The sequence below is a fragment of the Toxotes jaculatrix genome, chromosome 16, assembly GCF_017976425.1.
Source record: "Toxotes jaculatrix isolate fToxJac2 chromosome 16, fToxJac2.pri, whole genome shotgun sequence".
Lineage (NCBI taxonomy): Eukaryota > Metazoa > Chordata > Actinopteri > Toxotidae > Toxotes > Toxotes jaculatrix.
The window spans coordinates 236,379-308,467 of record NC_054409.1 but is presented as its reverse complement, the minus strand read 5'-3'; the positions used below and the strand labels follow the sequence as shown (position 1 = coordinate 308,467).

At 42.3% G+C, this 72,089-nt stretch overlaps 2 non-coding genes across 2 annotated transcripts; both read right to left on the bottom strand.

Annotated features, from left to right (window-relative positions):
* Positions 1–38,309: 38,309 nt before the first annotated feature.
* Positions 38,310–38,424, bottom strand: LOC121196238. Its single transcript, XR_005895711.1, has one exon. It is a non-coding gene; the product is annotated as a U5 spliceosomal RNA (small nuclear RNA).
* A 394-nt stretch (positions 38,425–38,818) lies between these two features.
* Positions 38,819–39,005, bottom strand: LOC121196704. The gene has a single exon (XR_005896142.1). It is a non-coding gene; the product is annotated as a U2 spliceosomal RNA (small nuclear RNA).
* Positions 39,006–72,089: the final 33,084 nt, after the last annotated feature.

The following is a 72,089-nucleotide window of genomic DNA, read 5'->3' as shown; positions in this document are numbered from 1 at the left end:
GTACTTTGGAATTCTTATCATCCACTTCTCACAATCACATATTTTTGTCTGTGTCAAGATACAAATCTCTCAAAATATAAGTGCACCAAAATATGAATTTTTAAATGTCCTACCATCATCACTGTAGATGAAAAAACACAGATCTTTGAAACATCCTCATCCACCTCTGCTCCCTGTTGATCTGTGACTTTCAGTGTTGTAGTCTCTGGGATAAGAAACTTCTGCTGGACTATACCATAACAACTCCACGGTACAACATGTTTACATCTTTATTCATTTAATACTAAACATCTGACTGACCTGCACTGAGAAAATCTGAGAAGCAAGCCTCTTCCAGTTTAATGTACTTCTTCTTCCCTCCATGTTGTACTTTGATCAACATGTTGGTTTGACATAAAGGAAGAAAATGTCATGAAAACGTCTGAGAATAACATGTTCAAGTTCAAATTTATCCCAACTACACACGGCGCGGTAAAATTGGTTTTATATTCGATATTCGCGCGTTTATTGTCTTTTCTAACCTTAATAGCGTCATGAAAACTGCACCATTTTCTTCAAGCTTGGCATTATTTTGTAGAAATAAGTAAGCCAGACATTTCACAGCTCACATCAAGTCACTATCCTCAGTGGTTGGGGCGAAAACTCAAAGAAACAACGTTGAAAGTCCTTCCGAGTGCCGTATCGCATACGGAGCGTTTAGGGACCATCGCCAAATTTCAACTTCGGATTTTTCACTTCGGACAAATAATAATAAGAATAATAAAAAAAATAATTAATAATGGCAACAACACACATATAGTCAAGACTCACTCAGAAGGTTTTTATTCATATAATTAAAATAATTTGAACATATTACAGACATAATGAGTGTTCATTGGGCATGTTTTATGCATATTACTTACTGGAATTCCAACCTATCGACACCAATCTACTTCATATCTGTTCTTAGAGTCAGTTTTGATATTTCACAACCATTATCTTCCAGAAAAATGCTGTCTAATGCATCCCAGAAACAATTGACTTGCATTGGGCATGTTTATGCATATTACTTGATATTATTTTGAAATAGCTCACTGTAATTTAAACCTATCGACACCAATCTACTTCTTATCTGTCTTTAAGCTCATTATAGATATTTCACAACCATTATCTCCTAGAAAAATACACTTTAATACATCCCAGAAACAATTGACTTTCATTGGGCATGCTTTATGCATATTTCTTCATTTTATTTTGAAATAGCTCACTGGAATTTCAACCTACCAACACCAATCCACTTCCTATCTGTTCTTAGGGTCAGTTTTGATCTTTCACAACCATTATCTCCTAGAAAAATGCAGTCTAATTCATCCCAGAAACAATTGACTTGCATTGGGCATGTTTTATGCATATTACATGATTTTATTTTGAAATAGCTCACTGGAATTTCAACCTATCAACACCAATCCACTTCCTATCTGTTCTTAGGGTCAGTTTTGATCTTTCACAACCATTATCTCCTAGAAAAATACACTTTAATACATCCCAGAAACAATTGACTTGCATTGGGCATGTTTATGCATATTACTTGATTTTATTTTGAAATAGCTCACTGGAATTTAAACCTATCAACACCAATCCACTTCCTATCTGTTCTTAGGGTCAGTTTTGATCTTTCACAACCATTAACTCCCAGAAAAATGCAGTCTAATTCATCCCAGAAACAATGAGTGATCATTGGGCATGTTTTATGAATATTACTTGATTTTATTTTGAAATAGCTCACTGGAATTTCAACCTATCCACACCAATCTACTTCCTATCTGTTCTTAAGGTCAGTTTTGATCTTTCACAACCATTATCTCCTAGAAAAATACAGTCTAATACATCCCAGAAACAATTGACTTGCATTGGACATGCTTTATGCTTATTTCTTCATTTTATTTTGAAATAGCTCACTGGAATTTCAACCTATCAACACCAATTTACTTTTTATCTGTCTTTAAGCTCATTATAGATATTTCACAACCATTATCTCCTAGAAAAATACACTTTAATACATCCCAGACATATTGACTGTTCATTGGGCATGTTTCTTGATTTTATTTTGAAATACCTCACTGGAAATAAAACTTATCAACACCAATCTACTTCTTATCTGTTCTTGAGCTCATTATAGATATTTCACAACCATTAACTCCCAGAAAAATGCTGTCTAATTCATCCCAGAAATAATAACGTGCATTGGACATGTTTTATGCATATTACTTGATATTATTTTGAAATAGCTCACTGGAATTTCAACCTATCCACACCAATCTACTTCTTATCTGTCTTTAAGCTCATTATAGATATTTCACAACCATTATCTCCTAGAAAAAATACACTTTAATACATCCCAGACATATTAACTGTTCGTTGGGCATGTTTCTTGATTTTATTTTGAAATAGCTCACTGGAATTTAAACTTATCAACACCAATCTGCTTCTTATCTGTTCTTAAGGTCAGTTTTGATATTTCACAATCATTATCTCCCAGAAAAATGCAGTTTAATACATCCCAGAAACAACTGACTTGCATTGGACATGCGTTATGCATATTTTTTGATATTATTTTGAAATAGCTCACTGGAATTTAAACTTATCAACACCAATCTACTTCTTATCTGTTCTTAAGCTCTTTACAGATGTTTCACAACCATTATCTTCCAGAAAAATGCAGTTTAAAACATCCCAGAAACAATTGGCTTGCATTGGACATGTTTTATGCATATTTTTTGATTTTATTTTGAAATAGCTCACTGGAATTTAAATTTATCAACACCAATCTACCTCCTATCTGTTCTTAAGCTCTTTACAGATATTTCACAACCATTATCTCCCAGAAAAATACAGTTGTGCATGTTTTAAGCATATTTCTTTGTTGAAAAACAGTACAATATGTGTATGATCTTGTCACTTATTTTTTAAGTGCAAACAGCAAAACATCATTCAAGAAATAAACATCAAACATTTTCACACACGCAAAATTTTTTGGTAGAATAAATTTTGTTTTATATGTGACTAAAGTACACTGTCAGCAACTCTTGCAACATAGATATTACAACATACATTACAACATTTCACAACATAGTGAGGGCCTTAACATCGTACTGTGGGTAGCAGTTTCTTTGAACTGAACTTCGCCCTTGCTATTCTTTTCAGTGATGCCCCTTGTTCCACCTGTAAATGAGTGAATTAGTTTGCCTAAATGTTATAATTAGTTGGAGAGGTGTTATACATTTAACAATACATTTTCAATGTCACTGTTGAAGTTTTCTGACACATAATACCTTGTTGAGATCAACAGAGGCCACACTGCCATTTTGATGATGTCACAGTGTTTTCCTTATCCCACTCTGCATCATCATGCCCAATGAACAGTCAATATGTCTGGGATGTATTAAAGTGTATTTTTCTAGGAGATAATGGTTGTGAAATATCTATAATGAGCTTAAAGACAGATAAAAAGTAAATTGGTGTTGATAAGTTTCAATTCCAGTGAGGTATTTCAAAATAAAATGAAGAAATAAGCATAAAGCATGTCCAATGCAAGTCAATTGTTTCTGGGATGTATTAGACTGTATTTTTCTAGGAGATAATGGTTGTGAAAGATCAAAACTGACCTTAAGAACAGATAGGAAGTAGATTGGTGTGGATAGGTTGAAATTCCAGTGAGCTATTTCAAAATAAAATCAAGAGATATGCATACAGCATGTCCAATGAACAGTCATTGTTTCTGGGATGTATTAAAGTGTATTTTTCTGGAAGATAATGGTTGTGAAAGATCAAAACTGACCTTAAGAACAGATAGGAAGTAGATTGGTGTGGATACGTTGAAATTCCAGTGAGCTATTTCAAAATAAAATCAAGTAATATGCATACACATGCCCAATGAACAGTCATTGTTTCTGGGATGAATTAGACTGCATTTTCTGGGAGTTAATGGTTGTGAAATATCAAAACTGACCCTAAGAACAGATAGGAAGTGGATTGGTGTTGGTAGGTTTAAATTCCAGTGAGCTACTTCAAAATAAAATCAAGTAATATGCATAAAACATGCCCAATGCACGTCATTGTTTCTGGGATGTTTTAAACTGCATTTTTCTGGGAGTTAATGGTTGTGAAATATCAAAACTGACTCTAAGGACAGATAGGAAGTAGATTGGTATCGATAGGTTGGAATTCCAGTAAGTAATATGCATAAAACATGCCCAATGAACACTCATTATGTCTGTAATATGTTCAAATTATTTTTTATTATATGAATAAAAACATTCTGAGTGAGTTTTGACTATTTGTGTGTTGTTGCCATTATTAATTTATCTATTTATTATTATTATTATTATTTTTCGAAGTGAAAAATCCGAAGTTGAAATTTGGCGATGGTCCCTAAACGCTCCGTATGCGATACGGCACTCGGAAGGACATTCAACGTTGTCTCTTTGAGTTTTCGCCCCAACCACTGAGGATACTGACTTGATGTGAGCTGTGAAATGTCTGGCTTACTTATTTCTACAAAATAATGCCAAGCTGGAAGAAAATGGTGCAGTTTTCATCACGCTATTAAGGTTAGAAACGGCAATAAAGACGCGAATGTCGAATATAAAACCAATTTCACTTCGGTCTGTAAAGTTGGGGTGAGGCAGGAGGAGGACCGTCATTCATACATGGCGGCGCGCAGAGACGCAGCGGTTTCTGTCTCTTCATTCATTCATTATCCTCCATGTTGTGTGGATATCTGCAGTAGAAGCGGTGGAGTCAGAGTAGAAGCAGAGTGAGCTGATGGTCAGTAGCTGAACACGGAGCCTTTGTTAGTCTGTGGTTCCACTTACTGCTGACTGAAGGCAGCTTTTCCTGCCTGAGTCAGCCTGTGGAGGAGGCGGACCTGAGCCGCTGCTCTCCTGCAGTCTGAGCCGCTAAATGCGGTCTGAGCTCGGCTGGAGAACAGCTCTGACTTCCTCTGTGGTGGGGAATATTCCTCTAGTCGAGGTGGAGCTGCATCCTTCTTTAATCTCTCGTTTGAATTTTTTTTTTTTTTTTTACCAACTGCGTTACGTTGTATTTTTCCTTTGTGATTTGATTATTATTGTTTATTGGGTTACATCACATTTTTTTTTGATATTATTATTGATTATTTGTGATTTAATTTTGTTTTGAGATTCTTTTCTTTCTAGGCGGAGTGCTACTGTGGAGAGGCTTGGCACCTGTGGTGAGGGCCCTTCACTTAACTGCATGTGAGTTAATACACAGGGACACTATAGACTGCATCGTTTGCTGTGAGGTTGCAGAGGTTGAGTTTGGTTTTGCTGCACCAAGGGTGAGTAGTGGTAGCACTCCTGGCACTCCTTCCTGTAGTCTGCCTCTCTGCATGCAGCCTCTGCCTAGTGTTTTATCTTGAATTTTAAAACCTTAAATATGTTGTCCTTTTTTGTTAATGTTGAGGTCTTCCTCTTTTTAGTATATAAATTGTAATAAAGTACATTTTAACTATTTCATTCAGTTGCAAGTATTCTTTTAACCTTTTACTTTCTTTTTCAGCAGTTCCAGTCCCTGCTTGTTTTTTTATTATTATTATTATTATTATTATTATTAAATACATTTAATCAATTCTTTCAACTCATGTCTCTGCCTCAGTAATGTGCTTGTGTGTCTTGTACTTTATATATTTATGCTAGGTATTTCTTGGGGTGCAAGTCCCCAGATGACATTGTCGGTAATCTCAGTCCTCCTCTTAGTGTACCTCGCCACAATTAGATGAACTCTACGGGACTGAGCTCAGAGGGGCTGACAGGGTTTTTCAGGCTCTATGTGATTTTCAGAGAGACAGTTAACACTCCATCCTCAGAGTCAGAGGCCTCCTGGTCCTATCAGGACAAACTCTACCTGATGAATTAGATGATAAAGACCCAAATTCATAAATACTCTCACAATAAAGCATCTCAGCGGCTCTGATAGGTGATTATATCTCTGTGGCTGGTCACAGTACAAACAGAAAAACTGTCTGTCAGGACATATTTGCTGTTTTTATTGATGTCTATCTGTGTCTCTGCTGTTTGGTTTGGTTTTGTTTTGTTGTTGCTGCTTCATATAGTTCAGACTTTACTATTAGAAAAGGTAGGAAAGTGCCAGGGGCCCCAACTAAAAGGGCCCCTGGAATAATATTGAGGAGAAACAGATTATCAGATAAAATCAGTGGATCTCAGTCCATCTGTGTGTCAGTGAATGGAAATGGTTGTCTCTGAATCGTGTGTGAAAGATAAAAGAGGAAAGAAGAGCCAATCAGTGGAGGAGCAGCTGATATTTCTACCGGACAAATGATGGAGAAAAGATCAGGGACAGATGAGGTCTCTGCCTCCAGGAATGTTTTAACTGCACAGACTGGGATGTTTTCACACAGTCCTGTGGGGATGATTTGGACTCATTGGTGGACATAATATGCTCATACATGGTCTTTTGCAGGGATATGATCATTCCCTGTAAGCGTGTTAAAATATTTCCCAACAACAAACCATGATTTACCAAATCAGTCAAAGCAGGATTACAAATCAGAACTGGAAAACAAGATGGCAGCAAACAAACTTGGTTCAGCCTGGTGTGGAAAATTTTTTTTCAATGTATCGGTCCTTAGTGAAAGTGAAGTCTAGGATTGTTAATTTAGTACTAAGCTTTGTACAAGTCTGCCCACATTCTTTCAGGTTGTAAAACTCTCCCAAGGGTTGTTGTAAGGAAATAAGGATTATACCTTGTGGTCATTTAAAACAGACGTCCCCTAAAGTGAAATGACATCTGTAACTGTTGATCTGGAAAGACCTTAACTAACCTGGGAGTGAACCCCAGTTAATTGTCCTGAGTGCTTACAGTAGGTGTGATAACAGATCTTTCCTGGAGTGAACTGTTTATCTAAGGCTGCTGATCTGGAAACATCTTAGATGGCCTGGGAGTGAACCCTATTTGGTTGTCCTGTTTACATTTGGTGTGACCATAAGACATCCTTTATTGTCTTTCATGCTGGGAAAGGTATTAATGGCATACTGACTACAGGTATAAAGGATCGTGCTGGACAGCACTCTTCAGACAACACTGCAGAACACACTGTGAACTGTATGTCTTGTCTCCATGCTGCATGACATTAAAAGACTTGATTCACAACAGCCGGTCTGAGCTTCCCTTTGCAGGATTAGACCCTCACATTGTTTTCACACTGGGCAAGCATGAAAACTACTGCAGGCCTTCAGAGCACAGTACTCATGTCTTTTTAGATGGTTGGAACTTGGACATAGAGCTGTTTTTTTTGTTTGTTTTTTTTTTCCTTTGATTTTAGCACAGAAACTCAGGAACTGAAACATAAACTTAAAGACACTGCACTTTAACATTGAGCTGTGTGATTCTGTGCGGTAAAAGTGAACAAAGGTCACGGCCCCGATAGTATAGATGGATAGATACTATCTATCTATCTAATATACGTGGGCTTTTAGTGAAGTCCTGTGCACATGAGGTGAGTCCTGTGTTTCAGTATATTTTTAATATGTCCTTACAGACACAACATGTCCCTAAGCTCTGGAAAGATGCTGTGTTTGTCCCAGTTCCAAAATCCAGCTGTCCCAAAACACTGAATGATGATAGACCAGTCGCCCTGACTTTGATTTGAATGAAAACTTTAGAGAAACTGGTCAGATCTGAGGTCCTGAAGCAAACTGAACATGCACTGGATCCTCTGCAGTTTGCATACAGGCCTCACAGAGGAGTGGAGGATGCTACAGTGACTCTGCTCAACAAGCTTTTTAAACATCTGGATTTTAATGGGACACACACCAGGCTTTTATTTGTGGACTTGTCTTCTGCTTTTAATACAATCCAACCTCACATTTGCATTGAAAGGCTCCTACAACAGTTTGATTTAAATAATAATCTGGTGGGTTGGATTCTGGATGTTTTAACCAACAGGACACAGAGAGTGAGGGTCAACAGGACATTGTCTGACCAAAGGTGTTCTTCCACTGTTTCTCCTCAAGGGTGTGTGTTGTCACCACTATTGTTGATTTTATACACAAACATGTGTCAGAGCAGACATGACAGCAGAAGCATCATAAAGTGCTGATGACTCAGTTATTGTTAGTCTCCTCCAGGACGGTGAGAGCAGCCATGGACCAGTCATTGATGATTTAGTTCAGTGGTGTGAGGAATCCTACCTGCAGCTAAATGCTACAACAACCAAAGATATGCTCATTGATTTTAGGAGGAAACCCCACAGGCACCAAGTCACTGTAATTAAAGGTCAGACCATTGAGTATGTGCAGTCTTACAAATATCTTGGTACTATCATTGACAGCAAATTGACTTTTGAAGAAAACTGTGAAGTGGTTTGTAAAAAGGCTCAGAAATATTTACACTGTTTAAGGAAACTTGCACATTTTCACACTGACTGAACCATAATGAGCATGTTCTCTCTCTTTCATAGAATTCATTTTATCATTTTCTTTAGTGTCATGGTTCAGTCACACAACTTTAAAACAGAGGAAGTCCTCAGACCAAATAGCTAAATGGTCTAGTCGTCTGCTTGGTGAGTCCCAGCCGAGCCCAGCGTCCCTTGTTTATAGTCAGCTGTGTTGGTTTTGTGTTACATTTCTTTGTGTTTTGTGTATATGTGTCAAAAGGACGTCATCATCTGATCATCTGACTGCAAAACAAATCTACCTACAGGTACAAATAAAGTAACATGAACCTGAACCTGAGGATGATTTTTGTTGATGTGCAGATGAATGATTTGTGTTTTCTCTCCAGATGAAGGTAGAAAGTGTGTGTGAGCTGATGTGGATGTGAATTCAGCATCATGAATCAGTGTGAGGACAGAGAGGAGGGAGCCCCTCCCCCTAAAAGCAGTCTGTGTGGGGACCATGATATCCAGACTAAAGCTCAGAGGTGAGATGAGGATCTCTAACTGTCCATGACTCTTCTCCATGTCAGATCTCAGCACTCACATCACTGCACCATCATTATTCACACTCAAAGCTCTGTGTGTGTTGTGTTGAAGGCCAGAGCAGCAGCACACACCAGACTCTGCTGGACCTGGACCTGAACATGGACCTGAGCCCAGCTGTGTGTCTATGAAGAGTGAAAGGTCAAAGGATGACCCCATTGATTTCAAAGGACAGCCTCCCTCTGCTGCAAAGAAGTGAGCTGCAGCTGAGTTTAAAATGTATCAGACAGCTGTCCTGTATAACTGGTCTTCTATGAAAGATGAAGTGATTGTGTTTTGTCTCCAGGCTTCATGAATGATAAAGTATATGAACATGATCAGGCTGAAACACAGGCTTTAGTGGCAAAGTTGATGTTTCTCTTTTCAAGAAAAGCACTTCTTATGTTCTTATATGTGTCATTCAGATCAGAACTAAAACTCCCTGTAACTCAGCACCTATCCAGTTCCAGTGTTTGTGTTAGTGTCCTGTAGCAGAGGTGAGACTTCTGTCAAACCCAGTGTGAGTCCTTAAAACTCATCATTTAAAAGGTGGACTTGTTGTGATGACTCTAGGTCATGAGGTACAGAACTGATTGCTTGTTTCCTCTCATTGAGAATGTCACAGCACAGTAGTGTTTGCTTTAATCAGGACAGTCACCACAGAACATAAAAGTAGCTGTTGTTTGTGTACAAAGCATAAAACGCTCATAGATGCTGCAAACATAATGTGAGCTAATTCTTCATGATTCCTCCACAGAGTGGACCAGGAGAGCTCAGAGGTTCCCAGTGCTCAGTCTGCCCAGCAGCATCAAACACACCTGGACTCCATATTTATGGTCTGTACATGGACAACAACTACTTTGACATCTGTTGTGTTGACAATAATCTCCAAGCTGCACTTTTTAGAGCAGTGGATTGTCAGTGTGTCCAACATGGATCTGTTGTGTCCAACATGGATCTGATGTAAAATCAAAGAATATAAATTAAAAACACACTGGGAGTTAAAAGACACACAATAAAATCTTACTTTACCCATGCGACAGTTTGGCTCCATGGTTTTACTTTGATTGTGTCATTCATATAGTTTTCTGTTCCAGCTGCTGGAGGAGAACATTGTCACTTTTGTGAAGAAGGAGCTGAAGAAGATCCAGAAGATTGTGAGTCCAGATTACCCAGAATGCTCAGAGAGTCAGAGGGAGGATGAGGAGGTGTTGGATGGTGAGGATGAAGAGCAGAGGAGGAGCAGCAGAGAGGCTTTTGTGAAGCTCACAGTGAACTTCCTGAGGAGAATGAAGTAGGAGGAGCTGGCTGACTGTCTGCACAGCAGTAAGAGGATTTCTCTAAAGATTCAACATGATGGACAAATGGGACATTTACTAACGTCTCAAGACATGAAGGGACATATGTTCATGTGTGTTCTTTAGGGGGATGAACATGTCATGTTTTCTTTATGAATCAGTCATTGATGTTTCTTGTTTGTTCATTCAGGACATGTTGCTCCAGTTTGTCAATGTAAACTTAAATCTGCTCTGAAGAAGAAGTTCCAGTGTGTGTTTGAGGGGATCTCTAAAGCAGGAAACCCAACCCTTCTGAATCAGATCTACACAGAGCTCTACATGACAGAGGGGACTGGAGAGGTCAATGATGAACATGAGGTCAGACAGATTGAAACAGCATCCAGGAAACCAGCCAGACCAGAAACAAGCATCAGACGAGAAAACATCTTTAAAGCCTCACCTGGAAGAGATGGACCAATCAGAACAGTGATGACAAAGGGAGTGGCTGGCATTGGGAAAACAGTCTTAACACAGAAGTTGACTCTGGACTGGGCTGAAGACAAAGCCAACCAGGATATTCACTTCACATTTCCATTCACGTTCAGAGAGCTGAATGTGCTGAAAGAGAAAAAGTTCAGCTTGGTGGAACTTGTTCATCACTTCTTTACTGAAACCAAAGAAGCAGGACTCTGCAGGTTTGAAGAGGTCCAGGTTCTGTTCATCTTTGACGGTCTGGATGAGTGTCGACTTCCTCTGGACTTCCACAACACTGAGATCCTGACTGATGTTACAGAGTCCACCTCAGTGGATGTGCTGCTGACAAACCTCATCGGGGGAAACTGCTTCCCTCTGCTCGCCTCTGGATAACCACACGACCTGCAGCAGCCAATCAGATCCCTCCTGAGTGTGTTGACATGGTGACAGAGGTCAAAGGCTTCACTGACCCACAGAAGGAGGAGTACTTCAGGAAGAGGTTCAGAGAGGAGGAGCAGGTCAGAAGGATCATCTCCCACATCAAGACTTCACGAAGCCTCCACATCATGTGCCACATCCCGGTCTTCTGCTGGATCACTGCTACAGTTTTGGAGGATGTGTTGAAAACCAGAGAGGGAGGAGGGCTGCCCAAGACCCTGACTGAGATGTACATCCACCTCCTGGTGGTTCAGTCCAAATTGAAGAATGTTAAGTATGATGGAGGAGCTGAGACAGATCCACACTGGAGTCCAGAGACCAGGAAGATGATTGAGTCTCTGGGAAAACTGGCTTTTGAGCAGCTGCAGAAAGGAAACCTGATCATCTATGAATCAGACCTGACAGAGTGTGGCATTGATATCAGAGCAGCCTCAGTGTACTCAGGAGTGTTCACACAGGTCTTTAAAGAGGAGAGAGGACTGTACCAGGACAAGGTGTTCTGCTTCGTCCATCTGAGTCTTCAGGAGTTTCTGGCTGCTCTTCATGTCCATCTGACCTTCATCAACTCTGGAGTCAATCTGCTGTCAAAAAAGAAATCATTTTCCAAAAGACTCAAAACAATAACAGGTAAATTTGAAGCCTTCTACCAGAGAGCTGTGGACAAGGCCTTACAGAGTCCAAATGGACACCTGGACCTGTTCCTCCGCTTCCTCCTGGGTTTTTCACTGCAGACCAATCAGACTCTCCTACGAGGTCTGCTGACACAGACAGGAAGTGGCTCACAGACCAATCAGCAAACAGTCCAGTACATCAAGAAGAAGATTGAAGAGACTCCCTCTGCAGAGCAAAGCATCAACCTGTTCCACTGTCTGAATGAACTGAATGATCGTTCTCTAGTGGAGCAGATCCAACAGTCCCTGAGTTCAGGACGTCTCTCCACAGATAAACTATCTCCTGCTCAATGGTCAGCTCTGGTCTCACTGTCATCAGAAAAAGATCTGGACGTGTTTGACCTGAAGAAATACTCTGCTTCAGAGGAGGTTCTTCTGAAGCTGCTGCCAGTTGTCAAAGCCTCTAACAAAGCTCTGTAAGTGTATAGATAGTTGGATTTATTCATCATTATATAAAGACTCTGCTATTTTTTTCAGCAGGAGGGAAAATCAATTCCTCTCTTCTTTAATTTCTTATCATCATCTCTGAGCTCTGAGCTTCATCACATTGAATCTGAATTAAAATAATGGATCCTACATTAAAGAGCCAAGTCTCAGCTTTAATTTGAGCAGGTTGACATCAGTATAGAAAGAACTGTGTGGGAGATGCAGCCCTTTTACTGGTTCAAAAGTAACTGGACAAATACACATGAAGTAAAACAAACTCATCAGATTTAATATTTAGTGTAAAATCCTTTGCAGTCATTGACTGTAGAATCCATTATTATGTTTTAAAGTGAATGTGCTGAGAGCCCAAATAACATAACATGTCTTACTGTCCAAATACTTACGGCCTTGACTGTATATGTCTGTTTATTACTGATTGTGTCATATTTAACTGTCATGTCTCCAACTTGTTGAGAATAAAACAAAGGATTTGAATCAGAGCCAATGAAAGATGATCATCAATGTAGCAGGTGGATAAAGAGCTGATATTTCTGCTTCACTCAGCAAATCTGTGTTTGATGTTTGGCCCAGTTTTCAAATGCAGGTCTGTTAGTTTGCTGTGAGTTGCAGAGCAAACTGAGAGTTTTGTTCCTTTGATTGTCCTTTCAACACAAATGTTATTTGACTTTTTCTTCATTGTTTCCTCTTCAGACTGAGCAGCTGCAACCTCTCAGAGAGAAGCTGTGAAGCTCTGTCCTCAGTTCTCAGCTCCCAGTCCTCTAGTCTGAGACACCTGGACCTGAGTAACAATGACCTGCAGGATTCAGGAGTGAAGCTTCTGTCTGCTGGACTGAAGAGTCCACACTGTACCCTGGAGACTCTCAGGTCAGGATCCATCAACCTGTTTAGATGATGATTTGCTCATATTAGATTAGATTAGATTCAACTTTATTGTCATTACACATGTACAGGGACAGGGTAACGAAATGCAGTTAGCATCTAACCAGAAGTGCAAAAGCAGCAAGTGCAGGATATGGCAAAAAAAGTGCAATATATACAGTATTCACATTAGATATATACATATATAAATAAATATATATAAATTGATATACAGATGAGTGTTTTATAACAGTATGTACAGTTAAATAAGTATTATGAACATACTATACAGATGCATTATGTACCTAAGTGTATGTACATACATACAGGTAATATGAACTTACTATATAGATAGATTTATAAATATATGTACACTATATAGAGAAGAAAAGTGGGTGGTGTGAGGAGTATGGTTGGTGTGTGTGGGTAATGGGGGGGGGGGGGGGGGGGGGGGGGGGGTGTCGTCGGGGGGCAGGGTTGGTGTGGGAGGTGGAGGTGGGGGGTTACAGGGGGGCTAAGTTCAATAAGGAAACAGCTGTGGGGAAAAAGCTGTTCCTGAGTCTACTGGTTCTTGATCGGAGGCTCCTGAAGCGTCTCCTGGAGGGCAGGAGGTTAAACAGACCATTTGCAAGGTGAGAGGAGTCCTTGAGAATGTTGCGAGCTCGTCGCAGACAGCGTTTTCTCTGGACCTCCTCAATGGAGGGAAGTGGAGTCCCAGTTATGCGTTGGGCAGTTTTCACCACCCGCTGCAGTGCCTTTCGGTCAGCGACTGAACAGTTTCCATACCAGACTGTGATACAGCTGGTCAGGATGCTCTCAATCACAGACCGGTAGAAGTTCACCAGAACGGCTGAGGATAGGTGGTTCTTCTTCAGTGTCCTCAGGAAGAAGAGGCGCTGGTGAGCCTTCTTGACCAGGCTGGAGGTGTTGGTGGACCAGGACAGGTCCTCTGTAATGTGAGTCCCCAGGAATTTGAAGCTGGAGACACGTTCAACAGCCATCCCATTGATGTGAATGGGGCTGTGTGTCCCTCTTTTCACCCTCCTGAAGTCCACAATAAGCTCCTTTGTCTTGCTGGTGTTCAGGAGCAAGTTATTGTTGCCACACCACGTGGCCAGGTGCTGTACCTCCTTCCTGTAGGCAGTCTCATCGTTGTTGCTGATGAGGCCAATCACCGTGGTGTCATCTGCAAACTTGATAATGATGTTGGATCCATTTACAGGTCTGCAGTCATGGGTGAAGAGGGAGTAGAGGAATGGGCTAAGCACACAGCCCTGTGGTACGCCGGTGTTGAGTGTGGTGGTGTTGGAGCAGATGTGGCCTGACCTGACATGCTGAGGTCTGTTGGTCAGAAAGTCCGTAATCCAGTTACAGAGGGAGGTGTCGATGCCCAGTTCTCCAAGTTTAGTGGTCAACTTGGAGGGGATGACGGTGTTGAATGCTGAGCTGAAGTCGACAAACAGCATTCGGGCGTAGGTGTTGTTGTTGTCCAGGTGTGTGAGTACAGAGTGCAGAGTTGTGCATACTGCATCTTCTATGCTCCTATTTCTGCGATAGGCAAATTGGTGAGGGTCCAGTGTGGGTGGGAGGCAGTTTTTGAGGTGAGCCAGGACCAGTCGCTCAAAGCACTTCATAACTATAGGTGTGAGTGCTACAGGGCGGTAGTCGTTCAGGCTCGCTGGGGAGGAGTGTTTTGGCACTGGCACGATAGAAGTGGACTTGAAGCATGTTGGCACAGCCGCTTGGGTGAGGGACAGGTTGAAGATGTTCATGAAGACCCCTGCAAGCTGCTCCGCGCATGCCCTGAGCATGCGTCCAGGAATGCCGTCTGGGCCAGCAGCCTTGCGTGCGTTGATCCGGCTTAGTGCATTGTAGACATCTGTGGAGGTGAACATGAGGGGCTGATGGTCTGCTGAGGGTGTTGTCTTGGTGGCCATCTCCTTGTTGTCTCTGTCAAAGCGAGCATAGAAGTCATTTAGCTTGTTGAGGAAGGAGACATCTGTAGCTGCCGGTGTGACATTGCTGGGCTTGTAGTCACTGATGGCCTGGATGCCCTGCCACATGCGTCGGGGGTCGGAGTTGGTAAAGTGTTCCTCCACCTTTAGCTTGTAGCAGTGCTTGGCCTTTTTGATGGCCCTCTTCAGGTTAGCTCTGGATTCACTGTAGGCTTGTGCATCACCTGATCTGAAGGCGGTGTCCTGGGCCTTCAGCAGGAGCCGCACCTCCTTGTTCATCCATGGCTTCTGATTAGGGTATGTGGTGATCTGTTTCTGTGTTGTAATGCTGTCAATGGTGGTGTTGATATAATCCAGTACAGAGGAGGCATAGGTGTCAATGTCCGTATGGGAGCCACAGGTGGCCTGAGAAGCAAACATACTCCAGTCTGTGTGTAGAAACCTGTCCTGAAGTACAGAGTCTGCCCCTGCTGGCCACACTTTGATGGTCTTCACTGTTGGCTTCACACGGTTGATGAGGGGTGAATATTTAGGAATGAGGAACAAAGAAAGGTGATCAGACTGTCCCAGGTGGGGGAGGGGGGAGGCAGTGTAAGCTCCAGTAATGTTTGTATAAACGTGGTCTAAAATTTTGTCTCCTCTGGTGGGGCACGAAACATGCTGGTGAAATTTTGGGAGCACAGTCTTTAAATTAGAATGATTGAAATCACCCGCCACAATAAATGCAGCCTCCGGGTGAGCAGTCTGTTGTTTACTAATGGCTGCATGAAGTTCCCTCATAGCAAGCTTGGCATTAGCATCTGAGGGAATGTAGGCTGCAGTGATAATGGTGGAGGTAAACTCCCGTGGCAGATAAAAAGGTCTACACTTAACCATGAGAAACTCTAGGTTAGCTGAGCAGTGTCTCCCAACGATGACAGAGTTCGTACACCAAGTGTTGTTTACATAAATGCACAGTCCTCCGCCTCTGGTCTTACCGGAGTCATCTGCCGTTCTATCTGCCCGGAGTGTGTGGCGTCCGGCTAGCTCAATAGCATTGTCGGGTATGCCGCTGTGTAGCCATGTTTCTGTGAAAATCATGACATTGCAGTCCAGAAGTCTCTTACAGCTGTTGATGCGGAGTCGTATCTCGTCCAGTTTGTTCACCAATGACCGTACATTTGCGAGGAAAACGTTTTTAGCTTAGCTCTTAGCCCTCCGCGCTTTCCCCGTCTCTGTTTACGATCTCGACGCCGCCTGCGAGGTCTTCCGCCCGGCTGGTTAGTGTGCGTAGACTCGGGTGTTCTGGAGATCTCGGGGATGAGTCAAAGATCGGCGATAAAACTGTTGGAGAAGCGTAGGTTGATATCCAAAAGATCCTGTCGCGTGTATGATGTTAAAGAAAAGCTGTTCCATACGAACAGACCCGAGATGAGCAGGAAAACTACTGCAATTTTGCAAAAACTGGGGAGACGCTGAGCCTCGCGTTGCACACGCGCTGCCATATTGTCTGTACAAGTAAATTTTATCTGATTTACATCAGTAGATAAACAGCCAACTTGTGTAGGATTGTTCAAAGTAAATTTTACTGAAGTTCAACAGAATTTTCTAGACTCAGACAATTATTCATTTCTCTTGTTTTTGCTTCAGTTGTTGATTTTTTTAATCCTAAGATGATGTTTAAGGAATTTGCCTTAAATATATTGAACCTGCACCAAAATGGACCAGAACCAAAAACAAAAACAAAGAAAACAAAACAGACCAGCTGGTGTTGACAGAGGGTTCCTGTGTGATGTTGTGTGTGTCTGCAGGCTGTCAGGATGTCTGATCACAGAGGAAGGCTGTGCTTCTCTGGCCTCAGCTCTGAGCTCCAACCCCTTCCATCTGAGAGAGCTGGACCTGAGCTACAATCATCCAGGAGACTCAGAAGTGAAGCTGCTGTCTGCTGGACTGAAGGATCCGCACTGGAGACTGGACACCCTCAGGTATGGAGAGGCCTGCTGCAGCCACAGACAGTGTGTGATAGAGGAGGAAGAGCTGGAAACATTTAGTGTGTCACAGCTGATGACAGATCTCTACAGAAGTGCTTTGAATTCAACAACAACACAAAGAGGGGTTTTCTCTAATTCTGACTTCAGTATCTCATCATGACTCACTGCGTCATATTTAAGAGAAAATATGTGATAATCATTAAATCAGGTGTGGTCAGCTGTTCTCTGTGACCTGAGCAGGACTTTCTCAGACTGGATTTCATGCTGCATCAGCACAAAGCCAGCGTGGAAACATTTGAGCTGCAGCTGCTTGAATTGCTCCTGAACCAACAGAGCCACTTTGAGCACTCAGAGTGCTTTCACCACAACAACCCCAAAGACTTTAGATACCTGTTCAGTGCTGACACACTAATAATAACATCCCAACAATAATAAGACCATCTACACTGCTCAGAGACATTTATCTGCCAGTGTCTCAAACCAAGGAGGAAATGAAATCAGGTCTCTCATCATGTCTCTGTCTTCTAAATGTAGCCGGGTGAATTAGAGACTTTTCATAGGGTGTTTGATAGCCGATATGATAAAAAAAAAAGGGGCATAAATAGTGCAAAAGTTGTTGTTCCAACTAAGGTAACACTGTCTCTTTAAGAGCAGCGCAGGACTAGGCCCGCGAGAGCACGGAGTTCCGAGGAGATTTTAGACACACAAGACGGGAAGTAAACAAGGCAACCACGAAACATTGGTGTTAGTCTGGCTGTTAAGACGTGTTTAGTGTGTCATCTCTCCACTGCGCTGAGGGAAAGACTGAACAGCGGGGCAGCAGGGGAGATGTGCCATGTTGAGTTCTTCGTGTGTGTGTCCCCGTGAGCAGGCTACACACTGGAGTGAAAGAAAGAGCCACTACTGTTGTCTATATTCTGTAGTAACCTGTTTATTGTTTTGTAGTCGGTGAATCTGGTATACTTGGAGGGTAAACCAGAGACTACACTTTAAAGGTGCAGGTGTATTAATGGTTTTTTTTTGTTGCATCCGTGCTATCCGAGTACGTAAGTTCACCGTTAGAGTACCAGTTTTGCGTATAGAAAAGCAAGGTAGCCATCCTTTGCAACTACCACTGTAATTATCTACAATCCTCAATCACCAGTATTAACGCTGTTCTTAGGCTTTTATAAGTTCAGTCGGGGAATAAAGACCCACATAAAATTTTGTTCTGTGTCCGGTCCTGTCATTTTATGACCAGGCTACACAAATTGGTGTCAGAAGGGGGATCCCCCTTCAAGCTTTGAGGTTGTAGTTTGCACAGGAAGTTATTACATAGACAACAGTAGTGGCAAGAAGTGGTCCAGTCCCGGTGCCAGCAAGGGTGACAGCTGTGGTGTGGTGTCCCTGAGGTAGCTGTGTGTGACCTGTGGCCAGTGTCCCTGGACGAGAGAGGTGTCTGCATCATCGGCGAGAGCTGCTGGGGAAGAAAAGACCTGATCCTGTCGGCTTTGAGACTGTAGACAGAGACACATAGAAACTGTCGGTGACCGCATTGCTCTGCTGTAATAAAGACACCAACAGATACTTGGAAATGTCAGAAGACGACGAGGGGGCTGCTGCTCCCATGGCGGGACCCAGCCAGGAAGATGACGCAGCTTCTCTGTCTGGGGATGGAGGTAACCCTTTGGCACAGCTGCAGTCACAGATTTTGGAACTGAGTAGAAAACATGATCTAGTAATGTCTAGCATTGCTAATCTGGGTGATGTTCAAACAAGGTCCATTGTTTACATTCCAAGGGAAAAACACATTGTACCTTTTTGTGGTGAAAAGATGTGAACACTGTAGATGAGTTTATAGAAGAGGTGGAGCGGGCAATGAGAGCGAGGGGCCAGCTTTAGAGAAGGTCAAGCTACGTATGGGAGGGCAGCCAAAGCAACCCAGTGACCTTTTCTCATATTTGAGGGGAGCCTTTAGAGAGAAGCGCACAACGCCACAACTGTTACATGCTTTCTATGCTCACAGACAGGCAGATGGGGAAGATTTGCGTGATTATTCACACACCCTCTCCCAGCTGCTTAATTCAGCCCTCCAACAGTCTCCTAATGCAGTACCTGATACACAGCTAGCTTTGAGAGACCAGTTTAGTGAGGGGGTGCGAGACTCTGCCCTAAGACGCGGATTATGTAGGCTTGTTAGAGAGAAACCTGATTCCAGTCTATTTTATGTAAGAGATGAGGCAATGATGTGGACCCTTGGAGACCGCCCCCGTAACACTAATGTGGCGAGAAACAGGAACCTGGTAGGTGACAGCACCAATGAGGGTTCAGGGGGAACAGACTTGACCAGTAGTACTCAGACTGACCTGGCAGTTACCCTACAGTTACCCTAAATGCTGTAGGCCAGTGCCCTGAAGTAGACGTCCAGATAGGTGGCGTTCCCCTTAGGTGTATACTGGACACAGGAAGTAATGTAAGCACCCTGACAGAAAGTTTCTTCAGAAACCACCTTCACGGAGGAGACGAAGATATGCACTGTACTGCTAAATGGCTCAAGCTAACAGCAGCCAACAAGTTACCCCTCCCCTACCTCGGCTATGTTGGGCTAGATATGGAAACTATGGGGATAACAATCCCAGAGTGTGGTTTCCTGATAATCAAAGATGATGAAAATGAAGAACCAGATCCCTCCCTAACTGGCATTATTGGAATGAACATTGCTAAGTGGTGCAGGCAGTTAGTTCCTGCAGAGTTTGACACAGCTCTGGGGGGTGAGTTGGATTCCGTCTGGCGGGAGGCTTTCCACAGAGTACAAGAGGCAGAGCTGGTAGGAAAAGTGTCCACAGCATGTGTAACGGGTAAACACAAAGTACGTGTACCTGCTTTATCTGTTGCCACAGTCTATGCACGGGGACTGAAGAGGCAGTCCAGCAGTAACTCCAGCATGCTTCTTGAGCCCGGGAACACTCCTCTGCCTTGTGGGTTGATGGTTGCCCCCACTGTGATCTCATCCAACAGTCCTGTGTTTCCGGTCCAAGTAATTAACCTCTCACAGGAAGATATCTGCCTGTCCCCCAAGACTAGGCTAGGTATTCTGAGCCCATGTCAGTGCATTGAGGGTGATCCCTATGAAGTGAAGTTTCAGCTGATTTCTGCCAACCACGAGGAAGTGACTATCAACCAGAGAGATGGACAGGAATCTAACAATGATGTAAGGAGCCTGCTGGATCGACTACACATTGGTGGCACGCCAGAGCAGCAAGCAGATCTAGGAGCACTCCTGAAGAAGTATGCAGATGTGTTTGCAGTACATGATGAGGACTTGGGGTTTGCTGATCAGGTGCAACATGAAATCCCTCTGGTGGATGAGATGCCCGTCTCCCAACCTTACCGCTGCATACCGCCTAATCAGTACCAGGAGGTCAGGGAGCACATTTCTGAGCTGCTGAGAAAGGGAGTTTTTCAGGAGAGTTCGAGCTCCTACGCTTCACCAGTCATTCTGGTTCGCAAGTCTGATAGAAGCCTAAGGCTTTGCGTAGACTACAGGCAACTCAATTTGAAGACCAGACAGGATGTGTTTCCACTCCCACGTATTGATGAAAGTCTGGATGCGCTGAGTGGTGCCAAGTTCTTCTCCACCATTGACCTGGCGAGCGGATATCACCAGGTTGCGGTACATGAAAAAGACAAGCACAAAACAACATTCACCACACCATTTGGTCTGTATGAGTACCTGAGGATGCCCTTTGGGTTATGTAACGCGCCCGCCACATTCCAGCGCCTCATGCAGGCCACCATGAGTGATTTGGTGTTTCAAATTGTGTTAATTTATTTGGATGACTTGCTTGTTTTTTCGCCAACATTCCATGACCACCTGGTGAGGTTAGAGACAGTCCTGAAGAGATTGAGGGAGACAGGGTTAAAGGTCAAAGTGGAGAAGTGCCATTTTCTCCAACCTGAGGTCAGGTTCCTTGGACACCAAGTCTCTGCCCAAGGTATAGGTACTGATCCTGACAAGATAAGTGCAGTGAAACAGTGGCCAATCCCAAACACTGTAAAAGAGCTCGGGTCTTTTTTGGGCTTTTGCAGCTATTACAGGAGGTTTATTAAGGGTTTCTCCCAAATTGCAGGGCCCCTTCACGATGCTGTAAATGCCAAATCAGGGCTAACCAGCTGTTCAGGTCAGCCTGGACAGCACAGTGTCAACAGGTTTTTGAGCTATTAAAAGAGGAGCTAACCAGTGCTCCCACACTGGGTTATGCAGACTTCACCCTGCCCTTTATTCTTGGGACAGATGCTAGCAGTCTGGGCTTGGGCGCTGTTCTGTGTCAAGAGCAGGCAGGTGGGAAGAAAGTGATAGCCTATGCGAGTCGGAGGCTCAGGGGGGCTGAGAAGAATGATCAAAACTACAGCAGCATGAAGCTTGAGCTATTAGCACTAAAGTGGGCGGTCACAGAGAAGTTTAGGGGTTACGTCCTGGGGTCTAAGTTTACCATCCTCACAGATAATAACCCTCTGTGCCACCTCTCCACTGCCCATTTAGGGGCTATTCAACAGCGATGGGTCGCTTAGCTGGCTGTATTTGATTTTGATGTAAAGTACCACCCTGGCCGATGTAATACTGCGGCTGATGCTCTCTCCCGGCGGCCAACCACTGATGGACCAGAGCCAGACAGTGAAGATGCAGAATATGATGGTTGTGTAGCCATATGCAACTTACTCAAGACGGGAATGGCCTTAAGCCCAGATTTAGTAACTGCAGGGTTTGGGTGCTGTATGATCAGGCAGCTACAGGCTTTTGACGGGAGTGAGACTATGAGTGCTGAGACAATACCAGATAACTCCCCCACATTGCCTGGATATTCCAAAGCAGAACTCCAGAACTTTCAGACATCTGACCCAACACTTGCAGTGCTGAGAGGTTTCTGGAGTCGCCAGAGAAAACCTACCTATCAGGAGAGAGTAGGCCTATCCAAACCAGTGCGCTCCCTGTTGAAACAGTGGCCACGACTCAGACAAAAAGATGGGCTCTTGTATCGAGTAATTGAGGATGTTCACCTTGGAGAATGTTACCAACTGTTGTTGCCTGCCTGCCTCAAAGAACAAGTGCTCAGGAGTGTACATGACCAGATGGGACATCAAGGCATTGAACGGACCCTGGGTCTGTTGAAACAAAGGTGATTTTGGGGGTGTATGCATGAAGACGTTGAGCAGTGGGTCAAGAAGTGCCAGAGGTGTATTTTGACAAAAATGCCACAGCCAAAGATTCAGGCACCCCAAACCCTATTCCTGGCTACTCGCCCGCTCGAGGTGGTTGCAGTGGACTACACCACCCTTGAACGTGCCACTGATGGTCGTGAGAATGTTCTAGTAATAACAGACATATTCACAAAGTTCAGTCAGGCCATTGCAACGCGAGATCAGAAGGCGGATACAACAGCAAAAGTACTTCTGAAGGAGTGGTTTCTGAGGTATGGGGTGCCAGAACGCCTGCACTCTGACCAGGGCAGAAATTTTTGAAAGTGCAGTTATTGCAGAGTTATGCAAGTTGTATGGGGTAAAGAAAACCCGAACGACACCCCATCACCCCCAGGGGAACCCACAGTGCGAAAGGTTCAATAGAACCTTACATGACCTTCTGCGCACACTGCCCCCTGAAAAAAAACGATGATGGCCTGAACACCTGTCAGAACTTGTGTACGTGTATAATGTTACCCCACACTCGACAACGGGGTATTTGGCCCACTACCTGCTGTTTGGAGTCAATCCACATCTCCCAGTTGATGCCTTGCTAGGTCAGGAGCAAGTGAAGGATGACGAACCTGACTGGTTGATCGCACACCAAGAGAGGCTACGTGATGCACATGCACGAGCAAGGGAGTATGCAGAGTGAAAGGCTGCAGAAAGGGGGGCGCTGCAACAGGAGAAGGTATACTGTCCACCTGTTGGTGTGGGAGAGCTGGTGTACCTCCGCCACCGACCATCGGGATGAAATAAAATCCAGGATGCATGGGCAGCTACTGTGTACAAGGTTATTGACATACAAGGCACCACGTACACTGTGGAGGACACGTCCCCTGGAGGGAGGCTTGCTAAAGCGGGTGGATAGATCCAACCTCCGACCTTTCTGTACCAGTGCTGAGGCAACCTCGCTGTGCAGTCCCTCCCATCAGTGAAGTTATCTTGGATCCGGAGTCAGAGACGGGGTTTGTGGATCCAGAGTTTGTCTTGTTGGAGGAAGTTAGGTACCCCACAGCTGATCAGGCAACACCTCTGGGGCTTGATCATTTGGAACTTGTGGCTGATGAGCCAGGACGCCACCCAGAGGACATGGCGGGGTATGAGGAGGAAGCTGAGCGAGAAACTAATGACACGTCCGGTATTGACCCGTAGGCGGGCCAATCGCCCGGCCCTCATCCCACATCAGAGAGTGTCAGCCCACCTGAGGAGGAAGTTGACTTAAGGCCGGTGCCTGCTCAAAGGAATAGACAAGGAAGAGATGTCGGGGTGGACACACCTATTCCCCCCCCCCCATGCAAAAGTCAGCGGGAAACAGCAGGGAAACACAAGAACCCATTTAACCTGCCTAGGTCGGCATGCAACGCTGTGTCCCTTAGTCCAGATATATTCACTCAAATATTAGCAGGGATGGTCCTCCATACATCGAAGCTTAAGGGACAGAAAGATGAGTAAGAAGTCACCGAGGGTGTTGACTTGAAGCAGGGGAGAATGTAGCCGGGTGAATTAGAGACTTTTCGTAGCGTGTTTGATAGCCGATATGATAAAAAAATTGGAGCATAAATAGTGCAAAAGTTGTTGTTCCAACTAAGGTAACACTGTCTCTTTAAGAGCAGCGCAGGGCTAGGCCCGCGAGAGCACGGAGTTCCAAGGAGATTTTAGACACACAAGACGGGAAGTAAACAAGGCAACCGCGAAACGTTGGTGTTAGTCTGGCTGTTAAGAAGTGTTTAGTGTGTCATCTCTCCACTGCGCTGAGGGAAAGACTGAACAGCGGGGCAGCAGGGGAGATGTGCCGTGTTGAGTTCTTCGTGTGTGTGTGTGTCCTCGTGAGCAGGCTACACACTGGAGTGAAAGAAAGAGCCACTACTGTTGTCTATATTCTGTAGTAACCTGTTTATTGTTTTGTAGTCGGTGAATCTGGTATACTTGGAGGGTAAACCAGAGACTACACTTTAAAGGTGCAGGTGTATTAATGTTTTCTTTTTGTTGCATCCGTGCTATCCGAGTACGTAAGTTCACTGTTACAGTACCAGTTTTGCGTATAGAAAAGCAAGGTAGCCATCCTTTGCAACTACCACTGTAATTATCTACAATCCTCAATCACCAGTATTAACGCTGTTCTTAGGCTTTTATAAGTTCAGTCGGGGAATAAAGACCCACATAAAATTTTGTTCTGTGTCCGGTCCTGTCATTTTATGACCAGGCTACATAAAATATCCATGATCAATAATCAGCTGAACCTCTCTGAGATCCTGATCTTGTCATTGTGAGATCTTTTGTTGTGTCTGACACCAAAAGTGATATCAAATGGAAAAGACAAATGATGAAATCTTTCCTTCATATCACCTCCCTGCTCCGTATAATTCCAAGATAAGGACTCCAGGTCCTGTGTCTCTTTGCTGAATGAACAGAATCATCAAACCATCTGTGTATGAGAGCCATTTAATGTCCATGTTTGCATGCTGAAAGAGAACGTGCTGGTCTGACCCCCCTCCTCCTTTCAGGGTGGAGCCTGGTGGAGTCCGATGGTTGAGACCAGGTCTGAGGAAGTGTAAGTGTGGTTTTCATTTGATTCCTGAAAACAAAGCAGCTCACATTCAACCATCTTCAAAGTGTCAATCAATGATCAGGTGATAGATCAATAACTGCAGCTGTGTTGTGTCTTCTTCTCTCCATCAGATTTCTGTGAACTCACCATCGACACAAACACAGTAAATAGAAACCTCAAACTGTCTGACAACAACAGGAAGGTGAACTATGTGAAGGAGGATCAGTCATATCCTGACATATTTGACCTGTGTCCTCAGCTGCTGTGTAGTAATGGTCTGACTGGTCGCTGTTACTGGGAGGTCGAGTGGAATGGAAGGGTTGACATATCAGTGAGTTACAGAGGAATCAGAAGGAAAGGAGACAGAGAAAAATGTGTGTTTGGAGACAAGGATCAGTCCTGGAGTCTGTTCTGCTCTGATGATGGTTACTCTGTTTGGCACAATTACAGAAAGACACCTGTCTCCTCCTCTTCATCATCTTCCTCTGTCTCTGACAGAGTAGCAGTGTATGTGGACTGTCCTGCTGGCTCTCTGTCCTCTGACTCACTGATCCACCTCTACACCTTCAACACCACATTCACTGAACCTCTCTATCCTGGGTTTGGATTTTGGCCCTGGTGGTCTGGTTCCTCAGTGTCTCTGTGTAGTTGTAGCAGAGAGAGTCTCCTCCTGTTAGAGAAACTCTCTCACTGTTGAACAGATAGTTCAGTCTGTACATGTCTGTCTCTTTCACTCACACACACCTTTTCAGATTCATGTATTAAAGCAGTTTATTTGTTAAACTCTTCTAAATGATTCCTTGTAAACTTCTGCTTCTTCCAGTCCTTTAAAGATGGAAGCTACGATTATTACAGGAGAAAAATGTTGCTGACTTTTACTTTTTCAAGATTCTAATCATGATCTTGTCCTTTCACATTAAAAGCATCATTGTGAACATCAGTGTTTTGTCTTTCTCTGAATCTTGGAACAACTGAGTTTAAGCTTCAATTCTATGAATTTTAAAAGTCAACTTAAAAAAAAGAACCAGAAAAGATGAGTGAAAACCAGCAGCTGAAATTTGACTAAAACAAGAAGTTGTGAAGTTTATTTGAAAAATGTTTAAAGAGTTTTTCAACTTCATCTGTCATTTTTACTATGTATACCTGGTGTTTACCCTGTTCTTCATGTTTTACAGTGAATCCTCTGGCTGCTGATAATACTTGTGTACTTTTACTGCTGATGTCATTTTCACACTGCATCACATATTTCTGACAGTCCTTTCCCTTGTGATGGCAACGACAGGACTGCTTCGCTGGCCCTCCACGTGGATCTCCCCATCCCACGTCCTCCTCTACAGCCCTGTACCGCCTCAGCTGCATCCTCCTCCGACTCCCCAACATCCATCTGGCCCCCTGCATCATCCCAAGTTACATGGAGAGTTTGGTGAAATCTGGGATTAAAATAGTTCCCCTAACCCCCAACTTAGCCAGATCAAGAGTGCTACTATCATCAACACTGCAACCCCCACCAGCATTCCCCCGGACACCACCTCCAAGGCCCCCCAGATGCAGTATCTCCTGCTCTTCTTCCCCCCAAATTATGCAGCTCAGGTCAACTCAACCCACCCCTCCTTCTTCCACTCCGCTAAACACACCATCTAGGCCTCCTCTACCCCCACCCAGACCACTGGTTCCTAAGGCCTTTAAAAGCACCAAGACTGCTATCAGGGACTAGGATGCCCAGGGTCTCTGCTGTTTGAGGACATATAGCCACAATAATCCCACAGTAAAGTAAATGTTTTTCCTGACGTTTCCAAGGAAAAGATAGGACACAAAGTGCCAATTTTGATAAGCAAAAGGCAAAGAAAGTGTCAATTTTTAAGAAATACATCAACAAACCTAAAACCTATTCCATGTCAGCCACAGTCTGTCCCAGAATATGGACAGGACATGGGTTTAGTAAACTAAACTTAGCCCTTTTAAATATCAGATCCCCGGCAGGCAAATCATTCTTAACTAATGATTTTATTCAAAAGCACAACCTTGATTTTATGTTTTTAACTTAAACATGGCTGGGGCAAGATAACAGTGCAGCAGTTCTTATCGAGTCAGCTCCTCCTAACTTTAGTTTTGTGAGTGAAGCCAGACTGCACAAGAAAGGAGGAGGAGTCGCCATTTTGTTCAATGACAGCCTCCAATGCAAGAAGACATCCTATGGAAAGTTTGACTCTTTTGAACATGTTGCTCTTCAAGTAAAATCCTCCTACCAAGCAATATTCCTAACCATCTACAAAAGCCCAAAGTACAACACAATGTTTTTTGATGAGTTTGCCAAACTGCTTTCTATTGTATGCATTGACTTTGATTGTATTATTGTAGTGGGTGACTTTAATATCTCTGTTGACAATCCTAAAATTGGAAGTGCTAAAGAACTCTTCAACATCCTGGACAACTTTGGACTTTTGCAGCATGTAACAGATCCAACACATAACAAGGGACAAAGGTCTCAATATTTCTGAGGTTGTGGTGACTGATGTTGCTCTTTCTGATCACTACTGTTTCTTTTAAAACTATCACACCTGCTAATCATAACAAAGCTGAAGAAAAGGTGGTCAGAAAATGTATTAATGATAGCACCTGTGCACCATTCACCCAGGCATTTGTACCATAACCAACCCAGCCCACGGCTCCCGTTGATGACCTCGTAAATAGTTTCATTTCCAAAGTTAAAACTATTATCGATTCAATTGCCCCGTTCAAGAAGTTCTATCAGGTAGGAAAAAGTCAACTTGGAGAAATGTTACACTGGTTAAAGCTCAAAAAAGAATCTGCAGGCAGGCAGAACGCAGATGGCGAAAAAATAAACTCCAGGTTTATTATGACATCTACAAAGAGAGCCTACATAACTACAACCAAGAACTGAAAGTGGCAAGACAATCCTTTTTTTCTGACATTATTGATAGAAACAGTAACAATGCTCACACGTTGTTTTCTATTATAGACAGATTGACAAACCCAGGAGTATCAGTCCCACCTGAACTGCTCTCCAAAAAACCCTGCAATGACTTTGCACATCTGTTTTTCACCTGTCATCTGTTTTTCACAGATAAAATATCAAAAACAAGACAGTTTGTAGTTCCAGCTCTGGTAAAATGATGATGTCACTTTTGCCTTCCTGTCCACCAGTTAGCCTAGCACATTTTAACCTGCTAGATAATACAGCACTTACAGAAATCGTCAAACAACTAAAATCTACAACATGCTCACTCAATGATCTACCAACAAAATTTTTCAAAAATGTTTTTAACTGCATAGCTTCAGATGTGTTGCAGATCGTCAACAAGTCTCTTAAGTCAGGGCAGTTTCCCCAAGCCCTGAAAACTGCAGTTATTAAACCTCTTCTTAAAAAATCGAATCTGGATGCTTCAGCTATAAACAACTACAGGCCAATATCTAACCTTCCTTTTCTGGGAAAGATCATTAAAAAAGGCTGCTTTTCAACAAATCCATTCATTTTTGGTGCAAAACAATCTTTTTTAATGAATTTCAGTCTGGTTTTCGAGCACATCACAGCACTGAGACAGCACTTGTGAAAGTCTTGAATGACATACATCTGAATAATGATGCATCAAAAGTCTCTGTCTTAGTATTACTGGACCTTAGTGCTGCATTCGATACAGTTGATCACAATATACTCCTTGACAGACTGGAAAACTGGGTAGGACTCACTGGCACAGTATTGAGTTGGCTCAAATCTTACTTTCATGGTAGGGATTACTTGGTCTCAATGGGTAACTATGAATCTGACTGAACTAAGATCACATACAGAGTTCCTCAGGGGTCCATTCTTGGACCACTTCTGTTCAATATCTACATGCTGCCCCTAGCTCAAATCATCGAACATCACAATATCTCTTACCACACTTATGCAGACGACACACAACTTTATATTTCAGTGTCACCACACGACTACAGTCCCCTACATTCACTAAGCAAGTGTATTCAGCAAATCAATGAGTGGATGTGCCAGAATTTTCTCCAGCTCAATGCAGATAAGACAGAATTGATTGTTTTTGGCTCCAAAAATGAAAGGTCCAAGATCAGTGCTCACCTTGACTCCATGTCACTGAAGGTTACAAATAAAGCGAGAAATCTCTGTGTAATCTTGACTCAGACCTGAATTTCACCAACCATAAAAGCTATCACCAAGTCTGCCTATTACCACCTGAAAAACATTGCTAGGATCAAGGGTTTTCTATCCAAACAAGACACAGAAAAACTTATCCACGCATTCATTTTCAGTAGGCTAGATTATTGTAATGGCATCCTAACAGGTCTAAACAAACAATCTATCAGACAGTTGCAGCTGGTCCAAGATGCTGCTGCCAGAGTCCTGATTAACACCAGAAAAATGGACCATATTACACCTGTCCTCAAATCACTGCACTGGCTTCCTATGAGTCAAAGGATACAGTTTAAAGTTCTATTATTGGTCTACAAAGCACTGAATGGTCTTGGACCAAAATATCTCATGGACTTACTGGTTCCTTATGAAGCATCCAGACCCCTTAGATCATCAGGGACAGGCCTACTGTGTGTTCCTAGGCTCAGGACTAAACAAAGTGAAGCAGGATTCACTGCTCCTCACTTGTGGAATAAACAGCCCAAACACTCAGTTTATTTAAGTCAGGCCTGAAAACACTGAAGCATTCTCTTAAATTGTCTTAACTGCACTCTTTTTATTTAATTATTTTACTGTTTTCTATTTTTTCTGCTCCAATGTTTTAATATATTTCTTTTATTCTATTAGTTATGATTTTAATGTAATATGATTTGCTTTTATTCTATGATTTTAATGTGATCTGTAAAGTACTGTGAATTACCTTGTGTACGAATGGTGCTATATAAATAAACCTTGCCTTGCCTTGCCTTGTAATATTCCTGTTATGTAGAAAGTTAAATTTAATCAGAATCAGAATCAGAAGCCTTTATTGTCATTGTACCAGAATACAACGAAATTATATAGCAGCCTGGAAGTGGTGTTACTCCAAATCTAAATAAATAAAAAAGTATGTACAAGTATAAGTAAAAGCAGAAATAAAAATAAAAATAGAAATAGAAATAGAATAATACTTATAAAAATAGAATAGAATAGAATAGAATACAAAGGTGCCGCAGGAGAAAAAAATAGTGCAAGAAAGACAGAGCTAATATAAATATTGATTGTTGTTATTGCACACAGTATTACATATGGAGACAGTTATTGCACATAGAGACAGTGGAGTTCAGCTGCATAGTGCAGTATGTTGAGGTGTGTGTATGTCCTGTTAGAAGTGGGGTGTGATTAGTGTAGTGTATGTAAATCAATAAAATAAATTAATATTATGCTCATGAATTTGTCTAAATGTTTCTTTTTTACTAAATAAGTTAAATAAAATTGAGAGCTTCGCCTTTCGGCTCAGCTCCTTCTTTACCAGGACGAACCGGTACATCGACCGCATTACTGCGGAAGCTGCACCGATCCACCTCAGTCTCACGCGCCGTCCTTTCCTGACTGTAACTCTGACTAAAAAACTAAATACCTGAGGCTGTGATGTTCCTGGTAAGTTGATCCCGCAAAGAAGATCAAAGAAGATCATGGCTGGATAAAGTCACTCTGGGCAGTGGGGGCAAAAATGATGTGTGACCCCACCTGAGTCCTCTTTACCTCACTCTATATGTCCTACACCAACTAGTGATCTTATGATGGAAAACTACAAAGCCCCAGGTTTGATGTGTGTTAGGTTAAGATCATTACAAAAAGAGAGAGATGATAGAGACACTCTCTCTCATCATTTCATTTGATATTTATAAAACTGAGACACACATTTCAAAACAAGGGAGTTTCAGGGTCTGAGGACCTATAGGACAGCCTGCTTGGCCTGGTTGGCAGTTCAGCCTTGAAAGTTTCCAGTAGAACAGGGAGTGTGGATGCAATACATTGGTTTATGAGTCACTTCACACACTGGACAGTTTGTCTCTTTATCTTATATGAACCACAAGGCTATTTTTTTTTAACTCAGCACAGTCATTCATCCCATCAATGTGAATGATGCGTTACATCATTTTTGAAGCTTTTGCACAGGTGTCTACCTGTATGTGTATTTTTCCTGTTGTTGCTGTCTCTCATTTGACTTGTTTACTAATAGTTTATACAATAGTTTGATCAAGTGTAGTCAACATTTCACTGCTTGTAGCTCACTTTATTTTTGATTTTTTTTACACAAGCTGATCTCCTAAATCTATTCAATATCCCATATATACATTGTATGTTTATTTTTGTTATAAATAACCAGTCCATCTGTAACTTCCTGTATTGTTCACTTTATTGCTCTGCTTGCTAAAAAAAGAGAAGGCATTTTAAATCTCAGTGGGTTCAAATGATTGAAAATAGTTTCAGAGACTTGCAGTTAATACTCCCTCTGTTTTGCTTTTTCAGTCGTTCTCTCTCATCTTTTCTTGTAAACCTTCATTTTTGCTTCCTCAGAGTTAAAAGCCAACACCTGGAAGTCACTCTTTAGTGCCTCACTGATCTGAAACAAGGACAATAAAAACATAAGCTGATTATTTAGGATTTATTCATACAAAAGTCAGTTATCACCATGGGTCTAAAAAAGCTACAGTGACAGATGCAAATAATGACTGGACCATACAGAAAAACATGTATTTCTATCACATTAACCTGTAGCTCTTTCTTTCCAACACTGATGCATATCATATCATATCAGTACAGGTGAGTGATGTCTGTCGCGTTCAACAACATGATACTAGGAAGTCAAAGTGGAAGCACTGGGATCTAAAATCAGTCTGGGACGGATGTGACTTCTCTCTGTTAGTTTCAACAACATAATGTCCCAGTGTTCAGAATAAAATCCATAAATAAATGAAGATATTTTTGATATAACACAGCTAACAGCTTTTCAACAGCAAACTGTTGTTGTGAAGACATTTGAGTCACACAGACCAAGTAAATGAATGTTTATACAAACAATTAGTATTTATACAAAACACCTTGCAATTTATAAAATGAGTAAACATAATTCTATGCAGCTGAATAATAATAAATGAATAAAAAAAATGAATAATTTAAATGCTGCCTTCACATTGCCTACTTTTACTTTGATAGTTAAAAAACATTTTGCTTCCAATGCTACAGACTTTTACTGAAGTAGTAAGTCAGGATGGTCGAGCGGTCTAAGGCGCTGCGATCAGGTCGCAGTCTCCTTTGGAGACGTGGGTTCAGGAAATAACCTTGCATTGGTGGTTCAGTGGTAAAATTCTCGCCTGCCACACGGAAGACCCGGGTTTGATTCCCGACCAATGCAACATGCTTTTGGGGGGCAGCCGTTAAGTCTGCGGCTTTGGATTTTGGATCAGCCTGAGATCAGAGGGTCGTGGGTTCGATCCCTCAACCAAGCGCAAAAAAACGGATACGGTGGTGGTGAAGGAGACACCTGCCTCTGCGACCAGTGGTGCCCCTGAGTGAGGCACTGATCCACCCCAGCTCCCCGGGCACCTCACTAGGCAGCCGCCTGCCCCAGTCTGTAGTGCATGTGCATGCTTGTGTGTGTGTTTGGTTCACATGATGTGGGTAAAATGCAGAGTAATTTCCCCTGGAGGGATCAATAAAGTAATTTAAAAAAAAAAAAGTAACATCAGCTAACAGTCATGTAAAAGACAGTTTACATGATATTTGTTCATCACACAGGTCCAACGTGATGCCTGTCAGTCAGAGCAAGGTAAAGAGACTGAAACATGTTTAATTAGAAACATGACAAAGCACATGTTAAGAACTCTGTCTGGAAACTTGCTTCACTAAGTTTTCATGCTGTTTATATTGGGATTTTCACACGGTGATAGATGATAATTCATTTGTTGACTGACTTTAATAATATTAACCACATTCATGTGTCAGGTTCTGCTTCAGCAACGTTATCAAAGCTTAAACTGACCTAAAATTATTTCATAGTCTTGCTTATAAAGAATATGTCAATACAAAGTGTATAAATATCACTATATTACTAATATATGCATTAAAATATTTGTAGCACTCTTGAAGAAACCACAGAGCGCTGGGTAGTTGTATGTTGCTTTAATTAAACTGGAATGGACAAAATGGACAAACAGCGACGTTATCAGTGACGCGCTCCTGTCTATGCATCACTGGAGCAACACAATCACGTGTTGACGTCCGCTGACCGGGAGCGACTCCAAACCACCAACTCCCTCTTGTGGTGAAACTACAACATTACAATGCCTGTGCTATTTATATTGGGCCACACTACTTAGTTATAAATAAATGAACAGCTGAGCAAACTAAACAATTAACAAGCAGTAAATATGAAGATAAGGATTCAGGAAGCAGACACTCTGCACACCTCTTCTCTCTTTCTCTCCTCAGACCCACTCTCACATGTATTAACCTTTATTCCATGTCATTAACTCTGTGTCCTCTCTGTCCCGTAGTCCTGTGCTTGTCTCTCTCTGGTCTCTCTTTCTCTGTACCTTTCTGCGGGTATCTCTGGCTCCAGAGCTGCATGTTCTCTGTCTGTGGTCCTGGCTCCACCCACCTGCTGCTGTTTATTGTCTACAATGATCCATTTCTAACACATTACTATGTTTAATGTTCCACTCTGCTACAGATACATGTTGGATTAATATTCTTTGCAGACTGTAATGTAAATAATTACCAAACATGACAGCTTCTTGCTTCTGTGCTCTGTTTCCTATCATAACTGTAATCTGCTGAGCACACAGTATCCACTAACTGTTCTGTAATCTGAATGCTGGCTCTCTAACATTGTTCACTGCCAACCCTGTTGTCATTAACAAGCTTACCTCTGTCTTTTTGTCACACAGAATCAGGAAATGCAGAAAAGAAAAGACAGAAGAAGATAGACACCTTTAAAAAATCCTGTAAGTGAAGTTAAAATCTTAAAGTTGAAAAATGTTGACATTAAACAACAGTAACCTATTTTAAATAGATATTGTTTACATTTATTTCATAGTATTACTTTTCAGTGTTCACTGAGATTTGCAAGTGTCATAGCTGGACACATCCCTCACTCTTTTGAAAAGTTTGCTACGCCCTTGCGGAATTCCCATCACTGTATCCCATGGTTGCTGCAAGTTTACTTTCACTTTCACTGACGTTTGTGGCGCAGATGATGTTCTCTGTCTGAAGGTAAATGTCACTTTTAATGTTTTACTCATCAACACTTCCTGTAGTTACCTGAATTATCTGATGTTCGTTTGGATGTTATGTTTTATTGTGTTTTTTTTTTATACCGCGATGTGGTGTTTAGTTGTGTAGACTGAGTTGTCACTGTAAAGTCGGGATGAGGCAGGAGGAGAGCCGTTATTATCCTCCATGTTGTGTGGATATCTGCAGTAGAAGCGGTGGAGTCAGAGTAGAAGCAGAGTGAGCTGATGGTCAGTAGCTGAACACGGAGCCTTTGTTAGTCTGTGGCTCCACTTACTGCTGACTGAAGGCAGCTTTTCCTGCCTGAATCAGCCTGTGGAGGAGGCGGACCTGAGCCGCTGCTCTCCCGCAGTCTGAGCCGCTAAATGCGGTCTGAGCTCGGCCAGACAGCGGCTGGAGAACAGCTCTGACTTTCTCTGTCATTAGATGAACTCTACGGGACTGAGCTCAGAGGAGCTGACAGGGTTTTTCAGGCTCTATGTGATTTTCAGAGAGACAGTTAACACTCCATCCACAGAGTCAGAGGCCTCCTGGTCATATCAGGACAAACTCTACCTGATGAATTAGATGATAAAGACCCAAATCCATAAATACTCTCACAATAAAGCATCTCAGCGGCTCTGATAGGTGATTATATCTCTGTGGCTGGTCACAGTACAAACAGAAAAACTGTCTGTCAGGACATATTTACTGTTTTTATTGATGTCTATCTGTGTCTCTGCTGTTTGGTTTGGTTTTGGTTTGTTGTTACAGCTTCATATAGTTCAGACTTTAATATTAGAAAAGGCAGGAAAGTGCCAGGTGCCCCAACTAAAAGGGCCCCTGGAATAATATTGAGGAGAAATGAACTGAGTCTCAGTTGTTTTGTGTGGAATAATCACCTGTAGCTTGTTTCATCAAGTCATTTTCTACAGAAACACTGCAGACAAACAGATTGTCAGATAAAATCAGTGGATCTCAGTCCATCTGTGTGTCAGTGAATGGAAATGTTCATCTCTGAATCCTGTGTGAAAGATATGAAAGAGGAAAGAAGAGCCAATCAGTGGAGGAGCAGCTGATATTTCTACAGGACAAATGATGGAGAAAAGAGCAGGGACATAAAGGTCTGGACAGATGAGTCGGTGCTCTGTCTCCAGGGATGTTTTAACTGCACGGACTGGGATGATTTCACACAGTCCTGTGGAGATGATTTGGACTCATTGGTGGACACAACATGCTCATCCATGGTCTTTTGCAGGGATATGATCATTCCCTGTAAGCATGTTAAAATATTTCACAACAACAAGCTTGATTTACCAAATCAGTCAAAGCAGGATTACAAATCAGAACTGGAAAACAAGATGCAGCAAAAAAAACTTGGTTCAGTCTGGGCAAGCATGAAAACTACTGCAGGCCTTCAGAGCACAGAGCACAGTACTTGTGTCTTTTTAGATGGTTGGAACTCGGACACAGAGCTGGATAATGCTCTGAATTGTTTTTATTGTCATTTTTATTCCTTTGATTTTAGCACAGAAACTCAGCAACTGAAACATAAAGTTAAAGACACTATGCGTTTTAACATTGAGCTGTGTGATGTCAAAAAGGCGTTCTGTGTGGTAAAAGTGAACAAAGGTCACAGCCCCGATAATATATGTGGGCGCAGGGCTGGACTGGGACAAAAAAACGGCCCTGGCATTTTTGGCTTAGACCGGCCCCTCATAATTAGTGGTGCACAACGGACTAATTTATGTATGTGTTGCCCAAAGCAATGTATTTCACTATTGTTACGTCTTGGCCTTGGGGAAACCATGGCACAACATTTAAAGGAAAAATCCCAGCTCCCAAAAACCACCAGCAAACTCGCAGTAACTACACATTCAGTGGTTTATTTAAAATGCATCTTGCACACAAGGTCAGGAGCACGTTGGCTGACAGTCCACCAGGAAGTGGAGAGAGGAGAGCCCCCAGTAAATGACAGCTTCAAATATTTGGAATAGATTTCAGAAATATTATAACACTCTCTTTTCTCTCTCCTCAACTGCTACCTCAACAGCCTGGCTTGACTAGACAGGAACAGGGACAGATACTATAATTTATTAAGTGATAGAAAACCTAAAAAAACAAATTAAAAATAAAAATATTTGGAACTACCTGGGAAAACTGTGCAACGATCTAAACCATCAAAACATTTAGTATCTTTAGGGTACATTTTTATTTTTTGATAATAAGCAGAAAAATCTCAGTGACACTGCAGTGACACTGTAGAAATATACTCGCATGGAACAAAAAACACAATTTAAGGCAACTGCTGCGACAGGAAATAAGAACATTATTCATTGCTCACCATTCTCATGTAATTCTACACGTAAGTCACCTGTTTTGGCTTCAAAACGACGAATTTTGCTGGAAGGTGAGCGATTTTCATGCCTGTCCATCACCTAAAAGTCCCGGTATTATCCTAACTATCCTACTACCTGATACCTGCTGTGCCTGTGCTACACTTCCCTGGTCACTCTGTCCCTCGGGTTCCCTGTCAACAGTCTCTGGCTGCTCCTCTCCCTGTTCACCTTCAACCTGGGCTGCAGAGGACGTGGAGGCTACAGCGGCCCCTCCAGAGAAAATGTATTTTAGCACATTTTGCAGCGTCTATAGCGAGATTATTGAATCTTTTAGCCCGCAACTTCTCCGCACCTCCTTTCCTCCGCTTCTCCATGTTTTCACGCTCAACACTATGAAACTGGCGGGGATCAGTGCAGAGAAAAGGGTGGGGCCGCTCTGGTAAGCTACTATATCCTGATTGGTTTAGTCCACTGTCTATATTGAAGATGGACCAATGGGCCACCCCCTCTAAATTGCAGGCCGGTTTAAAAAAACAAACAAAAAAAAACACAGCATCGGCCCCTAGGACTGTCAGCCCACTGGGAAAGTGCCCTGTATGCCCGATTATCAGTCCAGGCCTGCTCTTGGGAAAGAAAGCAAAGGCCCACGTGGTACACTTTTCTTGTCTCAAAGATGCCAGCTTCCCCACCAAAGCCTAAAAATAAAGTATACCAGCAAAATGACAACATCTAGCACACATTTCTTCCGCAAAGAAAGAGCAAAGTCGGACAGGGGAGCTCCCACTTGTGGTGCTTTATAAAGATCTCTCTGCCAAAAACAAAGGAACACTGTGTGAAGTGTGTTCAAGCTGTCTCTTGGGAAAGTAAAGCAAAGGCCCATGTGGTACACTTTTCAGAATCAGAATCAGAAAACTTTATTGCCAGGTATGTTACACATACAAGGAATTTGACGTGGTGTTGTTGGTGCAAAAAACAGACAAAAATTGGACTGACAAGTCCCATAACACACAAAGTTGAACAAGAAAAGAAAGTTTTAATACTAAAATAAGAGAAAGAGGAAAGTACTAAGAGGAAGAGCAAAACATTTCACTAAATGAACTAAACACTGACATGAACTACTAACATGTATTGACTTACTGAAAACCTTGGAGCTGATCTGGACTTTCCTGTGGTTTCCTCTTGTCCTCGTAACAGCAGTAGCTCCTCCCTTCCTTGTCAATAATTGTGCAGAAATATCTGAGTGCTTCTTTCTTCCTAAATCATGAGCAAGTCCTGTCCAGTCCAACTGTTTCTGCTCCTGTTTGACTTCTGAACTTGTCTCTGGTTGTGTGTCCACTTACTGCAGCCTCTGACATCAGACTGTAGAATCTTGATACATCAAAGGCATCAAAGGACAAACACTCTCACACATACTGGCACTTATATCTTTGTGAGGACACTCTCTGGCATAATGCATTCCCTCGCCCTAACCTCTCTCTCTTTTAGTATCTCAGACCTATGTCAGTACCTGTGCCTCTGTCAAAGAATACAAAAACAAAAACACCAGACCTGTACACACATAAAGTCATGTATTCATGTAGTCATCTGTGAATGTGTGTTTGATGAGTGCAAAGTGAAAATGCTGCATGAACCTTGTTTTTGTAAAAGCTTCTCTTGTTTCCTTTGCTTCTTACAACTGTATATTTTTCAAGCATCATCTGTCATATTGAAGAAATAAGTTCATTCAGTAGCGTTATTTCTTTTTTTACTGTCATCATGTACACTTTTCTTGTCTCAAAGACGCCAGCATCCCCACCAAAGCCTAAAAATAAAGTATACCAGCTAAATGACAACATCTAGCACGCATTTCTTCCGCAAAGAAAGAGCAAAGTCAGACAGGGGAGCTCACACTTGTGGTGCTCTATAAAGATGTTTGACTTTTCACCAACTCAAAAGGCTCAGCCATAAGGCCAAGCCAGCCAAAAATAACTTCAACTCATTGGTGTTCCTCTCCACGGAAGTCTTTAGTAAAAGGCGAAAGACTTGTGCGTTACGAAGAGAAACAAGAGTCAGAACAGGCCTGTCTCAGAGAGCAGCTGAGGACCCTAGTCGTCCCAGCTACCACCGTCGCGGTGCGCCTCCCTTGGCTTGCCGCGTGCTAAATCCCAGCCTCCCCTCCATTGCCCCCCCACCACCTTCAGCCTGAAAAATCCAGGCCTGGCTTTTACATGGAGACTACAACGTCTGGGAAACCATCAGGCGTCTTCAGGGAGTCCGCGACCAATCATCGTAGCTGAAGTGCACTGTGTTGTTGAGCGGGGTTCCCTGGGTGATATCAGTAAATCAACTGACTGCTTGTGCACAATTCACTTGATAAAAACTTAGCCGCATTTTCCTTCAGCCACTGTAAAAGTTTGACTCCTAACTAAACATGTGTGTAAGAGCTTGATTTTCTACAAAGCAAGAGAAAGGTGCACCGTTCTCAGCAGCACTGCAATGCCAGATGCGTGGAGTGAGCGGAGCAAGCTCCCTTTTCAGCTCCCTCTCCCAAAAACGGGTTTAATACATTGTCCCCATATAGGGGACATATCAGATATTAAACTGATAAGAACAGATACTACACTTGATCTTAGCCAAAAGGCCGAGAAGCGATGAGGCCCAAGCGTTTGACGTCCAAATCAAGCTCTTGGTACAACCGTCACTTGTCGCGGTGTCCCGTTTGTAAGCCAGCTTATCAATTGCCGCCACTTAGCAACTCCGCCCATCTGTCTGCTGTGTACTTTTCCCTGCCGCTATACAAAGATGTTTGACCTTTCACCAACTCAAAAGGCTCAGCCATACGGCAAAGCCTGCCAAAAATAGCTTCAACTCATTGCTGTTCCACACCAAAGCCTAGAAATAAAGCATACTAGAACAACATCTAGCACACATTTCTTCCACAAACAAGCAGCAAAGTCGGACAGGAGAGCTCACACTTCATTTTGTCATGCAAAGGCCACGCCCACTTCCCCAATTCCAATGTGAACACAGGGAATTGTCATGACTAAACACGCCACTCTGTAGCGTACGCCAAAGAGCTTCTGCAGAGCAACACTGCCGCTTTGTGGACAGACTGCAAAAGCTGACATGTAACTCCAAATCAACAAAGCCACTTCACAAAATGGAGAGCCTTCCACAGGTTAGCACATGGGCATTCCTGACACATTGTGTTTTCTTCTACATGCACGCAACAGGGGAGAGCGCGAACACAGTCCCCCACTATGTCAGTACCTGTGCCTCTGTCAAAGACCTGTACACACATAAAATCATGTATTCACGTAGTCATCTGTGAATGTGTGTTTGATGAGTGCAAAGTGAAAATGCAGCATGAACCTTGTTTTTGTAAAAGCTTCTCGTTTCCTTTGCTTCTTACAACTGTATATTTTTCAAGCATCATCTGTCATATTGAAGAAATAAGTTCATTCAGTAGCGTTATTTCTTTTTTTATTGTCATCATGTACAGTGGACTGGTAACCTCGCTCACAGCTGCTTCTTAGTTACACAGTTTACATTTCCTGATTTGAGAGGAATACACTGTGGAGGGTGTGTGGAGGAAAACCAAAGCAGTAGCTCCCTCAGAGAGGATCAATAAATGAGGCCAACTGATTGTTTGTATAATAACCATCTGTGGTTATACACCTGAGAGCAGAATGATAAATGAATGACATCTACTTTGCACCTATGTTGCTGGGACAAAAGATGATGAAAGAATGATGAAGAATTATACCATGATCAGAATTATTTTCTTTCTGGTGAAGAACAGATTGAATATGGAGGCTCCATTGGACATAATAGCTGTTTATCAAAGGGCTGCTGGTGTCAATATTATGTGTTGATTTTTCTAAACATTGGTTTAATAAGAATCTCTCTGCAATGTGAAACCAATTTTGTGGGAAGGCTGAGTTACCTTGAAGCATTTCAGCACCTGACAGCAGCAAAGCTGGAGCCTTTTTTTCATCTGTCTGATGATTTAACAAACTGATATTGAAGGGTCACTGCCCTCCAGAATGACCTTTGACCCCATTATAAACTACTAGTGGAGTCAAAGCATCTTCAGCAAGCAGCTGAACTCCTCCTCTTCTTTCTCCTCAGCAGTCCTGCCTCTCTTTCTTCCCTCTGAGCTCCTCAGGCTGCTGAGCTGTAGGACTCTTCAGACTAACTGCTACAGACGGCTCCTCTATGGCTCTGATTTGTCTGCTAAATAAAGCAGTTTGACAGTTGATTTAAACACCATGTACAGTTCAGGAGAAGAAGTGAATCAGTGTCTCAGTGTCCAGGTAAATGGGAGCTTCACCTCTTTGTCTCTGTGTCTTCTGTGAGCCAGTGGAAGAGTTTCTGTGGATGAAGATACTGAATGTTAGTTGGAACATCTGCACAGATTATAGTACAATGTGACTCACAGAGAAATACATCAGATCAATGAAGCAGATGCATCATAAAACAATAAAACTGTCAATTGTATCAATGTCAGTGTTTCAGTATATAGAGTTTTTCTTGTCAGTGAGGTTGTGAATAATTTTCAGTGTTGAAAAGTTAAAACGCTTTCAACAATAGTTTTCAACATCAGTTCTAAAATCTGCAGACTAACACAGAGGCCACAGAGTTTTCTCTGAAAATAAAGTTGCTGTGAGCATCTTCTGTATTTTCAGAGAAGCTCACCAGGGAGTCCAGAACTGTACCAAGGCATCTGAAGTTTTCCTCAGCTTCAGCATGTTGGCTATCAAGTGAAACTGGCTCTGTGTTCAGATCTTGTTTTGTACTGATAAATAATTATTTATTGATTTCCAGCTGGCTAATGAAACAGCATGTTTGAAAGTTGACAGTACAGTGATATTCATTTTGTCTTTTCAGATCTCACCAATCACTGTACACATTTGTTTTTATTGTGACATTTATTCCTAATTGCAGCTTTGAACTGATGATCCATCACCTCAGAGGATGTTTTTGTTTTTTTTTCTGATTTGTTGTTGTTGTTCCAGATGGTTGAACACTGACACCAACAGTCCCTACAAAGATCCCATTATTCTGTGTTGACTGGCTGTGGATCATCTTTCTTCCTCCTTTAACTCTTCTATGAACAGACACTGCAGCTGGTATCTCTGTTCACAGCAGAGTGAACTCCTGTAAAGGAGAATAAGTGAAGTGGAAAGAGAAGATGGAGACTCACTTCTCTCTCTGCCAGGATATTTAGGATTGTTTCCATTAATGATGAGATCCAGTTCTCTCTGTGGAGTAAAGGCCCAGTGACAGACACCAACACACTTTAAACTGGATCTGAACCAGAAAGTGATTCTCTGCTCTACAGTCGCTTGGCTCTCAGTCAGAGGCAACGTGTTATTAAAACCAGGTAAATGAGGGAAACTTTCACGGGTTTTACATGATGAAACAATGAAAACCACTGGGATGGAGTCAGCAGAAATAGGCGGAGGAGCTCTTTATTCAGGACAGAGACCAACAGCAGAGGAAAGTAGAGCTCCAAGAGTCATTAGCATCAGAGAACAAGTATCACAGAGTGTCTGCAACTTTACTGTGAATCATCCACTGCTGGAGGTCACAGCTCAGAGTGGAGAGAGAGCTGTGTAATGTGCTGTCAGATTCAGAGCTTAAATCAATACACATCTTTTCTCAACTGTATCCTGATACTGGATGGATGGAAAGTCACGTTGGCACTTTCAGACTTTCTACTTGTTTTGTAACTGACAAGAGTCTGTGGAAAATCTTGATGCAAAGAGGAAGAACCATAATAACTCTACAAACCCTTTGATCAACCCAACAGCAAATTCACTAATGGACCAGGGTTCACACATTTACAGTGTGAACCATGTGTGAATGCATTACACCATCACACTGAAGCTCCACTCTGGCAGGTGAAAAGTAGCAGCTGACCTGCAGCATGTGGACAGAAGGAGGAATATATCTGTCTACACCCTGCAACAGTAGAGTCAGTGGAGACGAGGCTGCAGTGCAGGAGAACTGGACTTGGGATCTGGGAAAAAAAGGATAGGATGGAAATAAGAGATGATAAAGAGATGACTGTACAACTGTGATTTCATCAATTTGAAGTAACACTGAAAAAATGGAACCATATGAGAAAAATAAAAAGTGTAAACAGTGATAATTGTTTTGTACTGTAGAGAGAACAGCAGTCGTCTCTGTCTCTTTCCATGGTGCTGACTGAGAAGTTGTTAATGCTTCACTTCACAGTCCACATTGTTTGGAGTTGAGGAAAATCTACAGCAACAGGATTAAAAATAAAGTCGCAACTCTCATAAACATTCAAATGATTATTTTTTAAAACTAATTGTCTTCATCCTGTGTTGCAAATAATAATATGTGTGAACTTCATTATAGAGGCTAATGGGCTCATTATTGGCTAATTGCAGCAGGTTACTGCCATCAGCCTGGAGGACACTTTATGCTACTTCCAACAGGATTTCAGCAGATACATTAACATGAATGTTGTACAAACTCCTTCTATCTGTTAGTAGTTGTGTACAGTTCAGCTGCTGCTGTCCTTGGTGCTGAATTCACCAACCCAGCTGAATGGTCCTGAGTGAACAGTGAACACATGAATATCTCTTTGATCAAAAGCAGCTTCAGTTCCTGCAGACAGTCCCTATGAGGAGTAGTAGTTAGTTGAGTGGAGAAGCACTTTTATTTGTGGAGCATCTATCAAATCAGTCCAGAGTGAGTCCTCTGGGTCTAAAAGATCTCACAGCTTCTTCTCTCAGTCAACACAGCCTCAGATTCACCAACATTAGCTTGACACACTGACATCCAAAGGTTTGCTGGAGGACAGAAACACTGTGGGCTGGAAATGAATTATGAAACAAGGCTCTTAGTGAAGTTCTTTGTTCTTTCTATCCTGTGACAGTGGAAATAAAAAGTTGTGTTGAGTAAATGTCCATCATTTACACTTTACTGTGTTGGACAGTAAATAATAATAATAATGTTTCTTCTGTAGATGTTCTCACTGCAGCTGGAGGGAAGAATAAAAAGTAAAGAAACAGCTTCAGTGGCTCTGACAGAACTAAGTGGAATAAATCTGCTGTCACGCTTGTTTGCACACAGATAACTGGCTTTATCCAATGAGACCAACTAGACTGTCTTTACTTTGAACTTTTTTTTTTCCTCTGGACATTAGACAGTGTCCACTGTGACTGTCCACCTGAGTATGAATGTTTAACGGTACAGAAACAAACTGCTGGCTAAGATCCCATCAGAGACCAGCAAACACTTTGTGTTGCTTCCTCCTCCCATTCCCCTCCTCTTCACTGGCTTCACTTCACTCCATGTGACAAATCATGGTTGTGGTGCTGAATGAAATTAGTTGGACAGAGGACTCAAAGGACTCACACAGACACAGTCTCTTCCTCTCTGGATAACAGTTCCGGTAGGGGTCGCTAATGTCCGTGTGAAAGCAGCAGAAGAAGCAGCGACAGAGTCTCCAGCTCTTGTGTTCATCAGCAGCGTTCACACTGGGATTTCTTCCTCCGCTCGGCTTCATCTGCAGCGCTTTCTCTTCTGGAAATGAACCGCTGGACACGGAGCTTCGTCGGGAAGAGCGCGGAGCTTTTGCAGCTGATTAAAGGACACCATGCTTTACTTCTGGATACACACCGTGTGGATCCCCGCCGTCGCTTTCCTCTTTGGATTTCAAGGCAAAGGATCGTTTTCCACTAGGAAACACCGGAGCTGAGAGGGAAATTCCAGCTACCGTGGATGTTTATTGTGCGTCTGTCCGTCTGATGCTGACTCGAGTTGTGAAGGTATGTGAAGACAGAGAGGTCTGCGCTCCTCACGGCGAAGCCTCTGACTTTCTGCTGCTTCCTGTTACAGCAGAGCTCTGTTTGCTCTAAATGAAGTTAGTGATGAGTGGAGCTGAGCCGAGCTGACAGCAGTCTTCATGTACAGTAGCAGTGTGTGACACAGAGAGCAGAGCAGCCTCAGAGGCTGATGGTACAGCTGACAGCTTCAGTACAGTCTCCTCTCAGCACAGTAGTAGAGTAGTGCACAAACATGTGGAGCCTGTTGGACTGTCTCCACTGCTGGACTTATTTCTGAGAGCTGGTCTCTCTGATGAAATGTGTGTGTGGGACATTTGTATTAGGCCGTATGCACGTTAGCTTGTGTGTATTGTTAAATAGCTGTAAATACCAAACCTAACCACAGAGTGGACTCTGGATACAAACCCCAGTCTCCCACCTCCACTGCTGTTAATAAACTTCATTACCTCATTCATTCAGAAAATCTGTTTCCTCTGAACATCATCCAGCCACATTATGTTTCACACATAATGGATTTGCTTTTCCACAGTTTACTACAGTTTAGTGTATTTAGTGTATGTGGTTGTAGTGAGCGAGGAAGTGAGAGAATGAATACAGGAAGACAGATGGATCAACACGGTGAACAAAACATACAGGTGTACAATGACAGTGTTGTGGTAAAGCTGAGTTACAATCCAATATCATAATACAGAGAGGGAATATATACTTCATTAAAATGAGCAGTGAAAGAGCACAGACGAGTCACATCAATTCACTGAACTCCTCCTGTCACAGTCACAGAATAATGATCACATTACTATAGAAACTTCTGGATAAATGATGGAACAGTTCATCATTTTCTCCGACCACCAAGAAAATGTGTTTTTCTTTGAATCATTAAAATCTTTAAAACAAGTGTTGTGAGAAAAAAAGGCAAAAATGACAGAAGAAATTTTCTCCTCTCTTTCAAGAGAGATTATGAAACTTTCAAGAGTCATCATGAAGAAATAAAGTACATCATTGTGTGGTGAATGGTGAACTGGAAACACAGAGCCTGGAAGTGACAGAGTCAAACTGGCTCTTGTGGTGTAATTGTGGTCATAATAATAAAATTCTACAGCTGCTGCAGTGAGAACTTTTCCTTGACCCTTCTTTTCCCATCAAGATGTCAAGATGATTGTGTGCTTGCATCTTAAAATAAGGGTTAGTAGACACATTAAGGTCTCATCTATCTGCACAAACAAATCTCTCTTGTGTTCTATTCATCCAGTCAGCTGATAATATTCACAGTCTCATAGTAAACAAACAGAAACGTCTCACTCAAGCTGCTCCACATAGACCTAGCATAGCATTTGGAGCAGGCACACAATTAAATTCCTCAAAGGCCAAATGTATTTTCTGATTGTGTCATTCTTCAGAATGGCTGTGGGCTCTGTTACATCTAAACAAGATGTGTGTGTGTGTGTGTGTGTGTGTCCCACTTTACTCCAACACACCAAATATTTCATTAGTGCTTCAGGACTGTGCAGTTTGTTAGAGTTAAATTTAGGATCCATTTTTCAAGAGAACTTCCCAGAATCTTTTCACTCTATGAACCTTTAAACATATCAGCTCTCTCACACTGACTGAGGCTGAATTCTGAACAGCTACAAGATTTGGAGCTTAGTGACCATCATCAAAAGACAAGGAAACAGAAGAAAGGAAACATTTCAAAGAATGAATGTACCATTTCCTCGTATGAAATAGTTCCACTGCTTAATAATTAAGATCCTTCAACAACTAGGACTTAATACAGTCCTGTAGATGAGCTGCATGGAGCAGAAAACAAGAATCAGAGCTGAGAGTCTAAAGTGGCAGAGTTAAACTTCCAAACTTATTCTGTCCTCACACTCATCAACAGTTTTCCTCCTACACTCAAAACACAGCAAATGAACACTCATCCAAATGCATCACATGCCACCTCAAACACATCAACATATTTTAGATTCCAGTTTCAGGACTAAGGTTTTCAAGGCAGGAAGAATTCTCAGCAGCCTAAGTTTCCTCCACAGTGAGGAAATCACTGATTGTTTTACTGTCCCTTAACCAAAGAGGGTGAACATGAACACAGCCTGAAACGCTTCATGCAACAGCTGATCCAGCTTTAAGTCCTACGACTCATTCTGGAGATTTACTACAGGACATAATTGTATTGAACTGGAAATGAACTAAAAATCAAGGCTCAAAGCCAAAAGGAGATTTGAACCTAGTGTTCAGTATAAGACACAAGTGGACTCAGTGATAGGTAAATGTAAGAAGGCTGAAACTTTAAAGCACAATAATAAGTAGATGATTGTAGAAGTGGAAACAGTGTGTGCTGGTTAGTTTGCATTGGACTGGGAGATTATTCCTCCTGAGTCTTAAACTCTGCTTCTTTGTTTTTGGGCCAAATCTTGAGAGATGATGAAAATGATTCACACATTGGAAATAAGAAGATTTTACCAACACATCAAACTGTTTCCTGTTCACAGCACTTAAAGTGAAGTCCTCCATCAAGTATCTTAAGACATCACAGACCTGACCTACAGTACATTGACGTAATTTCCTAAAATAACACACAGCACACTCCACTTTGTGCTGTGACATCCAACTCCATCATTTCCATTAGAATTTCTTTAGAAAGGATCTTGTTGCAGACAGTACAGACTTCCTAGAAATCCTTTCCTTTAACACAAACTACAGTGCATCACACCAAAACAAAGTTAAGAAGTTGAGCAACCATGAGAATATCTCACAGTCATGATCAGCATTAAAAAAAAAAACAATATTGTCCATGAATGATAAGCACACAATCAAACCACCGGGCTTATGGACAACACATCAAAGGCATCAAAGGACAAACACACTCACACACACACACACACACACATACTTGTACTTATTTATTTGTGAGGACACTTGCTGACATAATGCATTCCCTAGCCCTTACCCTAACTCCAACCAAAACCCAATTCTAACCCTGAAACCAAGTCTTAACCCTCAAACAGCAACATGAACACAGATGGAAACACTGCAGAGCTGCTTTGGATGGTTTAACAGGTAGAGATCATCAGACAATGGAATGACCTGATACCTTCATCTGTTTCCATAAACACATGGAGGAAATCTCCCAAACACAAACTTAACCACAATGTGATTCACAGTTAACAAACACACTTGCATGTAAACTCTCACACCAGCATAAAAATAAGTCATTGTTTTAGGATCTGAAGAAGAAGATCCAGGATGAAGGAGATCAGGAGACAGGGGCCCCACAACAGAAGAGAGAGAAATAAAAGAAATACAATTAAAACACAAACTTACAAACAGATGAAGAATCACCTTAAAGTCATTGTAGTAAACAAAGTTTTGTTTCTGGACCCAGACTGAGAAAATACCAGTAACTGAAAATAATGATGAAATAATGTTGGAGGAAAAAAATGCTTCCTCCTTCCATCCAGCCTGGTTATTTTACAGCTTCTACTCCCAGAACATGATGATATAGTGTCAGCTTTAACTTTCACCATCAGCTTCCTACTTGATTCAGGCGACAGGTGTAACTGTTATCTCAGTGTGATGCAGAGAAGAGACCAACATACAGCAGGACTCTGTGGATTTAAGGTCTAACAGCACAAGAGAAGTTGAACGAGATCTAAAAGAAACATGAGTCAAAATGATTCTCTGTGCAGCAGCTGATCTGTTGCAGAAACAACAACTAAAACTGTCTGTGGCAATGGAGAGATAGTGAATATCACTCCTCACTTTCAATAAAGAGGTGAAGACAGAAAATAATCTACTGCAAAGTCACAGGAAAACCAGAGTGTGAGGAAAGAGCACATAACTGTATTGATGAAAAAACAAAGATCTGATGGACAAAAACTCTTCTCAAAGTTGGAATGTAGGTGGTGCAAAGCACAGAGAGCAGAGAGAGATGAAGAACCCTCTGAAACCAGTCCTGGAGTCCTTGAAGGAGGACTTATTATGGACTGACAGGAGACAGAAAGACACTTTCCACTCATTTCTACCAGCAGTCAGCAGACAAACACTCATGAGAGCACCTTTACACCTCACTCTGACAAAAGAGACACAGTCCAGTTCAGCCTCTGCACAGCTCTGAAGGACAAACACTGCTGTGACTGTATTTATGATTCACATTAACAACTGACAATCATATCACTAATAAAACATTAAATTCAAGAGCTAATTAAAAAGCTAACAGGAGAACACTGTTTCTTTTACAGGCTGTTGGTATAAGATTTGAAGGAGAACAATGATTGAGACCTTAAGTGAGATTAGTTTCATTGTGAGCTCATTATCAAGTCTATCAAGGATGAAGCAGCATTTTGTATTTTTAGGTAAGAAGTTTTTGGCCACAATCCCAGTTGTCATTTAAAGCACAGACTCATCACTCTGCCTCCACAAAGGCTCTAATCTAGTCACAAACTGCTTCACAGTCAAAGAGAGAGAAACAAATAAATAAAACAATAAGAACAGCAGATAAAATACAAGAGAGGAGCAGATACAGAACACAAGTGTAAACATAAAATACTACGTTACCTAAAAACCTGTCTGAACAGATGGATTTGTATCTGCTTTGTGAAAGAGTCCACAGAGTCCACACACCTCAGACTTACTGGGAGATTATTCCAAAGTTTAGAGGCTGCAAACTGGAAAGCACAATCTTCCTGAGTCTTAAAACATGTCCGAGGTACATTTAGAAAGTCCTGACCTAAGAGATGAGCTCATGGTGTGGGGTTGCAGAAGGTCCATGGTATACTGTGGAGCCTGGACATGTAACAGTCACTTCTGCACAATGAACTTCAGCGATGGTTTAGGAATTAAATTTTTTGAAATACTATAGTATTTCAAAAAAAAAAAAGAAGGTATACCTTCTTAAACTGATACTGTATGTCAGCTTTCAGGGAGTCTGAAGACACCAACCACCAACAGTGTGAGCTGCACACTGAATGTGATATTTCAGTGTTAGAGATAGAAATAGGATTTTCCATTGTGTTGGTTGTAGTCACATCAAGTCATGATATGAATGGTCACTAACACTCACACTGTGCTGGGACAGTGAAAAAAGTGTTTTTCCACTTTACTGCACAGCAAATGAAGTTGTTGATCTGAGTGTGGCGAGCGAGGGAGATGAGATAGATGATAATGGGGGTTGTAGCAGATAGTGGATGGTGTCGATCACTACAACACCCAACTAAGAGCAACCTACGAAGCCAGACAACGGCACCTTGGGAATTTCACCCAAGGAAATAGTTTTAGTCAATTGTACCAACTCCAAGGCACCCAGGTTCATTTTACAACGGGCAGAGACGTAGTTCCAGAGCAATAATCAATATACTTTATTTCAAAATAACTTCAGTATGTCTTTAAACATTATAAAACACCATTCACACACAGGGGACGTGAGGGGAAAGGGGGGAGACCCTATCAGGGCTGAGGCTTACCAGGGGGCAGCTCGAGGAGAGGGGTGAGGGATTCCAAATAATAAACAAAAATTATCACCCCAGCCACACATGACAGCCACACACAGCCACACACACCCACGCACACGTAGTCAAAGGAACCCAGGACCAGAGGAGGCACATGACACAGGAAAGAGGGGGAAACCACCACCCGGCACCACGACCACCACCACCTTTGGCTCTCAGCCACTGAAAAGGGGACAAGGAAATAAAATTAGTGGAAAACACAGGAAAACAAATAACCAATATACAAATACTAACAAAAGAAAACAATAAATTAATGCTTACAAATTAATCAGAGCACTAAGAATATCAATAACTAAACATAACATAAAATTGTTGTCACAAGCAAAATAAACAAGACAAAAAAACAAAATCAGGGCTAGTATCAGTATCAGGGCTAATTGAATCACAGAACATCAAAAAATAAGCAAGAAAAGAAAGAAAAAAAACACAGCACAGGATCTAGTTAAACAGAATATTTAATAAACCAAATAACCTAACCTAATAGAGACAAAGCTATAAAGAAAAGAAAATAATCAAAACAATAACCCAAAACCCATTCTAACTACATGCAACAAAGGAAATGGGGGCATTAAATAAAGAGCAACCCCACCGTGCATTCATTCAATTTTTAAAAGTCCAGGCCCAAGGCGAACGAAACTGTCCATTCAATACTCGGGTAGGTAGGGGGTGATTGCGTTGTCCACCTGCGCAGCCCGACAGAAGCAACACCGGAGCGCCCGAGCGACCGGCAGAACCGCGGCGGAGAACCGCGGCAGTAACACCCCGGTAAGGTAGAACAAGGCAAAGCAGCAGGATTTCTTCTCCGTGCAGGACAAAGCAGCTGGCAAATAATTCTCGATCAGGCTACGTGTGATCATCTGAGGGAGAGAGAAGCTGAGCGTGTCCACTCAGCAACAGTGGAGGCTAGCAGCAACCTGCGGCTAATTTGCAGCACTGGGAATGAACCCACGAGCCGCGCACGTCGGTGGAGCATCGGCAGTTCGGCGTCTGTGCCAGCGACGACAAGGCGGAGGGAAGCGGGCGACCAGGAAGTGGGCCTCGGAGCCAGGAGCAAGAGAGGGTCAAGATGGCCACAGCACCCTTTTGCCAACTGCCATCCACTGATAACTACAATCAATATTCCTACAACTTTTCCCCAGCTAAGCAGGAAAAGTTTGGTTTGCATTATCAGTAACATAACACAGCTCTGATATGGCTGTAACTGATCAGTAAACAGTGACATAAGGCTGATATCCCAAAGTACAAACAAGAGCACAGGAGTGAGACTAAACTCCAAACTGTAGAGACTGAGGTAGAAGCTGCAAAAGTCCTGAGAGCTGAAAACAGAGAGACGTTTTAGAACAGAGCTTTCTCTCTAATCTTCAGCATAGATACACAAGTTTAGCTACTGAAGACACAGCTAAGGAGAGGAGAATGTTAAGAGTTGGCAATGGCCGGCTGTGTTACCAAGCCGGGTCAAAGCAGCAGTGCAGCCATCCCCTACTACCCTGGAACATTGTGTTCCCAGAATGCAGGTTTACTTGTGGTTCCTAAAGTCTCCAATAGAGAGAATGGGAGGCAGAGCCCTCAGATATCAGGCTCCTCTACTGTGGAACCATCTACTAGTTTGGGTCTTGGAGGCAGACGCCCTCTCCATGTTTAAGAGGAGGCTTCAAACTTTCCCTTTTGATGAACCTTATAGTCAGAGCTGAGTAAGGCTTTCCTGAATGAGCCACTAGTTATGCTGCTATAGGTCTACACTGCTGGAAGACTTCCCATGATGCACTGATTTCCTCTCTCCTCCTCTCCCTCTCCATCTGTACACATTCATATCCCATTAATGTATGTTACTAACTTGGCTTCTTCTCTCTCCCATGGTGTTGTGCTTTCTCGTCTCTGCAGTTACTTCCACCTCCAGAGCTGCAGAGTCTGGATCTGTGGCTGCAGGCAAACTACTGTTCCACATGCAAAGCACTGCTGGTTGATCTACAACATAAATGATAAAAAGACTTGGAGGACGCCTGTTTCAACTATATAAGTCAGACTGCTGAAGCCTCATGTTTGCTTCTTTTGAACTTTGGACGTCCCTTTTACACAGGACATGGACTGTGGATTTTATGCTCCATCATTTAGGAGGATCCAAAGCAACAACCACAAATGATTTCAATTTACATAAAAGCATGTGTTTGAACATTTGAAGTTTAAAAGATAAACTTGAAAAAATAGGCACTTTTCCTTTAACACAAACCATGATGCTTTGAAGACAAAAATGGAAACCTAAGTTGACAATATGAAAATCTCACAGATACAATCAGCATAAATAAACTGAACATGTACTGAAACCTTTGGGCTGAAGTTCTTGTGTGATTAGACATCATGCCAATTTAACAAACATCCCACTGAACTGAAACACTGACATCAACTAAAAAAGGTTTTGACTTACTGAAAACTTTGGAGGTGATCTGGACTTTCCTGTAGTTTCCTCTTGTCCTTATAACAGCAGTAGCTCCTCCCTTCCTTGTCAATAATTGTGCAGAAATATCTGAGTGCTTCTTTCTTCCTAAATCATGAGCAAGTCCTGTCCAGTCCAACTGTCTCTGCTCCTGTTTGACTTCTGGACTTGTCTCTGGCTGTGTGTCCACTTACTGCAGCCTCTGACATCAGACTGTAGAATGTTGATACATCAAAGGCATCAAAGGACAAACACTCTCTCTCTCTCTCTCTCTCTCTCACACACACACACACACACACACACACACACACACACACACATTGTTGTCTTAATATAGTTATGAGAACACATCATAACTGAAAGCCTAACATTAACCAAAACATAACCCATACTAATGATATTCAATCTTCTCAAAAATACCAAATGAATTACAACAATAAGCACTCAGGACCATTCAGCTGGGTTGGTGAATTCAGCACCAAGGACAGCAGCAGCTGAACTGTACACAACTACATGTACTAACACACAGCAAATTCACAAAGTACTAAAATCTGGAGTCAGGCAAAAAAGTGTGAAAGAGTTACATTTCTGGAGTTTATTTTATAACTCTGACTACAGTTTGTGTTAAGGTGTACACCCAGGCCGAGTTGAATTTTGGACTTTATTCCCTCGTGTTCAGGATCTGGTTTTAACTCTGCCCCTGGAGTTCACGACGCATTTTATCGCGGCATGAGCAGCACAAGGAACGTCGTCACAAGGCTGGTAAGAGCATGATTTTTATCAAAAAGTACTTTAAATGTGTGATATTTTGTCATTGTTCTCACTTTATCTACTTACATAGTACCGCTAATGACTGCGAACTTGATGTTGAACGTAACCCCATTGCTTTTACTCCATTATTTAGAGCAAGTAGCTCCCGCAGCATTAGTTAGCTAACTGTCCTTAGCTGCCATTGTGGAGCTGTTAGCTTTCACTCAAACGTTAATGTCGGCCATACTGTCTGTGGCGTGTGATGTGTCTGTATGACGGTAATGACAAACTGTTTGATAAGCTTCACAAATAATGACGACGCGCATCTTGAAGGTAATTAATACTGTTTTGGAAATAACCATCCAACAATGCAACCGCATGTCGCAGCTGAAAAGTCAGTTTTGGCTAGCATGCTAACAGTTGAGCTTATAAACTGTAGCCTTGCTGTTTTGAACAGCGGTGAGAAACGTGTATTTTAACAGTGTGTAGTTGGGATAAACTTTAACTTGAACATGTTATTCTCAGACATATGACATTTTCTTCCTTTATGTCAAACCAACATGTTGATCAAAGCACAACATGGACGGAAGAAGAAGTACATTAAACTGGAAGAGGCTTGATTCTCAGATTTTCTCAGTGCAGGTCAGTCAGATGTTTAGTATTAAATGAATAAAGATGTAAACATGTTGTAACGTGGAGTTGTTATGGTATAGTCCAGCAGAAGTTTCTTATCCCAGAGACTACAACACTGAAAGTCACAGATCAACAGGGAGCAGAGGTGGATGAGGATGTTTCAAAGATCTGTGTTTTTTCATCTACAGTGATGATGGTAGGACATTTAAAAATTCATATTTTGCTGCACTTATATTTTGAGAGATTTGTATCTTGACACAGACAAAAATATGTGATTGTGAGAAGTGGATGATAAGAATTCCAAAGTACAGTATTTAATCAGTTCATATTAAGCTGTATGTGTTGTCTGCATTTCAGACCTCCCATCTACTGAAGCATCTATGAACCTGGCTGATCGTTCAGACCTGACAGAATTTGTGACCCTCACTACTTGTGGTAAGCAGAGTTATAGGTAATGGTAATGTTTTGTCTTGAGACAGGTAATATCCAGCCAGGTCTGTGATATAGTTTTAATGTGCTGGACTTTAGATTTTATTTGCCTTATACTTGTGTGTGTGTGATCTTCAGATCTAAGTGTCCTGCAGCAAGGGTGTGAAGGCTCCTCCTCTCCAAGTCTGACAGATACACTGTCAGTCTCAAGCACTTTAAGCAGAGACACAAGTGATTCTGGATGCCAGCCTTTGATGGACAGTGTCCTTGCAAAAAATGTAATTGTTTTCCAACTTGTATACAACTAGATTTTAATCATTATTTATTAGACATAATTCCTAAAAAAATAATATGTACAGATATTAAATGAATGTATTTGCTTACAACATAGATCTAAGTGTAGCTGTAAATATGTTTATAATGTTTTCTTTTTAGCCGCCTGGTTAGCTCAGTTGGTAGAGCATGAGACTCAACCTCTCAGGCTCGTGGGTTTGAATCCCACTCCGGGTGGCACCACCTCCCATGGGCTCACCACCCGTGGAGGTGCCATAGGCCTTCGGTGCATTGTGAATTGGGCGGGCTGCCCCCGTGACCTGGGCCTGGACCCAGATAAGCGGCACATGACTTGTTTTCTTTTTTAGAATGTGGAGCAAATTCTTACTTCAAAACCAGCAGGGATGACTGTGATTAAAGAGTATGAAGAGACTGGAAGTTTGAAATATTCCACCACACGGTTACTGGTTAATATTATTGTCACTCACATGCATGGAAAAGAAGGGTAAGAGGCTTCAACTTAATCCTGTATCCTTTTATAAAAACAGACAAAAACGGTAAGAGATTTTTTTTCCTGCTTGCAGGAGAGCTGTTAGTAAAGCAACAAGAGTTCCATGCCCTTGGGATTGTTCACTTTCCCCATCTTTGAAAGACCCATACTCCAAAAATGATATGTAAGTTTAACTCCCTTGTTTGCATATAAGCAACATACAGTATTTGTTCCTCTTCATCCCAGAGTAGAGTGGAGCTACAAGGACGTCCCACATCATCCAGAACATATGATGATCAGCCAATCAGAGATGAATGCATGGAAGCCATATCTCTCCTTCACCACACAGCTGATCCTGACTTAGTGTTTCAGAGGATGAGAGAAACCTTCTACTACCGTCAGCAGATTCTTCATGACCCACAGTGGTCAGCTGATGTATTACAAACGTTTCCACGTTTCTTGGATGTCATGGGACAGGTTAGTATTAAAAATATTGGTTTATTTTAAACATTTGAAAATGTTTTTCTCTTTTTATTTAGATTTTGCAAGACTTCTCACTGATGTTTGGAGCAGAGGTTGCTTCAAGGTTCCTTGAAAAATGGAACAGCAGTTTTAAAGATAAAGTTATCAAGGAGACAGGAACCTGAAAGAGACGTCTCTCTTAAAACAACAACTGAAAGCTGCTCTGAATGAAGGATCTGACACTGCTGATGAAGCAGGTACAGTTATCATCAGAATAGTAATGCAGTTATGTGAGTCGTCCAACAGTCGACAGTTTATTGTGTTTTTATTGATTTATTTTACAAAAGCATCTCTGAGTCTAAATAGGCCACTTAAGTCTGCAGTTAAGATACAGTGTGAGGGCTGAACATTGCTTTGCTCTGCAGCACAGATTTATAATGACTGGGCCATTAATAGTTGTTATATGTGTATATGTTTAAGATCATAGTAAAACCATTAGAACAATGCACAGAGCAATATCATAAACACACAATTTAATATATATAATGAGTGTAAAAGTACTTTTCACTCTGTCCCCAGAGTGGGACAGCAACATGGCTTCTCTTCTGGTGCTGCTTCATCTTCTCACTCCACAACCAGCTGGAAGAAAGCGTCCCACAAAGATCAGCGTCGGAGAGGCAACGGATCATCTGGTAAAATTTCAAAAGGTTTGTCAAAACTTCCAAATACTGTAGATGTTGCTGAGTTTTATAAACACATTTTTGTAAACATATTTCTCTTGTTTCAGTCATCCCAAAGCCTTGAGGATCATCTCCTGACCACTGAAGGAACCCATCAGCCATATCTTCTTGCCACAGAAACTTCAAAGACCCAGGTTTTCACCTTTTATATTGTCTTGGACAAAAAGCTTCTGTCATGTCAGTCATGTACATCCTTTGGTGCTTTTGATGAGCTGTTCAAGTCACATTTTGTTTTCAGTGTGAAGTATGATGACGCTCTCTCCAGCCTGTACACATTTTTACAGACAGAGTAAAAGAGCTCAGAGCAAAGCTGTTAAACAAACCATAAGTAGCTTATTTAGCCAAAATGTTGAGATGTTTCCTCTGCAATTCATCCTTTGGTTCAGTGTTGCTTTTGTTCAGGAACCTCAAATGAATTCATGCCATGTATCCAGGTAAAAGTCTCTCTAGTTATTGTGGATTCAGGAGACATCTCATTAAGATACACAGCTCCATTGATAACACAAGTGTGTCTAACCAGATCCCTTTCAACAACGACACAGAGACAGTAAACAATTCTCAGTCTGTAACTGATGAAATACTTCATCTCATTTCCAAAATACTGAAGCAGCTCCTTCAGGTTCTACTCACAACAAAGACGTGTGCTTCAGTTATAGCCAAGCTTTTGGGGAGTGGTGAACCAAATACTGTAGTTCTTTATACAACTGAAAATTTAGAGGAATTTATCAAGCAGGTTACCAAGCAGCAAACAGTTGAGTCTGGTCCAGTTAAAATGTGTTCAGTTGAAACACTGGATTTTTCTGAAGATATAACAGCATCTCTTCACCTTGATTCTGAAGCCATCGTCTGTGTCACACAGTGGGTGAAATGCTGTGGAGCTGAGTATCGTGTTGGACTCTTTGTGTGCACTGGTACTGATGAAAACATGAACCATTGTTCAGCAAAATAACATCAATCATTTTGCACAAAGTGTTTTTTGTTTTGATTGAGCATGAAACTTGTTTCCATGATCACTTCCATGCTTTCCAAGTGAGTGACACTACACAGAGTGAACTGATTCTAGAAAGGGAGAGATTAAGATATTTCAAATGGTTTGATGCTCAGATGTCATATAGTTGTGATTCATAATGTTATGTTGTATTAGACAGTTGCATAATCTGATTTCTAATCTGAATTGAATGAGTTCTCTTACTGTTTTATACTTGAACTGTAAAGTGAGTAGTCGTCTACCTCAAATCAAATCAAAGAACTTTATTTGTCCCCTGGGGGGCAATTCAAGGCACATGAACAGTTTACACAGTCCACACAATAATAGCATGGGGGGGGGGGTGGTAGGGAGTTGAGGAGCAGAATAGCTCTGCGAATGAAGGTTGTTCTTCTCCTCTGAGTCCTGCATGTCCTGTCCTCAGTGTCCGCTGCTCACACACTGTTCAGTGATCTAAGTGGAAGACCAATGGTTTTAGAGCAGACCTTGTCTGTGCTCTGCAGATGGTTCCTGTTCTGAAGAGAGATGGAGTGCAACCAGCAGGTTATAGAGAATGTCATGATACTCTCTATGAAGGAGTGACAGAATGTCCTCAGAATGGTGCTGTTGACCCACGGCTTCCCGTGGATTGTGCTGACAGATGTTGTAGCCAGCTCCCTCTGCTTTCTAGAGAAGGTCACCACCATCTCCTTTGTCTTCTCCACGTTCAGCTCCGCGCTGGAGTGCTGGGCCCAGGTGGTGAGAGCAGCCTGAGAGCAGGGACAGGAGAACTGTGTCATCAGCGTATTTAACCAGATCACACTCTGGGTGGGTGGACCTGCAGTCATTGGTGTATAGAATGAAAAGCAGAGGAGAGAGGACACAGCCCTGAGGGGAACCGGTGGAGGTGAAGATGAGATCTGAGAGGATGTTACTGACCAGCTCTCTCTGTGATCTGTTGGTCAGGAAGTTTATGACCCAATGGATTAGTTGCTCCAGCAGGTGGAAACGATGGTGTAGTTTCTCTGCAAGGATGTGTGGCTGCAGGGTGTTGAATGCAGAGGAGAAATCTGGAACAGCAGCTGCAGCACACCTCCCAGCTGCTCTGCACAGTGCCGTAAGACATGTCCACTGATATTGTCAGGACCAGGTGTTGTGGTTGTTTTGGTCCTCTTCAGAGCTCTTACCACCTCCACTGTGCTGAAGGATAATTCCACTTCAGCATTAGTGAGGGAGGAGATAAAGGTTTCTGTTTTGGAGGTGTTGTCTGTTTCAAATCTGGAGAAGAAGGAGTTGAGGTTGTTGGGGAGGGAAGCTGGGCTGCTGCCTTCCACCTGGGGTGTGGGGTGGCTTCCTTTGAGTGGTGTATATTTACAGCAGCCATGTTGTTAATCCCCTGCCAAGCTGAGCGTAGATTTCCTTCAGTGAATTTTTTCTCCACCTTAGTCTTATACTCTGTCTTGGCTTTTCTGATGGCAGCTTTCACCTCTCTGTTCACCTCCTTTTTTTCAGATTCAGTACCAGTGAAGAAGATTCTTTTTGTTGAAGATTTCCTTGAACTCTTTGGTTATCCAGGGTTTGTTGTTGGGGAAGATGGTGACCTGTTTGGAGGGAATGATATTGTCCACATAGAAAGAAATGTATGATGACACAGCATCTTATTGCTCTCTGATGTCACTGGTGGATGCCAGGATGTTGTCCCAGGCTGTGGTTTCAAAGCATCTCTGCAGAGTGGCAATGCTGTCATTAGTCCATTGCTTGATGTTTTTGACAGTCCTCTCTATTCTCCTTATGACCAGGATGTAGGCTGGTGCCAACAGGATGGTGTGGTGGTCTGTGGAGCCCAGAGGAGGAAGAGCAATAGACTTATATGCATTGGGGATAGATCCATAACATTTATCCAGTGTTTTCTTTAGTCGGGTCGTGCAGGTGATGTACTGCTGAAATCCTTTCAGGGATTTGTCAACTGTGCAGTGATTGAAGTCACCCAGTATGAATTTAGGAGAGTCTGGTGACATGAGTTCTAGTCTGTTTACAGTGTCCTTTATGTGTTCAGCAGCTGCAGTTGCATTTGCTCTGGGATGAATGTAAACCAGGATGAAGAAGAGCTGGGGGAACTCCCTTGGAAGATAGAAGGAGCGAAGAGAGACGGACAGAAGCTCAATGTCTGCATTGCACAGCTCCTCTCTGACGACGACCGTGGAGCACCAGCATGTGTTTATGTAGAAACACACACCTCCGCCATGTAGCTTCCCAGTCCGTTCTGTGTCCCGGTCGAGTCGGATCCGGATTCCGCCCTTTTTCTTCCTCCTCCTGGTTACCTTCTTTTTCGTGTTGTTTGTGGAGTCAATGTTTCGTCGGATGTCCTCAGGGAATGTGTCTTTGTCAGTGGGCTCGATGGAGGCAGTGCGAGCCACAGCAGAAAGTCTCTGGAGTAGTGACTCGTTGTCCGGCTGGGAGATTGTGATGGTTGTGGTTTGCCATTATCATGTCATGATAACCACAAAAATACAAAAGCAGAGTCCATAATAATCCACAGTTGGCCATGTTGCGATCCTTGGTTTGCTCAAAGCTCGTTGTAATCCGTGGGTACGGACATTTTATTATGCAGTAATGTGTTGTTTACAGTGTTTTGTACAACTTCACTAATGTTTTTCATTGGCATTATTTGCTGCCTGTGTGCTGTTAAATTTTACAGTTTTAAGACAGCAGTTATTTCAAAGTGTCATGTATTGAATTTTTCAATGTATTTTTCACAAATAAAAGCAAAAAAAATAAAAAATCAACAGGATGGTGTTTGGTGGTCATTTTCCCATAAAACTGAATAATGTAATAATGAATAAATTTTAATTCTGAAAACTGTAAATGAAACACATTTTGAGTGTGAGGTGTAAACACTGGAGAAGAGTTTATATCGAAATTAACTAAATTTTAGAGTCACACTCAGTGAGGGATGAGTATTTTAACACCAGGAGGAGTTCAAGTTAACTCTGTTTCAGAGTTAAAAATTCAGCTCCAGGAACAGAGTTATTTTAACTCTGCCACAGAGTCTATTCGATGGTCACACATGTTCACTCAGACTGAGTTGATTTTAACTCACACAGTTTATTCCAGAGGCTAAAATTAGCTGTGTGTGCAGTATTTCCAGCTTTACACATGAACTTGTACAAAAATAAACACTTCTGTAGTGATGAAGAAAAGTGTCCATGTAACATTTAGGGCTTGACCATGGTTCCTGGCCCCTAAACAGAGGAGGAGCAGAGAAAATGTGGGCCAATAGGAGCTGTTTTAGGGTACTGAGTAAAGTTGATCATTTTGAATGTGATTTCCAGAAATGTCATCTCTATATTGTTTCCAAAGCTCTTTGCACTCACCCCACCAGGGATGGCAGCTGAGATGTTCAGATAAACAGAAGTGAACCATGAAGCACGTGCTGGGTTAAACATCATCACTGGCTGACAGATGAAGTCCAGGGTAAGAAAGCTGAGAGCAGAAGAGGAACTAATTCAGAAAGTGTGATATCAAAGAGAGCAGTGGTGGAGGAAGTACTGAAGCTTAGTACTAAAGTAAAAGCACAAATATAAAAGTATTTTTTAAAGTAAAAGTACTCACGCAAATGTCTCAGTGTTGGGGCTGTGCCATATATATATATATATATATATTAATTACTTTATTGATCCCTCCTGGGGAAATTACTCTCTGCATTTTACCAAGGGGGGACCTGTAGGTTTCAGCAGTGAGGATCACTTCCTCGTTCAAAAAGCTGCAGTTCCTCGGTGCCGCTGGGGGCTGGCTCCAGAAGTGAGCAGTTCTCCATTGACCCCCATGTTAAAATAACCAACTTTACAGCCTAAAAAAACATATTTACAGCCTGGTACATTTTTTGTTTTTGGTCTCTACTGGTCTCTAATATTGTTTATGTCATTCTAATAACATGTTATACTATAATGCAGTTTGTAGTATAATTGAATTATTATATCTGAAGAAAGGCTCCATTGTTTTTTCCAGTTTAAATGTTCTGCCTGCTTCAGGTTGTGAATTTGATCCTGTACAAGTTCCAGCCATGTTCTCACATGAATGAAATGGCCAATCACAAAATTCACCAGCCTCAGCCAATCAGAAAATTGGATTAAATGTTATCTGCAGTACCAGAGTGTGTTCAATAGGGGGAACACACACAGCTCTGTGTTTACTAATGTGGACATCTTCTGAAACATATACAGATCGTTCATTGGGACTAAAGAAGAAGAAGCCATATGGTGAATATTGATATATGTCTTGTGTACTTTGTACAGCAAACACATAATGATGCCTCAACGTACTGCATAACTCTGAACCTGCAAGATCTGCTCCATTACACCACATGATGGAGCTGATTAATCTGATTTATCACTTTGGGTTCAGCATCTGTGAATGAAGAAAAAAAGATCAAATAAAGTCCAGGTGGAGGGTGGAGGAGGTGGAGGAGTCTCAGTGTGTCTGCAGAGACTGTGTAGAAGGACAGAGCAGCAGCAGAGCAGTCCAGATACACTGATGATTCTCTTTCAGATCCAGAGGAACACACAGGGATGATGGTGGACTTGACAGTGGAGCTGTTCTCAGAGCAGCTCAGACTGCAGCACTGAGAGTCTTCTCCACTTCTTCTGGTTCCTCTGTCAGTCACTGCTGGATGAAGCTCTCCTCTCCACTCTACCTCCCAGTAACATGGACCAATCAGAGCCTCTCTACACACAAGCTGCTGCTGCTTCAACCTCTCTGGATCATCAGGACACAGCTCGTCCTCTCTCAACACACACACCGTCCTCTTCACTCTGTCCTTTAGAAAGATCACTACCACCATCTGTTGAGAGAAGAAGACAGACAACAGAGGTGATAAATCAGTGTTTACAGAGACTCACTTCATCAGCTGTCAGTCACTGATGCAGCACATCCAGTATAAAGAGCAGCAGGGACTTCAGTCCTGTTCAGAGCAGAAGTGGAGCAGCTGTGTAGTGTAGCAGCTTCCTCTCAGCTCTCATGTTAACGTATTGGAGTGAAGACACTGAGCTGGAAGCTCACACACCTGCAGAGACTTTTAGCATCAAGTCTGTTTACTCTGAACATTTCACTCAAGTCCACAGTGGAAATAAACTGCTGAGTCATGAAGCTTCATTACTGCACAAACAGTTTAGTGATGGATTCACTGCTGTTACATGTCAACTCATGTTCCATTTAAAGAAAGAGTCTCTGTGTGTTGAACATCTGATCTGCTTCTGAAATATCAGCTGACAAATAAACATGGAGGCTGTCACTGAAAGTATCTGACAGATGGACAGATATACAGATGTGATCACTGGACTTCAGCAGAGGTTCTGCTCTGTATCAGACCACATGCTGACAAAATGTCATGATGCTTCTCTGAAATCAGAGCCAGTGATTTGCAGGCTGCAGTCAGACTGATCTCAGAGCTGTGACAAAGATCAAACTCATCAATTCTTTACTGTTGAAATGAGACAACAAACAGTCTCAGATTAGATGTGATGGTAGGACAGTTGGACCAATGAGGAAAACTGTCTCTACACATCCTGTGAGGCTGTCAGCTGTGATCCAGCTTTATTTCCTGTTGACATGAACACAACAACAACAACAACAGATCACAATTAGCTTGTGGCTGCTGTGATTGGCTGACTGTCCTCTGCGTCTCTGTCTTTCTGTCCCATCCTGAGGCCTGTCCCCATTCTCCTCTCACAGCTTCAATGAGGAAAGCAGCCACTGAGAAGGTTGGAGGTTTACAGGAGACACTGGATCTTTGCTTTGATACGAACTGTGTTTAGTACAATACTGATGAAAGCAGCATGGACTGACTCCAACCCTCTACTGACCTCAGAGTCTGCAGTCCACAGTCTGGACTCTGCACAAGATCAGACAGATCCTTCACTCCTGAATCCTGCAGGTTGTTTCCCCACAGGTCCAGGTCTCTCAGATGGGAGGGGTTGGACTTCAGAGCTGAGGCCAGAGAAGCACAGCTGATCTCTGACAAACTGCAGTAACTCAACCTGAATAAAGAATAAAAGATGTGAGTTTAGGAGACAAAGTTCCTGCTTGAAAGCGTTGAGTGTTTCATCATCTGTTCAGAGCTGAAGAAGGTTGAGAATGTACAAGTTTGGAAAATGGAAACTCCAAACACCTGAACCAACAGGATGCAGCTTAAAAACAGTCAGATACTAAAAGTCAAACACAGCTCTCATTAATATTAATGACAACATGCTGCTGCTTCAATAAAGACATAGTGACTTCAGCTCTTAAACTCTTCCAGCTCCACCAGTGGCTCCATCTATACAAACTCATGTTGTTGACATTTGTTTCAGATTCTACTAAAGATCCTAAAGTTTTGACAGAGAACAAACATGTCAGGCTGAAGTTTGGAGGAAAGGCAACAAATGATTGAGACAAAATGGAAAAGATTTTCACTTCATGTAACGGTGACGACATTTAACAAACATGTTGAGTTTGTTCTGAATATCTGAGTCACTTTGACTTTAGTCTCATCACTTTCTAGTCGTGTTGGAAGAAGAAAATACTGAATATATATTTGTTGATGTGAGTGTGGAAAAAACTTGGATGTGATTTAAAGAGTGAAGCTTTTTTCTTGTTAAATGAAGCTTTGAAATCTGTAGCTCAACATTGCTCTGCCACAGTCAGTGGACTAAACCACAGAAGAAGAAAACAGACTTTACCATGAAGATCCTCAGTGTGGATCAGTATAATATCAGTGTGATGTCTGCACTTTACTGTCAGCACAACTTTCACATCATATTCATCTCAGCACACAAGTAAACAATGGAGTCTGACCTCAGAGTCTCCAGTCCACAGTCTGGACTCTGCAGAAAACCACACAGATGCTTCACTCCTGAATCCTGCAGGTCCCAGTTTTCACTCAGGTCCAGGTGTCTCAGATGGGAGGGGTTGGACTTTAGAGCTGAGGCCAGAGAAGCACAGCTGATCTCTGACAAACTGCAGTAACTCAACCTGAATAAAGAATAAAAGATGAAGATGAAAATCATTGATAATCCAATCAGATATGTCCTAATCAATGAGCTTCTCTCTAACATGAGCAGAGTGACTGTGTCCTTCTGTTGCTGTGGATCATCATCATGTCAGCCTTCTACACACATCATCCACATGTCACCACAACATTCACACACCTGTTCATGTCAACACATTCATATCAGTCAGGTCTGTCATTAGAGGATCAATATATTTAGTAGCTCAGTAGGTTTGTGCAGTTAAAATGAGAAGTCCACATGTTCACAGCTGGATCTGAAAACAACAGTCAGATGTCAGATTAAAGGAGTTGTTGGTGTCATCCTTCAACTCTCAGCTTCACAGCTAAACCCTGCTCAAGTCTTTGACTTTTATTTGGAGCCATAAGGAAAACCATTTGGAATAACTGAGAACTTCTCAACACACTGACCATTTAAAACTACAGTCAATGATACCAATGAAGAATCTACAGGAAACTACAACAGCTCCAGTCAGTGAACTGACCTCAGAGTCTCCAGTCTACAGTTTGGACTCTCCAGTCCAGCAGACAACAGCTTCGCTCCTGAATCCTGCAGGTTGTTTCCACTCAAGTCCAGATCTGTGAGGTGGGAGGGGTTGGACATCAGAGCTGAGACCACGACTTCACAGTGAGTCTCTGAGAGTTGACAGTCAGAAAGTCTGTAATGAGACATTAATTATAAAACATGTTATTATGAAAGAGGAAACTTTCTATTCACTTGAAGCATTAAATGAGAAAAGACTTGGACCTGTTTTGATAAATATTTGCTCTTCACATCACTGGTTCAGCAAATCTTATCTGTGTGTGTTTGACATGAAATATTGATTCTCATCACTATTTCTCAGACCTGCACAGTTTTCATTGTTTGACTTTAATGTTGCAGAAGAAGAGAGAGAACATGTGCTCACAGTAAGTCTTCCATAATGTCCACAGTGTGATTTGATCTGATCTGACTCCACTAAGTTATCATGAAGCCGTCTCCATTAGAAAAACATTTTTACTGTCCAGGATTTTTCTCTGACTCCAGGATATTTTTCTCCAGTTGAGCTCAGTGAACAGTGACAGCTGCTAAAGATGATCTCTCTCTGTGAGCTACCTGCTGCTGTTAGCTTCACGTCCATTAGCTGCAACATGGGCTGACTTTTACCAAAAGGTACAAATGAAACTAATGGACTGACAATATCAGAGCTGCACATATTTAAATATGAAAGGATGAAATATTTAGACGAGCATGGCAGACGACTGAATAATGATTCGTCGTCAACACAAAACTGATGGAGCACAAACACAATTAACAAACCAATAAGGTTGAATTCTTTTCAACATGATGTGATCAGAGAGATGTGATCTGTCTTTAGGAGAAATTAGGGGTGGGTGATATGGCAAAAATATCACATCACGGTTTTTTAATGGTAAAATCACGATCACGATTTTATCAGTTCATTTTTACAGTGAAGTTAATTTAGAACCAAACTATTCTCTATGTAAAAACTTAGCCCTAAAGATAAAAGAGTCACCTCTTTCCACCGTTTGCTACTTCTCTCACACAGCGTACTTTTATCAAAGGCTTGTGTTATAGTTGGTTGTTTCTGTGTAATGTCTTCAGCCGTTACCACTGGCTGATGTGTGGTTGGCCTCGCTGCTTGGCTCTCAGCTAATTGTTTCGGATGCTGCCTCTTCAGGTGGTTAAAGAGGTTCGTTGTGTTGCCATCCGAAGCTCTAACCTTCTCTGTGCAAACTTTACAAACGACAGTTGTTTGCGCTTTGTCGTTTGGAGAAAACCCAAACCAGTTCCATACGCAGTGTTGGGGAGTAACGGAATACGTGTAACGGCGTTACGTATTCAGAATACACATTCTGAGTAACTGTATTCCATTACAGTTACAGTTTAAATAGATAGTATTCAGAATACAGTTACATTGTTGAAATCAATGGATTACGTGACGATACTTCTCTGTTTCACGAGTTTATATTTATTCTCTAAATGAACGAAGGCAACCCGATGCGTTTCCCAGAAGCCCCAGCTCCACGAAAACAAACGGAAGTAAACGAGCTATTCGCCTGATCAGTCGGTCAGAATGGAGTCGGACGAGGAGCAGCAGGAGCGAGAACTTGAGCCACAGCCGGCAAAACAGAGCGGGGACAGGAATGCGTTGGCCAAGACAGAAACGGCGTTACATATTCTGAATACGTAACGCCGTTACATGAACTCCGTTACTCCCCAACACTGTCCATACGACTGAAGTGGAGTTCTTTTTGGGGACCAACTCCAAGCTTTCACCTTCGTTGTCGGCCATGGCTACCCGCTACACCTTGACTAAAACAGCGAGGCTAGTAAAAAAAAATCAGCACTGCTCTTACTTCGCCATGATTGGTTGGTCATGTTTACGTGAAGCGGGCTGTCAGTTGCCTAAGGAAAAAAAAACCTTCTCGTGCGTCTGTGCGCAAGCATAGAGCTGCAATTAATAGAATGTGTCCTATAGACGATAATACGATCTCTCTACTCTGGCAGATCGTAAACACTTTCTAATCCTTCACGATCTAATATCGTCATATCGCACACCCCTAGTATATGTATATTATGTGTACATAACTATACACTGCTGCACAACTGTACATATCACCATTAGAGAACCATGGCTCTAACTATTTTTCTATTATAAATGTACACACCGCACACCTGACAGGTTATATTTTTACAACATTGTATATATCATTGTACATATTATTCTCCTCCCTGTTTATATTTATTTTTATTTTATCTTATTATTAATATTATTATTTTTCTTCATATATATATATATTCACTCTTTATGTCTTTATACTTTGTTACACTGTATGTTGTAGAGTTGCTAAGTGCTGCCAGTTAGCTGTCAACTTGTCCTTTCCTTTCTTTTTGTGACTGTTTTACTTGCTGCTGTAACATAACAATTTCCCTCTGAGGGATGAATAAAGTCTATCTATCTATCTATAAACCAACAGTGTGGTCCTTTAAGTCTTTGCTCCTTACCACACTTGTATTAAATATCAAAACGCGCGCACACACACGCACACACACACACACACACACACAAACTGACATTAGTCCTGACACTTCATTGAAATAAACTTCAAGTGTTTTTCAATTGATTAGTACAAATATTAGTTCTGAGGATCTTCTGTATATTGTATATTGATAAAAATGGACTTTGAACAACTCACACTGGACATTTTCTACACTTCATTTAGAAAACATTAGTCTGCTGACTGTGACAAATACGAGTGTGTGAGTTCTGAAGGTTTCATTGAAGTCAACAGACATTATTCATGACAAGTGACTGAAATGAAGTGAAACTGAAGGAATAATTCTTAGTCTGAGAGAAGAAAAAGTCACAATATGGAACAACAACTATTTCAAATCTCATTCCTTGCAAGATGAATGGATTCAAGTTCTGGATGAAGAAAAACCAGGTTCAGTTGTGGATTAAAGATATAAGATCTACAACAGTAACAGACAGTGAACTGACCTCAGAGTCTCCAGTCTACAGTGTGGACTCTCCAGAGAACCACACAGCAGCTTCACTCCTGAATCCTGCAGCGTGTTCTCACTCAGGTCCAGGTGTCTCAGACTAGAGGACTGGGAGCTGAGAACTGAGGACAGAGCTTCACAGCTTCTCTCTGAGAGGTTACAGCTGCTCAGTCTGAAGAGGAAACAATGAAGAAAAAGTCAAATAACATTTGTGTTGAAAGGACAATCAAAGGAACAAAACTCTCAGTTTGCTCTGCAGCTCACAGCAAACTAACAGACCTGCATTTGAAAACTGGGCCAAACATCAAACACAGATTTGTTGAGTGAAGCAGAAATATCAGCTCTTTATCCACCTGCTAACCAATGAGGAGTTTCTACATTGATGATCATCTTTCATTGGCTCTGATTCAAATCCTTTCTGTTTTATACTCAACAAGTTGGAGACATGACAGTTAAATATGATACAATCAGTAATAAACAGACATGTACAGTCAAGGCCGTAAGTATCTGGACAGTTAGACATGATATGTTATTTGGGATCTCAGCACATTCACTTTAAAATATAATGGATACTACAGTCAATGACTGCAAAGGATTTTACTCAAAATATTAAATCTGATGAGTTTCTTTCACTTCATGTGTATTTGTCCAGTTACTTCTGAACCACTAAAAGGGCTGAATCTCCCACACAGTTCTTTCTATACTGATGTCAACCTGCTCAAATTAAAGCTGAGACTTGGCTCTTTAATGTAGGATTCATTATTTTAATTCGGATTCAATGTGATGAAGCTCAGAGCTCAGAGATGATGATAAGGAATTAAAGCAGAGAGGAATTTATTTTCCCTCCTGCTGAATAAAATAGCAGAGTCTTTATATAATGATGAATAAATCCAACTATCTATACACTTACAGAGCTTTGTTAGAGGCTTTGACAACTGGCAGCAGCTTCAGAAGAGCCTCCTCTGAAGCAGAGTATTTCTTCAGGTCAAACACGTCCAGATCTTTTTCTGATGACAGTAAGATGAAGACCAGAGCTGACCATTGAGCAGGAGACAGTTTATCTGTGGAGAGACGTCCTGAACTCAGGGACTGTTGGATCTGCTCCACTAGAGAACGATCATTCAGTTCATTCAGACAGTGGAACAGGTTGATGCTTTGCTCTGCAGAGGGAGTCTCTTCAATCTTCTTCTTGATGTACTGGACTGTTTCCTGATTGGTCTGTGAGCCACTTCCTGTCTCTGTCAGCAGACCTCGCAGGAGAGTCTGATTGGTCTGCAGTGAAAGACCCAGGAGGAAGCGGAGGAACAAGTCCAGATGTCCATTTGGACTCTGTAAGGCCTTGTCCACAGCCCTCTGATAGAGCTGTTTTGGATCAGGTTTGTATCTGAACAGTTTAGACCAGTTGGAGGTTGATTGTTCTTCTGACAGCAGATTGACTCCAGAGTTGATGAAGGTCAGATGGACATGAAGAGCAGCCAGAAACTCCTGAAGACTCAGATGGACGAAGCAGAACACCTTGTCCTGGTACAGTCCTCTCTCCTCTTTAAAGACCTGTGTGAACACTCCTGAGTACACTGAGGCTGCTCTGATATCGATGCCACACTCTGTCAGGTCTGATTCATAGAAGATCAGGTTTCCTTTCTGCAGCTGCTCAAAAGCCAGTTTTCTCAGAGACTCAATCATCTTCCTGGTCTCTGGACTCCAGTGTGGATCTGTCTCAGCTCCTCCATCATACTTAACATTCTTCAGTTTGGACTGAACCACCAGGAAGTGGATGTACATCTCAGTCAGGGTCTTGGGCAGCCCTCCTCCCTCTCTGGTTTTCAACACATCCTCCAGAACTGTAGCAGTGATCCAGCAGAAGACCGGGATGTGGCACATGATGTGGAGGCTTCGTGAAGTCTTGATGTGGGAGATGATCCTTCTGACCTGCTCCTCCTCTCTGAACCTCTTCCTGAAGTACTCCTCCTTCTGTGGGTCAGTGAACCCTCTGACCTCTGTCACCATGTCAACACACTCAGGAGGGATCTGATTGGCTGCTGCAGGCCGTGTGGTTATCCAGAGGCGAGCAGAGGGAAGCAGTTTCCCCCTGATGAGGTTTGTCAGCAGCACATCCACTGAGGTGGACTCTGTAACATCAGTCAGGATCTCAGTGTTGTGGAAGTCCAGAGGAGGTCGACACTCATCCAGACCGTCAAAGATGAACAGAACCTGGACCTCTTCAAACCTGCAGAGTCCTGCTTCTTTGGTTTCAGTAAAGAAGTGATGAACAAGTTCCACCAAGCTGAACTTTTTCTCTTTCAGCACATTCAGCTCTCTGAACGTGAATGGAAATGTGAAGTGTATGTCCTGGTTGGCTTTGTCTTCAGCCCAGTCCAGAGTCAACTTCTGTGTTAAGACTGTTTTCCCAATGCCAGCCACTCCCTTTGTCATCACTGTTCTGATTGGTCCGTCTCTTCCAGGTGAGGCTTTAAAGATGTCTTCTTGTCTGATGCTTGTTTCTGGTCTGGCTGGTTTCCTGGATGCTGTTTCAATCTGTCTGACCTCATGTTCATCATTGACCTCTCCAGTCCCTCCCTCTGTGATGTAGAGCTCTGTGTAGATCTGATTCAGAAGGGTTGGGTTTCCTGCTTTAGAGATCCCCTCAAACACACACTGGAACTTCTTCTTCAGAGCAGATTTAAGTTTACGTTGACAAACTGGAGCATCATGTCCTGAATGAACAAACAAGAAACTACATCAATGACTGATTCATAAAGAAAACATTACATGTTGTGACGCTGTGATCTTCCTGCTGCACCGTGCTCTGACTCATCTGGAGAAGCCTGGCAGCGCTGTGAGGATTCTATTCTTTGATTTCTCCAGCGCATTCAACACCATTCAGCCTGTGCTTCTGAGAGACAAGCTGGTGCGGTCTGGAGTGGACTCACAGCTGGCAGAGTGGGTCCTGGACTACCTCACAAACAGGCCTCAGTTTGTGAGAGCTCGGGACTGTGTGTCTGACCCCCTGACCTGCAGTGTGGGTGTTCCCCAGGGCACGGTGCTTGCGCCCTTCCTCTTCACCCTCTACACTGCAGACTTCAGACACAACACAGACGGCTGTGTCCTGCTCAAGTTCTCTGACGACTCTGCTATCGTCGGCCTGATCAGCGACGACGATGATGCAGAGTACAGAGGAGTGACGCAGGACTTTGTGGACTGGTGTCGGCCAAACCACCTCCTCATCAACGCAGGGAAAACCAAGGAGATGGTGGTGGATTTCCGCAGACACCGGTCTGCCCCCTCACCGGTGAACATCCAGGGAATGGACATTGAGAGAGTTGACTCTTACAAGTACCTGGGTGTTCACTTAAACCACAAACTGGACTGGACTAACAACACAGATGCACTGTACAGGAAGGGGCAGAGCAGGCTCTACCTCCTGAGGAGACTGCGGTCTTTTGGTGTGCAGGGGACACTCCTAAAGACCTTCTACGACTCTGTGGTGGCTTCAGCCATCCTGTACGGTGTAGTCTGCTGGAGCAGCAGCATAACCGAGAAGGAGAGGAAGAAGCTGGACAAAGTCATCAGGAGGTCCAGCTCTGTCCTGGGCTGTCCTCTGGACTCAGTGCGAGAGGTAGGAGACAGAAGGGTCCTAGCAAAACTGTCATCTATGCTGGACCATGAGTCCCACCCCCTGCAGGACGTCCTGTCAGCTCTGCAGAGCAGCTTCAGTGACAGACTGCTCCACCCTCGGTGTGCGAAGGAGAGATTTAGAAGATCTTTCCTTCCTGCTGCTGTCAGACTCTATAATGACCATTGTTAACACACATACTGATTCCAACTCCATGCAACTCTAAGTGCAATACCTATGTGCAATAACTCAATTATTAGTGTGCAATATTATTGTGTATGGAAGTCACTCAACAACCTCCAGCCCATATTTATTTTACTTATTTATCTATGTATGTATATTTACTTTTTACAGCAGCTGTTCTCTTAGTTTAGTATCTTGTTTTGGCCATATTGGTCTTACTTATATTTTCTCTTAGTTCTCTTAGTTTAGTATCTTGTTTTGGCCATATTGGTCTTACTTATATTTTACTTTCACTTACTGGACTGTAATCTTGCTGTTGCTAAATGCAATTTCCCCACTGAGGGACTAATAAAGGATTTCTTATTCTTATTCTTATTCATCCCCCTAAAGAACACACATGAACATATGTCCCTCCATGTCTTGAGACGTTAGTAAATGTCCCATTTGTCCATCATGTTGAATCTTTCGAGAAATCCTCTTACTGCTGTGCAGACGGTCAGCCAGCTCCTCCTGCTTCATTCTCCTCAGGAAGTTCACTGTGATCTTCACAAAAGCCTCTCTGCTGCTCCTCCTCTGCTCTTCATCCTCACCATCCAACACCTCCTCATCCTCCCTCTGACTCTCTGAGCATTCTGGGTAATCTGCACTCACTACCTTCTGGATCTTCTTCAGCTCCTTCTTCACAAAAGTGACAATGTTCTCCTCCAGCAGCTGGAACAGAAAACTATATGAATGACACAATCAAAGTAAAACCATGGAACCAAACATCAGATCCATGTTGGACACACTGACAATCCACTGCTCTAAAAAGTGCAGCATGGAGATTATTGTCAACACAACAGATGTCAAAGTAGTTGTTGTCCATGTACAGACCATAAATATGGAGTCC